The 71815-nt window shown below is 44.1% G+C and overlaps 4 protein-coding genes across 4 annotated transcripts; all 4 read left to right on the top strand.

Moving 5' to 3' along the window:
- Positions 1-25955: 25955 nt before the first annotated feature.
- On the top strand, positions 25956-27240 carry LOC122645635 (probable WRKY transcription factor 40). Its single transcript, XM_043838956.1, has 3 exons — positions 25956-26171; positions 26617-26733; positions 26834-27240. Exons 1-3 carry the CDS (start codon positions 25965-25967, stop codon positions 27200-27202), a joined length of 693 nt encoding a protein of 230 aa, XP_043694891.1. The 5' UTR covers positions 25956-25964; the 3' UTR covers positions 27203-27240.
- Positions 27241-29811: 2571 nt separating this feature from the next.
- On the top strand, positions 29812-42643 carry LOC122644786 (probable WRKY transcription factor 40). Its single transcript, XM_043838169.1, has 4 exons — positions 29812-29841; positions 29920-30147; positions 42049-42165; positions 42260-42643. Exons 2-4 carry the CDS (start codon positions 29941-29943, stop codon positions 42641-42643), a joined length of 708 nt encoding a protein of 235 aa, XP_043694104.1. The 5' UTR covers positions 29812-29841; positions 29920-29940.
- A 2570-nt stretch (positions 42644-45213) lies between these two features.
- On the top strand, positions 45214-70279 carry LOC122645634 (probable WRKY transcription factor 40). Its single transcript, XM_043838955.1, has 4 exons — positions 45214-45264; positions 69190-69417; positions 69666-69782; positions 69867-70279. Exons 1-4 carry the CDS (start codon positions 45229-45231, stop codon positions 70218-70220), a joined length of 735 nt encoding a protein of 244 aa, XP_043694890.1. The 5' UTR covers positions 45214-45228; the 3' UTR covers positions 70221-70279.
- LOC122645636 (probable WRKY transcription factor 40) lies at positions 45480-58068 on the top strand. Its single transcript, XM_043838957.1, has 3 exons — positions 45480-45567; positions 57451-57567; positions 57680-58068. The coding sequence occupies exons 1-3, from the start codon at positions 45523-45525 to the stop codon at positions 58052-58054; spliced, it is 537 nt and encodes a 178-aa protein (XP_043694892.1). The 5' UTR covers positions 45480-45522; the 3' UTR covers positions 58055-58068.
- Positions 70280-71815: the final 1536 nt, after the last annotated feature.

Raw genomic sequence — 71815 nt, 5'->3', positions numbered from 1 at the left:
ACATACCCGAGAGCGAACGAAACCACGGACGAAAGCGGCTTATGAATCCGTCCCTGCATCCGTTCAATCCCTAAGACATTCCCAAGAGGGAACGGATCCACGGACGGAGGAAACAAATTAAATCCATTCCTTCATCCATTTGATTCCAATCACTGGGATATACTGGACGGGCTGACAGACGGAACCACGATGGTGACTCTATTCGTGCGTCCGTCAGAATTTTTTTTTAAAGTTTCTTAGGGTTTTCCCTCCAGTTTGGAACCTGGAGTTCACATGGCACTCAGGGCCATGGAGGGGTGTCCTAGGTCTCCCTAGGGTCACTAGAACCTAGGCTTACCTCATGGATCCAAGATCACATAAGGGTTTGGCTCCATTTGATCCAAGGGTAGGGTTTGGTGGTTTAAAACCTAGGAATCAGCAACAATGACTGTAAAATGGTTGATAGGAGTCTCCATTAGGGGTTGGTCTTCACCATTAGAGCCCCATTTAACGGCTAAGCCTCACCTTGAGTCCCAAATGGAACCCTAGGTTAGCTCAAGCTCAAGGAATCAAGAATGAGAATGGAAAAGAGGGATGGACCAAGAGTTAGGACATACTTTGGTGAGTGGAGGTCAAATTTCAACCCTAGCCAGCCTTGAAGATCCACCTCCTCCTTTCTCCTTCTCCCCTTTTTCTTCTTTTCTTCAAGCCTTGATCAAACAACAAGGGGATGGAAGGTAGGGTAGCCAAACCCCTTTGGCATGCCTTCAATCTTCTTCCCTTCCCCTCCCATTTCTCTCCCTACTTCTTCATCTTCTTCTTCCTTATCTCTTCTCCTCTACGGTTTGGTTTGGAGGGGGAGAGATGGGGGAATATAGGGCTAGGCCCTTATCTTTTAAGGATCAAAAGAGGCCTTAGGGCTTGTTTGCCCAAGTGTCTCTAAGACATAAGATAGTCTTTTTGGTTTAAATGGGCCTTAGGGCCTGTTTGGACAAGGTCACCACCTAAATAGTCTATTTAGTTAGGACATGTTTGGGTCTGCCCTAAGTCCTATAAAGGCATATTAGTTTTTAAGGTTTGTTTGGTTCAAGGTAAAATAGAAGAACTCATTATTTATTTAAGTTAAGTCTTGTGGGCCACTTTCATGGCCCAACTAACCAGAAAAGGTGAGGGTGAGAGTCTATCTTGTTTGAAGGTCTAGTTATGGTGTCTGGGACACGGGGACATGGATCCCACATGAAAATACATCAAGAGGAAAAGAAATAGTACGGATGGATCCACGGACAGAACTAGTCTAGTGAATCCATTTATGACTCCGTTGCTGCTGTCAGAGGCCAAATCTCAAGGAAAGTTGTGGGGCTTTGACCCGTGCTTTCAGGACTTCGAGGGGATACTCATAATAAAAATTCAGATCCAAGGTCACAAGTGTTGACCACTGCCATCGTGGCATTTACCCATTGGTAAAGTCTAATTTGACCCAGGGTATTAGGATATATTTTGGGTGTAGGTGTAACATTCCCCCAACCTTATTAAAAATTTCATCCCAAAATTTGATGTGTCTAAAGGTCTCGACAGGTGAGGATTGTTAAAAAACAACACCTCTAGTCACCCACTACACGAGCTAAGTCAAGGGTCCGGTCAAGGTGGGGCAGTGCCTGCATGGCACGGTAAGTCAGGACTTATAATTCCTCTTCCTTATTGGGGTCGCATTACCATAGGGGGTGCGGTTCATAGTGACCCGAGGCTCAATTGGGTTAAGGGTCGATGATTACAATATCCCAGGAAACATAGGGCCTCAAACACTAGGTTAAGTTATAAAGAATAATAGGTACCTTTGCTCTTCCAGATCAGGTCGGTATTACACTTTGGTCATCCTTGAGTTACAGGGTTTAACCTTATCTAGTCCCTAACATAGGGTTCATATTTGAATGCTTTCACTTCGGGTTATTTCATTACCTAACCCAACTTTAGAATGATTTAGAATATTGATGGAATCTCCTATTGTTCACTCCCAGTACGGAGGGAACGCATTTGGTGACCCATTACCCCATTCATATCTATTGTTGGAGAAGGTCTTGTTACATACTTTAGTTTAAGCTTTCACAACCTTATAATTTACAACCTGGTCAACCCATCAGAGAAAGTCTACAATGGTCCTCTTTCGAGAACCAAACAATCTTTTACTAGTTTTGGTCTAAGTCATCTCTTTTAAGTAGGTCTTAATTATTAGCCTACCTGGGATCTATCCCGTCACAGCCAAATTCATTGACCACTGACCCACAATTAACTTGATCAAGGTCGGGGCTCAACTAGCTAATATAGTAAGGTCAAGGCAAGGTCACATTTGCAGTGCAGGAGAATTAGTCTAGCCACACACCTTAAGATTTGAGGGATATATTTATGTTATTTAAATTCACACACATACACAAGTATGAGTTCAATAATTACATTCATATCCCTAAGAATGTATTCGCCATCAAGATTAATTCAAAAGGGTAGGTGAGTCTTAGGTACGGTATACTAGGTCATTTGGAAAGTCTAAACACGACTTGAGACTCCATCTATGAGTCTAAATAAAAGTTTGGATGGACCAAGCAAAATTCCATATAGAGTTGTCACTAACCTGTGAGGTGTCATGAATGACCTTAAATCAGACAAGGTCTCTATGGATCATTCAAACTACGCTATTTGAAACCCGCCTATTACTTCTTTTCCCTCTTCTCTGACTACAAGTTTGGATCCTATACATCCCATCCAAGGTTTCTACGCCACATAGGTCTAGGCTTCTTAACAAAATTTTGGTTCATTTGATCATGAAGCTTAAGGATTCTCACCCCCAAGATACTCATTCCTCTTTTAAGTAGGTTGAAAGCTATAGCACCAATACTGTTCGTCATCATTATCCGCTGGCCGGCTCGGCTAATGTAGGCCCTAATATTTAGACCCCATAGCTTACAATTAGATCAAGCAATAACCACGAATGGGCCAAACAACATGGGTGTAAAATATGGGTATAGGCACATAATCATCACATATAGGTGTGGCCAAGAGCTCTTAAAAATTTGGGCTCAAATTCCTAAAAGAAAACGGAATGAATCAATGCTGTGAGTCCGTTCATGGCTCCATCACAAAATAGGCAGGACGGATTAATGGATGGATTATGTAACATAAATCCATTCGTTCATCCGTTCTCAGAAAACTGGGTTTGGTAAAAATACCGAGACGAACGAAACTACGGACGGACTCACGAGGGTGGATCAGTTCGATGTTCTGTGCAGTTCTAAGAACGAAAATTTACAATTTTGTGCTGGACGGATTCACGGACGAAATCATGATAGTGGATCCGTTCGTACGTCCATTCGTAGAATTTTATAAAAATAGAGCCACGAGTTTTTCAAACTCATTTGGCTCCAAAAGAGAAGAACATAGCCGTAGGACAAAGGCTCTCCAAGGGACTTCCGTTCAAGCACTCCTTGCTCCTCCTTGGTGATTTGTGTGGGCCAAGACCCCAAGATCGACCTCCTCTGACTCAAGGTAAGGTTCTCTCCCTATTTCTCCTTTCCATTCTCTCTTCCCTTCCATTTCCAGGGATTTTCGATTGCATCTTTTTATTTTCTCCCTCTTTCCATCGATTAGGGATAACTATTTCAAATTTTTTGTTTACATGTTGCCTTAGATTGCATCCTCATAACCATATAAACACTGGAATCATGCCGAAATAGATTGAGACTAGGGTTTTTGATTGATTCTTGCTCTAATAGATCAATGACACTATTTTAGTAGATTTTGGTATGCATATTGTGTCTTTTACTGAATTTAAAATTCTTCTCAAGGAAATCTAGAGATCAATTGCCAAGTTTGCCATGCCTAGTTGAACTATTTCAATTGTTTCTAGATATTGGTTGGGATACAATTCTCAAATCCTCACTGCTTTGGAAAAAACCTCAAAGGCATGACTCATCCATTATATACCCTAAATTTCATAGAAAATCATTCTATTAACACATCCTCAAGCATGTTTCCTTGTTCATGTGGTTGTCCATATTGAATTTGAAACTCATCCCTTACCCTTTTACTCTATCATAATCCATCTTTATCTCTTGTTGGGGTCTTTCATTTAATCAAATTATTTGTTTGATATTTGATTGGGGATGTAAGGTAGCCAAGAGCATAGGCTGTTCATATCAATCTTGTCCCCTCATGCCTAAGCCCTAGGGATTTCATATGGATTTTGTATATATACAAACCTTGTCTCTTTTCCCCAAATTAATCATATTTTCAAAGGTAATTATGTCTTATCTTCTCCTTGTGTAATCCTTCTCATCCAATAATTTCCATGCCACAGGCATTTGCATTTATATTTGTACTTGCCAATCTTATCTTATTCATTCCAATTTGGCTCAAATTTCTTTTTTTTTTTTGTCCTTTGGGTGGTCTCTTATGTGTAGGAAATACCCACGGCTTCTTGAAGACGAAGTGATCTAGCCATGGTTCCAACTCCCCCTATTGCCTACAATGTGGGGAGGTTCATATCGACGGAGACGAGGGAATTTTTCGAGAGCACCTTCATGACCGAAAGATTTTGGTGGAGAGGGACATGGTGGTGAAGGAATTCCTTGCCTTCAAGGTGGGCATCAGATTTAGCAGGCTAAAATCTAGTAGCATGTTGACTCACCCCGACTTTTACTATCCCACGTTGGTTATGGAGTTCTATTCCAATTTGGTGCTAGTCAAAGAAGATGGAGAAGATGTTAGGTTGACCTCTTTTGTGAAGGGGGTCACTATTGCCTTCAATGAGGTGGAGTTCGGGACACTTTTGGATATCTCTGCAAAAGGTGATAGGGTCTTTTATGCACTAGGCAGCGATCCTAATAGATGTCTATCCCCAGCAGACAGTCAAAAGTTGTTCAGCACACTCACCAATAACAAGTCCGATAAAAATGATGATCTTACAAGGTTTCCCCCTTCTCAGCCGGTTCTTACTTTCATAGTCAAGACCAACTTGGCTCCCTCCAAAGGACACAACACTCAACCTCCTTTAATGGCAGCAGCATTAGCGTATTCTCTTTACACTGGTCAGCAGACCTGCCTTCTATATGTGATCATTCAGCACATGGCCCATGCAGTGGCAAATCCTCACTACAAGAACACCTTGCCATATGGTAGACTACTCACTCGAATTTTCCTGCACATTGGGATAGACCTTGATCATGAACCCAAAGAAACAAGCTCCGAGGGGCCTTTTGGGTTTAATGCCATATAGAGGATGGGGTTATATTGTAACTACGACAATTCTGGGGAGCCGATCAGATATGGTGAGGGTGGAGGGCCCCGAGAGATCGATGAGGAGGACGATGACATTGAGTTCATGGGATCCGGACCACATGCTGCAGGGACTTCTAGTGCTCGAGAGGGAGGTGGGAGTGATGTTCTGTTGGCCATCAGGCGGATGAACCTGAGGATGATGGAGGGTTTTGAAGATGTCAAGAAGAAGTTCTCTTCTCAAGGTCGGCGTCTCGAGAGGTTGGAGAAGGAATTGAATGACATCAACACCTTCCTCTTCTATGGTGGTAGTGAGAGGACTGATGACCGAGATGGCATGGAGGATTAGCCCACTTCTCTCCTAGAAATTTGAAGTTGTTTTGTTCAGAATTTTTTTTACTTGTCTTCAAGCTGGATGTTGTTGGAACTATTTTCTTTTAGCTTTTCTTTGTTTTCTTATTTTCCTTATTTATTTATTTTTTTTGATCAGTTGGTTTGGGAAATTTGGAAATGGTGGAAGGTGGAAGTATGTATTTTGAGTTGGGAAGGACACAATTACCTTCAAGGAAGGAATTTGGAACAATTTGGTAGTTGGATTGGTCCTATATATATATATTTATATATTTACTTATTTCCTTCATTTGGATCATTGTTGATAATTTGTGGGTTGTTTTATGCGATTGACTATTTATCACTCACTTAGGACCTAACAAAACAGGGCCATCATTATCATTTTTAACTTATGTTTCAAGTCCTAAATTCAATACTTGCCTATTATCTTCTAGGTTCTCAATTTCACCATAATCAGCCTTCTCCTATGTCTGTATACAATTACTTATGCTCTTGAGACTTTTAATTTGGAACCTAGTTGTGGAGAGTAAATCAAGAGGTTACGTCGGACTGTGGTCGGTGCAGAGCATCATTGCGCTGATACCACTCTGTCACACCCCCATCCCGGTAAAGATATTTTATAATAAAGGGGGTGACTGGGACGATAGGTGTCATCCCAATACCTATCAGGATCACAGATATAGTGTCTCGAGCCACAGTCCACCCTATTATCAAGTCATGATAATAGCAGGGAACATATCTAATGGAATAAATCGTTCCAATTACAGAGTCAGCAGAAGCGAAATTCATTTAAATCATGTAAATATAGAGTATCGGTTCTTTAATGATAACACATATTATAGTTGCAATAACTTATAACCATCCATTTACCTCCGTACATTTACAATTAAAGTTTATACATGAATGAAGATGAATATAGAAATAAACAATTAAATCACGCAACTAGGGCACTGTCCTTGGGTGTACATTGACATCAAAGTCCCAGCCACCGGCTCCACTTGATTCGCATCAATAACTGCGCATTAAGACATTACCTGCATATCAACTAAAAAGGGGTTGTGCAACGGGGTTAGCTCCAGAAGCTAGTGAGAGAGCAAAAGGGAATGCACATACACACAAACACACAATTTCAAACAATTCATGATCCATGTAAATATTAGATTCATTCTCCACCTAGCACACAATTTCTAAGTCAATTGTATGCTACTGTGATAACTCGGAAGATACTAAGGGTCACTTAACTTATCACCCCAATAAAACCTCAGTTATCACGAGGGAGCCTATGCCAATAGAAGCCATCAGACCACCCAGTGGTAGACCCCGATAGCCATCACTACCCCTGATCTGGCCTCTCTCCCCCACAGGCAACAGGTGCTCAGACTATCCAACACATAAACCGTTGTTGGTAAGGGTCATAGCATAAGGGAGCAAGAATCCTAGCTACAGATATACTACATGCAAGTTCTATTGTCCCGAGAGGTATTCCGGGTGCATCAACATTCCATTCCATTTAGTACCCGGGTACCAACATAGCACGGCACATATAGACCAGGATGACAGATAACAAGTTTCATAATTAATTCTGAGGTTCCGGTACTGGTACACCAGGCACTATAGCCCGATACAATAATGAGAACATTATCACATCACATTCATAGTAGTTCACATTCGAGATAAATAATGCAATGCACAAGATGCTTATACTTCATATAATAGCATGAAAATGATTGTTTAATATATTCAAACCCAAACAAGTCACCCAAAACCCACTCACCAAACTCAGGTGTCACCCGACGTGGTTGACATGAATCTCACCTATGCACCAGCTATCCATCGCGTTGGGTAGCCTACGAATGTAAGAGCAAACATCAAAAGATGTATAGAGGGGTCCTATGTTATGCCCCCACAATTAAAATTAAGTTTCAACCAAGATAGTACAGATGGACTCACGGACAGAAGCAACAGGATGAGTCCGTCCCTAACTCCGTTCAGGCCAAAAGGTCAAAACTCGAGGGACGGATCCACGGGCGAAACTTTCACCTGGATCCATTCCTGCATCCGTTCGAACCCTGAGACATACCCGAGAGCGAACGAAACCACGAACGGAAGCGCCTTATGAATCTGTCCCTGCATCCGTTCGATCCTTGAGACATTCCCGAGAGGGAACGGATCCACGGACGGAGGAAACAAAGTAAATCCGTTCCTTCATCTGTTCGATTCTAGTCACTGGGATATATTGGATGGAACCACATAATCGTGACTTCGTTCGTGCGTCCGTCAATATTCTTTTTCAAGGTTTCTTAGGGTTTTCCCTCCAGCTTGGAATCCGGAGTTCACATGGCACTCAGGGTCATGGAAGGGTATCCTAGCTCTCCCTAGGGTCACTAGAACCTAGGCTTACCTCATGGATCCAAGATCACATAAGGGTTTCGCTCCATTTGGTCCAAGGGTATGGTTTGGTGGTTTAAAACCTAGAAATCAGCAACAATGGCTATAAAATGGTTGGTAGGAGTCTCCATTAGTGGTTGGTCTTCACCATTAGAGCCCCATTTAAGGGCTAAGCCTCACTTTCAGTCCCAAATGGAACCCTAGGTTAGCTCAAGCTCAAAGAATCTACTTCAAATCAAGAATGGGAATGGAAAAGAGGGATGTACCAAGAGTTAGGACATACTTTAGTGAGTGGAGGTCCAATCCCAACCCTAGCCAGCCTTGAAGATCCACCTCCTCCTTTCTTCTTCTCCCCTTTTTCGTCTTTTCTTCAAGCCTTGATCGAACAACAGGGGGATGGAAGGTAGGGCTGCCAAACCCCTTTGGCATGCCTTCCATCTTCTTCCCTTCCCCTCCCATTTCTCTCCCTACTTCTTCTTCTTCTTCTTCCTTGTCTCTTCTCCTCCACGGTTTGTCTTGGAGGGGGAGAGATGGGGGAATATAGGGCTAAGCCTTTATCTTTTAAGGACCAAAGCCAAGTGTCTCTAAGACATAAGATAGTCTTTTGGGTTTAAATGGGCCTTAGGGCCTGTTTGGCCAAGGTTACCACCTAAATAGTCTATTTAGTTAAGACATGTTTGGGTCTGCCCTAAGTCCTATAAAGGCATATTAGTTTTTAAGATTTGTTTGGTTCAAGCTAAAATAGAAGAACTCATTATTTATTTAATTTAAGTCTTGTGGGCCCACTTTCATGGCCCAACTAACCAAAAAAGGTGAGGGTGAGAGTCCATCTTGTCCGAAGGTCTAGTTATGGTGTTCGGGACACAGGGACATGGGTTCCACATGAAAATACATCAAGAGGGCAAGAAACAGTACAGATGGATCCACAGACGGAACCAGTCTAGTGAATCCATTCGTGACTCCGTTGCTGCTGTCAGAGCCCAAATCTCAAGGAAAGTTGCAGGGCTTTGACCCGTACTTTCAGGACTTCGAGGGGACACTCATAATAAAAATTTAGGTCCAAGGTCACAGGTGTTGACCACTACCATTGTGGCATTTACCCGTTGGTAAAAGTCTAATTTGACTTGGGGTATTAGGATATATTTCAAGTGTGGGTGTAACACATACAATAATTTAAAATGGAGTCGCCACCTAGGGTTAGGGCCTAAGACCCATTGGTGTAGCCCTGGGAAGGGCTACGAGACTTCGGTTGGTCTGGTCCGAGATTTGGGGTAAGTGGTCAGGTTACGAGAGTGGGAAAGTGTTAGGCATCCACCTCGCCTGGGTAAATCAGTATTTCTACGAGATGCTTGTTTTTGAATATTCTTCCTTTATGAATGTCCTATACCCACATGTATGGCTAAATAATGATGCACAAACTACTTAAATAAAATTAAGCTAATTTACAAAAATTATTGTACACTACACGGGAATGCTTAAAAGGACTACATTGTGTCGGAATTAAAAGTTAATGAAAGAAATGTATATTTGTATGCTTTATACAAATGCAATTATGCAAGACGGACAGCGTCCCCCAGCTCAAGTGGAGGCAAATGACTGGCTTTGTCCTTTTTCGAACAGAGTAACAGCTTATTGGTATTGGATCTTAAGATCTAGGGTTGAATAATGGCATTGTAAGGTTATAAAAACTGGATGCTCGAATATTGGGCGGAGTAGCTAGGCCATGGTAGATTCCCAGGACTAGGACGAAAAGTGGTCGAAGAGGCTGGATTCGGATAACCTGGGCTTCAGACAAGAAAATAAGGCCCGAAGGCTAGAAATCAGGTTGGGGAAGGGCCTCAGAACAAGGAAACTAGGAAAAACTAAAAAACTGGAGCTCTGGGGGTGCCCCCTCTCCAAAAAACTTTGAATGTTCAAATGAGGGGGGATCTCCTTTTTATAGGTAAATTTTGGATTCGGCGGCGCTGCAGTAGTTGTGTAGGGCCACACGGTGGGGCCGCAGAAAGTGGAAAAAGGGAAAAAAATGGAATCTGGGCATCGCAAGGCTGCCTGGCAAGACCGCAGAGCGTGCATGACACCGCATGGTAGGGCTGCACAGGTTCTAAGGACAAATTAGGGTTTTGTAAAGAACTTCTATGGAGTCGTGTATGACTTTGATCCAAACTAGCTTGTGGCAGAACAAGAGTAGGGACACTTGTTGCCAACTTGGTCACTAAGCTTACTAGGAGTTGCATCTGAGTTTTCAACTCTTCAATGTCCGTACTAGTGGTTTCATCACCCATATCATGGTTCAGGGGCTTGAAACACGAATTAGTCTTCTTCCAATCCTAGTCCAACTAGTCATAGAACCGATATCCTGTGGCCCCAAAGTAATCATTCCTACTTAAATTGGGTCACAGTTAAACCAAAAAGGAAATTAGGAAGAGCCTAGGCCTATGGTAAACCTAGTACCCTAAGTGTATCACCCTAAAAAAGGTATGATATGTAACATGATACACAAATAAGTTCACAATAAGCAAGCCACTCCCAAACAAGGGTTAGTAAGTGTGGGCGCTAACTTGATCAAGTTCTAAGTTGGCCCATATGTCAAGGACCGCAGATTGGCAAAGCAGGCCAGAAACGAGATCAGTGTTGATCAGGCCAGTTAAGAACAAGGTTAACAAAGTGCCGGTTCAGTTCTCAAACAATATTACAGTTAGTGAGTCGTGACCTATGCGTTGGGCTCTAGATCCCTACATGATGCATGCTGGTTAGAGGATAATAGGACCGAAAAAGGGTCCCCTTAGCATGGTGTTCCTATATACCTCTCACCACTCCTACGAGTAAGATGATTATGTGGTATGGTGCTAAGAGTTATATTTTCACCATGAGTAAGCCATGTGTCTACACATCGGGCCTAGGATTACGCTACGAGGTGTAAGTAATGGGGTTAAACCATGTGTTGTTAGATGACCAACGGTGTGTGATAGTGTATGCAAATCATGATGCAAGTTAGCTCACCAAAGTTAGCATCTAAAAGCTTAAAATAAAAGAAAAAATATGTTAAAATAGTACAACATATATGCCAAGCACATCAAAAGTCTGATCTATTTTACTAAAGTAAAAGAATCCCCAGTGGAGTCGCCACTGTGAGGACAAATGGACATGGCGGCGGGGGATAGCCACGCGTCCTCCAACTCATCCCTCTTTAGGGGGAAGAGAGAGGTGAATTGAATGTAGGAGTCACCACCTAGAGGAGGGTTAAGGATCCATAATGTAATTATAATGACTCTCATGCGATGCCCTTTTTGGGATAAATGGTTCGTTGGTCTATGTATGGGTCAAGTTACGATCTGGGGAATGTATTAGGCACCCCAGTTTTCCTAGACTTGCTGGTCTTTCTATTGCTAGGCAAAATTGGGTAAGGTCATAACATGCTTTGGGATGGAGAATGTAAGATGCAAGAAAAATTGTAAGATACAAGAAGCCATAGAAAGTAAAGTACAAGGAAGGTGGGGAAACACATACCCAGAGGTTTGGCTGCAAGGTAAGGGTAGTATATGGGAATGTAAAATAAAGGACTAAAAACCTAGATGACCTAAGCATGATTGACACTAATCTAAGCATGGGGACGTGATAGGTGTAAGAATAAGGACGGTAATTAGATACATATGCATGGTGAATTATGCGAATAAAAGGTAAAATGCAAAAATATACGCACGATATGTAAAGAGGTTAACATAGATGTTAGCATGAGGGGGATCTTATACTATCGGGGGTAGGGATCATGAAGATATGTATGGATGGGAATGTGATACAACATAAAAGTGATAATGACAACATGGAGTATGTGTGATCACCATCTAGGGAGATGGGATCACTTTCCTCCAGAGTTGCAAAACAAAATAAAGCAAAAAAAACAAAGATATTAAAGAAAACTAAAAAGTGAGATATAACCTACCCAGTTTGAAAGTGATCAAATCGAAGGTGTGGAGGTTTCCCTTTCGTAACTCAGGAGATTTGTACGTTGAGCAATTATCACTGTTTGTGGTGGCTTCTCTTGTCTCCTTGTAAGCAAGCACTTCGTTGTTAAGCCGAGATCACCGTTTGGATGTCTTAGGACTTGATCTTGAAGCCTAAGTAGGGATTGGCAATACTCAAGAGGTGGGAGAGGCAATAGGCTAAGGCCAAGTGAAGGGCCAAAGCTAAGGACTCAAAGCTCTTGAATAGGGGAGTGAAGATTGGGGCTAGTAAGCTCCAAAATAATGGGTCATTGGACTAGGGACCCTCCCCAATGTGAGAGGGGGTGTATTCATAGTTTTGGTGGGGTGTGTGCACTCCCAAATTCTTGTAGGGATGCTAGGCTTGATTTGGAACGTCTAAAGGAGGGGTCTTCTCATCAACGGTGAGTGTAAAGTCAAGGTTATGGCCAAAGGGGGCATAGGTAAGTGTTTAGTTGTCTTAGGGAAGGTTTCTTGGGCCCAAGGGAGCCAAGATTGAGATCCAAGTTGCCAACTTCGCGCTTGATCGTGAAAAGAATCAAAATCAGAGTAGAAAATGGCAAGTTTTGGCTTATAGGATTTGTACAATTTCGACATTGAAATTTCCTGAGTCAACATCGAAGTGGGGTAAGGTCGACATCAAGTGGCTGTCGATGAACAACACTCGACATCAAGGGTTGGTATTTGGATGTCAAAATAAGAATTTTGAGTGTCAAAGCAGGATAGACAGTAGGGATGTTCTGCTCGATAGTGAGGGGGTATGGCTCGATGTCGATGGAAGATGGGCTCGGTGTTGACTTGAAGCCTTTGAGTGTCGATCTAGGTTCGAGTGTCTACAGGCATGATTTGGGTTGTTTGGGCCAGGGTCTATACTGGGCCAGGGCTAACCTTTCTAGGGGTTCTTGGAGGGCTTGGAGGCTCTGGTTTGGGCTTTGACAAAGGGAATGGACGATCGGTAAATAGATTTGGGCAATGCACACTAACGTTACATCCACAAATACACCGGCTCTAGACCTTAGAGGATGCTCATCATCATTATGAGAAACCTCCAGACGAAAAGACACAATGAGGTGTTTATAGTAGGGGCTACACTCTGGATGGAGTCATGTTACAGTAGAAAATTGTCTTCCCGCTAGTACGAGTTGTACTGGTCTCTGGACCTGTGGAATATAAGGAACAGGTCACTGTGAGAGGTCTGGAGTGGACTCTGATAGGGACTCTCAGATGCCTAAGTCAGCTTTCTGGAAACTATCAAGAGTAGTAGAGTAAAATCACAACAGTCAATAGTAATTTAGATAATTCATCATACCTGCTCCTTGGAAAAAGCTATAATTATAGTGAAGTATTTGATAACTCAAGGGCCAAGGTGACGGTGAGAATCCCTCTTTGATTCATCCTGTTCCTAAGATAGTAGTTTCTTTTTGGGAGACGAAATGAGTATGGAGAGTCCGACTATGGAGAGCTTCTATTTATATGCTTGTGCGATGTTTCCTTCTCTTATTAGGGAGTTGAGTCCTTGATATGCTAAACCTTTTTTTCCGTAATAGCGTGACAACTTTCCTTTCCTATCTTGAGTGTGATTACTTTATTAACTGCTCGGATTGTAGAGGGATTCTATTTCGGGAGAGACGAGCTGGCAATATACCAGAATCTCCCTTTGATTCATCATGTCCACATGTCTCATTTTGAATGGTAGCTATATTTTATCTGTATCAGAGCCCCCCCCCCACTCCCTTAGTTCATGTTTTTTATGAGCTATGGAAGTAGACATTCCATAAGGTAGAGTTGTGGAATCAATGAGCTATTCTGGGATTTTCTTCGTGTGTAGGGTCAATGTGCTAATTGTACCTTGGAGAATTTGTAAAGCTTGCTCCACATGCCATTGTGTTGTTTCAAGTGTTGGGGGCTCTCAATTTTTGCACTTATCATTTTTGTGCGCTTCATTTTTCCTCGAGCAGTCGAAGAGGTGATGACATGTCAGATTGAATCCAGTAAAATCCGGAATAACTGCATCCACATCGTTTTTGTGGGCTCATCAAGGACGTTCAATTTAGCTATTTAGCAAGGCCTAGGACTTCATTTATAGGTTTTATTTATGCTTCTTCATCTTCCTGGGTTGCTTCTTTGAGTTTTTTTTTCCTTGAAGGCTAGAGAATCTCTTTTCATTGGTGGTGAAGTTCTTTTAACCTTTGGTGTTCTTATTCTGAACCAACCAAGTATGTTTTCTTCCTTCCTTTGCTTAAGATGTCTAGCTTCATCGATTCTACATCCAATAAGGCATCTGATGAGGATCTTTCTAACCATATCCAAGGTGTGGACATAGGTTCTGAGTCAGGGAGGAAATCCTCTTCTTCAGGTTCTTCCACTTAAGTGCTCAGTAAACCTCGACCAACTTTAGGGAGAAGAGTACCTATAAAACACCTGGCGGTGGGCAACCAGAGTGAAGTTCCTGTTGTTTCTAACCAACTCAGACCATCTTTAGCTGTTAGGTCATCTGTAGCTTTCGACATTACCAGCTCTGTTACTATTGAGTTCCTTCAAGCTTTAAGGGATGTGTATTCTATCCCCCTCAATATGGGGCTTAGGAAGCCAGGGTCCCAGGAAAATGCTTGTATGGCTAGGGTTAGAGAGGTTTGTCTATATGAGCACATGTTTGAGGTGGGGTTCCAATTCTCTATCTATTATATGGTGAACGAGGTGTTGAGATACTATGGCTGCTTCCTACCCAAATGCCTCTAACGAGTGGAGGTTCATCATCAGGGTTTCTAAGTTGGGGAAGTGTGCTGCTCCTGAGGTCTTTTCCCACTTCTTTGTTCTAAAGAAGCATAACTCCAGTTGAGGGTGGTTTTATTGCTTGGGTCATCAAGAATTGTAGGTAAGGTTTTTCACACATTTACCCTCCTTCCATAACTGGAAAGATAATTTCTTCTTTGCTCGGACCAACCAATTCTATCCCAAGCTGATGGGGTCAGATGTTGAGAGCTCGGTTGCCAAAGCATTATTTCAACGGTGAGGGCTTAAGGCTAATCCCTAATTAACCCAATCATAATTGTGAATTCCTTGCCTTGCCCTCCAACAAATCTCACACTAGTCACTACGCCCTCATACATATCTTTTACATATCTTATACATATCTATAAAGAAGAAGGTGACTCATAAGGTAGACTATCTAGAAAACATCCAACGTTGTTCCATTTACCATTTTGCTCTTATCATTCCAAACTCTTATCCTGTTGTTCAGATTCTGATTTAAGCATCGGAGAGTCTTCAACGGAGTCCAACTCCATCCCTTTCTTTTGCTTAATCTCTTGTTTAAAGTGACCAGGTCTCCCGACGACATGTCACTCATTCAGATTTCAATGGCAACACTAAGATTTTTTCTTAGACCACAAGATTGTGTTCTAATTTGTCTTTGATTGAACCATCCATTGAAATAGGCTTAGTTTATGTTAGCCAATGAACCAATATAACAGATTTGAATATAAAGTCTATAATTGAGCCGTTTAGAGATTGAACCAAAATATTTCATCAGCAGTAGCCGAGCCAATTCTTATTTGGTTACAATTATACAGAGCCCTATCACCACCATGGAATCAAGGTACTCAAATATGCCGATCAAGACAATAATGTCACTATGTACTGCCACATCACCACATCAATCTGCCATTGAGTGTGTGAGTGTTTGTCGGTAACTGTGTTGACAACTGACAACACCAACTATCATATTCCCAACAGTTAGGTACTCCAGAGTAATTTATATATAAAAAAATAGATGAATCTAAGTTAGATACCCAATTCATCCAAGACTTCTAGGGAAGAAGGTTTCTGTATGCTTGTTGTAGGACTCTTCCCTATACACCCTACCAAGTAGACACATGATCTGGTTATTATTCTAACTGTCGGATGAAGAGGTTGTGATCTATATTAGGTATATGTCAAATTTCAAAATCTTAATTTAATCAAGCGGAAAAGAAGGCTGTCAGCCTGTATGGCGCCAATGCCCAAACATATGAACGAAAAAATGACGATCGTCCCACCCCTCTCTATGAAATTAAAAAATTCATCCCTCTTGGATGCCCCAGATATAAGCTCACTGCCTCCGCACTGATGCAAGGGCCACACTGCTTGGCTGCCTTACCCTCTCATGAATTGGCTTGTATGTCTATGCATGCTATGATAATCTATTGACCGAATATTGAGTTTACTCTCAATATTCGGATTTCTCTCATTACAAATCCTTGCATTATCACATGTGCATGTAATCTTGCATATCTCTAATATTATCACATGTGCATATCTATGTAATCTTGCATTATCACATGTGCATATCTTTATAATCTTGCATTATCTCATGTGCATATCATGCATATCCCTTGTAATCTCCTATTATCACATGTGTATATCTCCACAATCTTCTATTATCACATGTGATAATAGATGAGAATCATTGTACAGCTATATATTATATCCTCCATTGAGAGATGACTGGATTGGACACAATATTGAACATCAACATGGCATATAGAGCTAGAAGGCAACGCCCCATCTCTAGCCGATCCTCCTTTTTTTTTCCAAATCCTCTTCCTCTCTTCTACATTCTTCTCTTCAATGGCCTTGATCCCTGAAGATGCAGCCTCCTCTGTGGCCACCACCACTACCCCTGCATCCAAGCTTCTCCCCAACGCACACCACTATGTTTCTATCAAATTAACACCCACCAATTACTTAGCCTGGCGCAAACAGCTTGTGGCCTTTCTAAAAGGCCAACGTCTCTTCTCATATGTTGATGGCACAAATCCTTACCCCACTACCGCTGATGCTATGGCTGATTGGCAACAACAAGATGCTGCCATCACCAGTATGCTTCTCGCATCCCTCTCCGAAGATGTTTACTCCTTTGTTCTTGACAAGGAAACTAGTCATGAGATATGGACAACATTGTAGTCCACTTATGGCTCAACCTCCTCCACTCGGATGATGAACCTAACCATGTATCTTCACAACCTTCAACAGAAACCTGATGAATCCGTTGCTGCTTACCTCCAATGGGCAAAGACCATTGCTGATGAATTTGCTGCCATTGGAAATCCATTAAAACCTGCTGATTTTAACAACTATGTCTTGCGGGCCCTTGTTCCGGATCTGCAGGGAATTGTAGCACCCATTTTGACTCGCTTGGAGCCTCCCACCTTCTCGGAGTTGAGTAGTTTACTGATAAGTCATGAGAGCATTCGCTCTTTTCAAAAAATGCAAATAACGGACACCACCTCCTCTACCCCACCATCGGCCAACACTGCACAAAGGACCCCCTCCAATGAATCGGGTTCCACTACTGGCCAAGCATCTCCAAGGGGCCGAGGACGTGGTGGCCATTTTGGACGTGGTGGCCGCAGTGGTTGCTTCCCCCTAATGGTGGTCGTGGAAACCTTTTTTGTACGATCTGCAACCGAACAAACCACATAGCCCAATATTGCTACTACTGCAATTCCCCAACCCATGGATATCCTTCACCCTACTACCCAATACCCATCAACCCACACCCACAGCCCACCACACCCAACCGCCCCTCCTCCCAACCCCATCATACCTGCCCACTTACCAACCCTCATCTGCACTTACTTGGTACCCAGATACTGGAGCTACCCATCATGTCACCCCTGATATCCAATCCTTGACATCTTATGACACATATGGTGGTGCCGATCAGCTGCACTTAGGAAATGGTAAGGGTCTCCCCATTCACAATATTGGTTATTCCACTTTATCTTCCCTCTCCCCATCTCGTTCCTTTAATTTAAATTCCATTTTACATGTTCCTACCATATCCAAATCACTTCTTAGTTCAAAAATTTGCTAGTGATAATGATGTATTTTTTTAATTTCACCCCTCTTATTTTCTTGTCAAGGATCGCACAACCAAGACCATTCTTCTGTCCGGACCGAGTGATGGCGGGCTTTATCAACTATCAACAAATAAAATTTTGGTTCCCACTGTTTATGTGGCTGAAAACATAAATCTTGATAGGTGGCATCAGCGGGTGGGACACCCTCATGAAACAGTTCTTCGTTCTATGCTTAGAGTCAATAATTTACTGTGCCAGTCCACACAGCGTTCGGGTGTTTGTTCCTCTTGTCAATTAGGAAAATCTCATCGGTTTACTTTAAAAGAAACGCACACTCATAGCTTGTTTCCACTAGATTTAATCCACAGTGATGTCTGGAGACCCTATATGTTACATCCCCTGAAGGATACCGGTACTTTATCATTTTTCTGGATGATTGCACAAACTACATATGGTTCTATCCACTTGCAAATAAGTCTGATGTATTTTCAGTTTTCCAAACCTTTCAATCTCTTGTAGAAAGGACATTTTCTAGAAAAATTAAAGCCATACAAACCGATTCGGGGGGTGAATACTGGACCCTACCATCCTATTTTCAACGAATTGGCATTCAACATCATGTCTCTGCTCCCCATACCCATGAACAACAGGGCTTTGTGGAGCGACGACACTGCCATATCATTGAAACTGGGCTTACCCTTCTCGCCCATTCCTCCGTACCCCAATGGTATTGGCCATTTGCTTTTGATACGGCTGTGTACTTAATAAATCGCATGCCGTCCCGTGTGTCGAACAATGTTTCCCCCTACCAACTCATCCATCACCAAGCACCAAACTACTCATTTCTACGCATTTTTGGGTGTCTTTGCTTTCCATATCTTCGCCCATATAATTCTCATAAAATGGACTACCGCTCCACACCTTGTGTTTTCTTAGGGTATAGTCCGTCTCATGCCGCCTATCGATGTTTACATGTGACCACGAATCGGTTGTATATTGCCTGCCATGTATGGTTTGATGAGTCGATCTTCCCATTTCGAACTACACCAATTTTAGAACCCACATCTACATCCACACCTCCCTCCCCTTCCCCATGGGCATCAGCCCCACTTCACATCCATCCCACACCTCCCCCACCTGCAACAATAACTGCACCACCCTCCCCCCTCCCCCCTTGCCCACGGTCTCTCTCTAGGACGGTTCCCCAACTACAACCAGCCCCACCACGGCCTCCCCACAAAACCAACTTTCCACACCCTAAACAACCCCCCTAGTCCACCTAGGCACACACGCCCTCTTCAGGACCTCTACATCACCGCCCCAACATCTACAACCTCCCAATCATCATCATCCCTACCACCACCACCTCCTCCCCCAACCCGGTTGCATCACATGACACTACGCACCACTCGCCGCACTACACCACATGCCTTGACCGCAACTCCTATACTCCAAGAAGAGCCGACATGCTTTAGTTAGGCCCATAAAGTCCCTGAGTGGCGGGCTGCAATGGCAGAAGAGTTTAATGCTCTACTGCGCAATGGAACATGGTCATTTGTCCCTAGAGATCCTTCCATGAACTTGATTGGATGCAAATGGATTTACCGCATCAAGCGGAAGGCAGATGGGTCATTAGAGCGCTACAAGGCACATCTTGTGGCAAAAGGCTTTCACCAACAAGAAGGTCTGGATTACTCGAAAACATTCAGCCCAGTTATAAAACCCACCACCATATGAGCTGTTCTAGCCATTGCGGTGGCCCATGGCTGGCCCATTAGGCAACTGGACGTCAATAATGCTTTCTTGCATGGTTTGCTAACTGAGAATGTGTATATGGGACAACCGCCTGGTTTTGTGGACCAATCACTTCCTCATCATGTGTGCAAACTCCATCGCTCTCTTTATGGCCTTAAACAGGCCCCACGAGCATGGTTTCACAGGTTATCCACATTTTTACTTGACATGGGGTTCACTGCATCACGGACTGACCCATCTTTGTTCATGTTTCACCAAGGGGGTGTCTTGATTTATTTTTTGATCTATGTTGACGACATAATTGATACCCCATCCAGAGTCACCAGTATTCTGGGGCAACTGGCAACTAAGTTCTCTATTAAGGATTTGGGCCCTCTCCACTTCTTTTTGGGAATCGAAGCCATCACACATCCCAAGGGCTTGTTACTCTCACAGTCCAGATACATCATAGATTTATTGACCAGGGCTGGCATGAAGGATTGCAAACCAATTCAAACTCCAATGGCCACCTCCTCTATGGATCCAGGGGGTGCCCCTATGAATGATGCTACTAAATACAGGTCCATTGTTGGGGCACTCCAGTACGTGACATTGACCAGACCAGATGTCTCCTTTGTAGTAAACCGGGTGTGCCAACACATGCACTGTCCTACTAATGATCACTGGACCCAAGTCAAAAGAATCCTTCGATATCTCAAAGCCACTACCTCTCATGGGCAACTTCTAGAAAGGTCCAACAATTTCACCCTACAGGCATTCTCAGATGCGTACTGGGCTGGAAACAGCTCTGATCGCAGGTCCACAGGTGGCTATGCCATTTTTCTTGGCCCCAATTTGATTTCTTGGACATCTTACAAACAAAAGACAGTTGCCAGGTCATCAACCAAATCCGAGTACAAGGCCTTAGCTGATGCCTCTGCCAAGCTTATCTGGTTGGAAGCACTCCTTAAGGAGCTTCACTTCCCTCTTCGTCGGCCGCCCATGCTATGGTGCGACGACATCGGGGCCACCTACTTATCTGCCAACCCGGTGTTTCATGCTTGCACCAAACACATTGAAGTTGACTTTCACTTTGTACATGAACGGGTGGCCAATCGTCAACTATCAGTTCAGTTCATCTCTACCTCTAATCAGCTGGCCGACGTCCTCACCAAAGCCTTACCAACGGCTAGATTTCATGTCATGCGCGACAAGCTGAAGGTTCAGTCACCCTCACCTCCACCTTGAGGGGGTGTGTTGACCGAATATTGATTTACTCTCAATATTCGGATTTCTCTCATTGCAAATCCTTGCATTATCACATGTGCATGTAATCTTGCATATCTCTAATATTATCACATGTGCATATCTATGTAATCTTGCATTATCACATGTGCATATCTTTGTAATCTTGCATATATTGCATATCATACATATCCCTTGTAATCTCTTATTGTCACATGTGTATATCTCCACAATCTTCTATTATCACATGTGATAATAGATGAGAATCATTGTACAACTATATATTATATCCTCCATTGAGAGATGTCTATGGATTGGACACAATATTGAACATCAACATAATCCGACTATGTAATTTTTCTTGGCTATATGTATTCAAATATATATATATATTCACGAAAAAAATTATGTATTTTTCACCACGTGGAAAGCTACTCTAATAGAACTGAACCATATGAACAGGGGACCTAACGATCTACTTATCTACAAAATTGAGCTGTGTAGAAAAAGTTCCTACCACAGGTGTGTAAGAACTGTGCTCTCCATTTATATTTGTCTTATACGAATCCGTAGATCAATTGTTCAACAGAATCTCTGGCATCATTATACTTGTAAACTTATATGGACCCATTTATTCGTTATGATCAAGACACACTCACCTTCCCCACTACTCACATGAGTACATGACCATGGAAAATAGAAAGTGATCGGAGCAGAAGCCTATATATTGTCGGTTATGAAAAAATCTCCGCATTATATGGCAATGGGGCCCAGTTGTTGGTATAGTGGGCTTGGGCTGTTTTCAGCTTTTTGGAAATTTTGAGTCTTTGGGTCAATTAGTGGATGCAGACAAATAGGGATGTAAATGAATAGCAAAAATCCGTTTTCATATCCATGTTAGTATCTGTTTAGCATTATCCGAATCCGTTCGAAAGCTAAACGGATACGGATACGGATATGGATAAGCTATAACTATCCGAAAAGCTATATTTACATGTAAATGGATAAAATATTCGATCTGTATTCGTATTTGTATCCGTTTAGCACTATCCGAATCCGTCCGAAAGCTAATCGGATGCGGATGCGGATATAGCACTATCCGAGCCGAATCCGATCCGTTTACATCCCTATAGACAATAGATAATTGTACATTTGTTTTCAAAAACTTCATTCTAGAAGAGGAGAATTCTTAGCACGGGAAATAGACTTGTTCATGTGTACATGGTGGTAATTGTATCTGAGTAAGTGCCTACGTGGTTGGATTGATTTCTTTTTTTTGTGTTTCGCCTTTTCTTGTTTGTGACATGTCAATGCTTCAAGTCAATTTTTTGTTGTTGACGGAAAATTCAATAAAAAAAAGAAGATTCAATAAAAGGCGATAAAAGACAATACATATTATTGTAAAGTGATATTCTACCAGATGCCATTTAAATTCCATGGGGACTTAACTCCTCTCAGGTTTCCTGTTCGGTCAGATTTGTAGGTTCCTCTCATTGGAGATTGGAAATGACGACCTCACCCCACCCAAGTTCCTCTCATAGGATATCGAAAATGACGACCTCATGGGTGGGATGAGGTCGTCATTTTCGATCCCCTATGAGAGGAACCTGGTGGGATGAGGATGTCATTTTCGATCCCCAATGAGAGGAACCTACGAACCCGACCAGACAGGAAACCTGAGAGGAGAAAAATTCATGTGTTTGAATGTATTTTTATATATTTATTTATTTATTTTTAGACCGCATGTTTTTTAGGATCTAAATTGTAGATATTTTATTCTTATCAATAATTATGTATGGGTAAAATTTCAGACTAACCTGCATATTCTCCGTATGTCAATCAAGGCAATGAAATTGCAGAAGAGAAGGCACAGAAGCAGGCTGAACATGATGTCAAGAGAAAGGCAAGGAAGGCCTTATACAATACAAAGATTATTTCAAAAAAAAAAAAAAAAAAAAAAAACATTAATGATAATTTGAAGAACTTTTGAAATGTAAAGGAAAACTCTATAAGTGGCCAACCATAAGGATTGAGATGGACTACTAAATTTGACATATGATCTATCAAAGAATTTTTTCACGTAATTCCTTTTGAAGTGACTATCGTAATTCCTTTTGAAAAACCTCTTTTCACGTAAGGGAAGAGTTTTACAAAAACATGCCTCACATGTGCAATGAAAATCCATTTCTAACTATTAGAAGGACTGATTTGTCTATTCTTCTCACTTCAGGAATATTATTTAGTTTTCAAAAAAATATGGATACAATGTGTCATTGACCTCCTCATTTTTGGATTATTAATGGAATTTCTTTTGGTTTATTTTGGGTTTCTAGAGGTCAGAAATATCATATAATCTCTTACATTTGTTATTATTCTCCCATATTTTGTTGTAAACCTCAAGTTTTGGGCAAAGGCTTGAGAAGGAAATATTGTATAATTGTTAAGAAAAATAACGCCCAGAATAGCGACTTGCAGAAGAAAAACGAAATAGAGAAAGCACACACAACGCACTACACAAAGATTTATGTGGTTCACCCCCAAGGTGGGAAGTTATATCCACGGCCAAGCAATAGAACAAATTTCACTATTTTTCTGGAAATATTACAAACCCTCTTAACCCCATCTCAAAGAAATAAGAACATTATATAGGGAAGCCCTAACCCCAGAAAGTACAAAAGTGCCCCTGGCCCAAAATTGCCAAAAAATATAGGGCCGAACCAAAACATAACATATGGCTCAAAAGTACTCATTTCGAAGATCTCAAAGAGCCCAACACAACCCCTCGCCATTGGTGGGGGTGTTCACTATTCCGAGGTCATTTCGAGGCCGAAAAAGTCCTTCGAAGATCTCAACTATACTTTCTGGCCAAAATCAGGCTTCACCAACAACAATAATATTGTTCAAATAGTGGATCTCTCTCAGATTTGTCCCATGATTTTCGTTTAAAATGGAAGAGTTTTCCATATAAATTTGGTATTATAGTTTGATTAGCGATTGCTTGTTTATCCCTTTAATTTACTTCCAACATTTGCATATACATAATTGTGGGCTGTTTTCTCATTTGCATATACATAATTGTGGGCTGTTTTCTCTTTGATTCATACACAGAACTGAAGGGTTTGCTTCCGACTAGGTGATATTAGAGCACAAGTTATTTTTGGTGGCATTGTTTTTACTTGCCAAACGTGAATTAAAATGGAGTCAGGCACCACAAATAGATTGATGAGTTCGAATAAAAAATAATTGGATGACCAGGAAAGCAAAGATGATAGAGTTTTTATATTACAGAGATTTGTATCAATAGTTTGTCTGCATCTATTGCGGGTAGGACAACTAAACCGAAAGATATAAAAGATGGAGATTGGAAGAAAATGGGTAGAAAAGCCATTGTGCACGTCTGGGAATGGTTGGATGATACGATCTTTCACCAAGTGTCTATTTGAGATATTTACACAAGTACTATGGAAAGAATTGGAAGACTTATATAAGAGAAATAATATTGGAAACAATGCTTTTTTAATAAGAAAGCCTGTGAATTTAAGGTTGAAGATAAAGATTCAGTTGCTGACTACTTGAATGAGATGAAGATAATGAAAGCCAATCGTCAGCCATGAATATGGTATGGTATGATGAGTTGCATGTAGGTCAAACTACGGTCTTGGGATCAAGTCATGATTTCCTAGGAAAATCAATTATAAACCAATTAGGGTATTGTACGCCCTGGGTTAGCCCATGATCGTCCATGGGCGTCCTATTTAATTTTTAGGGTTTCCATGGTCGCCCACGGGAACCCTAGTGCATCCCAATTAGAGTTTGGTCTAACAAACCAATGTCCTGCCCTTCTGTTTTGTGTCCCATGCAATTATGGAAGCCAAAACAGATGGAAAAAACTCATCTCTAATCCATCACATGGAAAGAGGGATCCATCCCATACCCGAATACGCAGTGGAAATTAATCGATTAGATCTCTCGAATCTTCATCTTGAGGGGGTGTATCAGTCATAACAGCGTTCCTCTCTTGCACCTACCATTATTACATGCAATCCTACACTTACCATCATTACATGCAATTCCATGTAATCTCATGCAATCTCATGCAACTTATCTTACCATTATTTATCTTTCTATTATTGTATGTAATCTCTCTCAATCCCATTATTCTTTCAATCACATCTCTCTCTATATGGTAAAGGTGATTGAGTTTCCAATCTTGTGGATTCTTCTCACCTCTCCTATATATATGTACACTCATGTAATCTCCAAAGCTTAAGGCAATAATATCAAATCTACAATCGAATAGGCTGAATGAATCGAGAAAACACCCAAGGAGGTAAGTGTCCAAGAACAAACAACATCTATAGAAGAAGTAGGCAGTTTCACCCTTGAAATCTCATAAAAAATCCTCCAAAAGAAATTGAGACTTGACCAGGGGAAGCCGCCAATTACTTATAACTAATCTATGGATAAGTAAATATGTACAGATTCCAATGTTATGATTAACCAGTAATCTTGTCTTTCTTAAATCATTCAATCATGTCCATTTAGAAAATCTTTTTAGCAACTTTTTTTCCTGTTGAATTGAGTCCGTGTAATTTCACACCATACAACGTGTTGTGGGTTGTGATGTCCCCACTGTCTAGGGATCCTGATCTCCCCCAGTACTGGGGGGTGCTGTGCGCATTGTGTGACTAATTTTCCACTGTCTAAGTAGGAATAGGGAGAAAAATGGAAAAGGATACTTTCTTACGTTGGCTTGCTGAGGTAATCATACTAACGTCATGAAGTCTTAAGGCTCTTAAAATCCACGAACCTGTTTCCCTCACATTAATGATTCTATCTGAAAATTTGCATTTCCTTCTCGTGCCTTCTCAAGACTCAGAGTAGACTCAGTGAGGAAAGATTACTTGGCCGCCTTGAGCAGTTGGAATTATATAATCAGCGTAAACCAAACGACCATTGAATAATATTTCTTAAAAATCATATTAAAACAGGTCTTTTTCTTTTGCTTTTCCTATATATCTCTGTTCCTCACTGATCACTTCAATATAATGGGTGATGAACACTATACTTCTCTTGCAGAGAAGGTAAATAGGTATCTACTGTAATGGGATAGTGTAAATTTCAGTCATGAATTTACGTATAGTTTTGTACTTTTCTTCAGGTGCAAGTTCTGGAAGCAGAGATGGAGCGTCTACACAAAGAGAATGAGATGCTCAGGGTTTCTCTTCAGATGATGAGCAATAAGTGCCGGATCCTTCAAGAAACAGCTGTTGCTGTTGCTGCCGACAGTGGCTCAAGTGAAGACTCCAACAAGAGAGCTAAGAATGAATTTGCTCAAACAAAGATGTCTCGAATCCTCACTAGAACCGATCCGAGAGACTTTAGTCTTGTAAGTCATCTTCTTCCCAGATTTCGATATATAACTGTTGTTTTCGCTCTTTATCTTTTTTTCTGATTCAATAATAATCCTTTTGTTGGGGGTACGATTTCTAGTATTCCTCTCTTGGATTAGAGGGTAGATTCCCAATTGCGGTTAAGAGGCCAAAGAACTCGAAGGGTTAAATGGGTATTTCAGTAAAATTTTTGTAGACGATTTCGCTAGAAATTTGTAGCTCAGGTTTTTTCTTTGTAATGGAATCTGAGAGACGTGTGAGGACGAGCGACAGTAATCCTATTCACCATTGATAGTGAAACAAATCTCATCTCATGGTGGAAGTAGGCAATCTTGCGAAACCAAGTAAATCCTTATAATCAATTGTGTTACTGTTGTTTGTGATTTTCATTCTTTTTTGCATCGTTATAGGCTTTGTTTTTTACATGCTTTGTTGTTTTAGGTGGTGACTGATGGATACCAGTGGAGGAAATATGGACAGAAGGTTACTAAAGATAACCCATCACCCAGAGCTTATTTCAAGTGTTCCATGTTTCCTAGTTGCCCTGTCAAGAAAAAGGTAGAGAGAGAGAGAGAGAGAGAGAGAGAGAGAGAGATCTTTTAGAGTTTGAATAAACCCAACTTTTTAACTAACCCATTTCTCCTTTTATCGTGATTAGGTGCAGAGATGTGTAGAGGACAAGTCCATATTGGTTGCAACATATGAAGGAGAGCATAACCATGAGGTTCAAGCACCAAGTGGTTTCACAGATTTTCAAGATTGCACATTCATGGCCTCAACTACCAATTCCCATAGTTTTTCCCCTAATGGTCTTAATCTTCCTAAACCAAATACAGCCCTTGGTTTAGCTCTTCCTCATGTTTATGAAGGCACCAGCAGAAGGCCATGCCATGATTCCATGGATACCTATAGAATTGAAGAACATGTGGCTTCCTTAACTAGAGATCCTAACTTTACTGCAGCTTTATCAGTAGCAGTTGCAAGATCAATTGTGACCCTTCCTGATCATTCTACTGATCAGATGTAGAATTTTATGTTCTTAATCTATTAGATCCTCTTCTTGGATACTTGTGGATCGACTTTTTAGCTAGGCTGAAGAGAATCTTCCTACCTGGATTGACGTATGTACTCTATTTTTGTTAATTTGAATGGGGAAAGCCAAACAGAATTGGGTAGATAGTATCATCAAAGCTCAATAGGCTTTTGCTTTTTAAGAAGTTTTTTCTTTGTCTTGGATCGTGTGCCCTTGTTAGTCTTTACTTCCTGTTGAGGAAAAAACCTCATACACTCCAAGTCATCCACCATGATGACATAGAAGTTTTGATGATAACAAATAAAATCATTCTTGGACTAACTCTTGTTTAAGTTGTTTAGATAAGAGCGTAGCACCAAGTGAGGGGGAGCATATTTAAGAGCATACAATTCAAGAGCACTCAAGTCAAGTGACTAATGCTCAAAATTCAGCTCAAGTTAATAAAATGAAGGAATGAAGTTTTGAAGACAAAGATCAAGTCAAATAGAAGATTCTATTTTGAAAACCTCCATGCTTAAAGATTTTAAGTTGTATTTGGTTGTAAATTCTTTGTTAAGATCACAAGTAATGCAATGCACACACACACACGCATACATTCATGTAGAATGACCTTAGGAGGTTAAATCAACCTCTATATATATGACCAATTTAGTTTGGTAACTCCCAAGGTAGCTCCATAAAGGAATTAGCTTATTTCAACAAAAAATAGCTAATCCGGCATACTGGATCCTTAAAACGGTATACCGGATCATTGTTGATCTCAGGAAATAAGCCACAGTAGCTTTCCAGCCTACGCTGGATAGTGATCCAACATACCGGATCACTACTGGTTATGTTTTACCCTAAAACCGTGTACCGGATTATTATTCAGCATACCGGATCAAGTTTTGACGTTGGAATTTGACCGTTACTCCTTAATTCATATAAGGAAGTTTGGTGAACTGGCATACCGGACTGGGAATCGGTATACCGGATTATTATTGTCTAATCTAATCCGATCTTAAGACAGTTTTCATAATAATTAGAGCTATCTAGCATATAATCCTGCTGATCTTTAGTAAAAAAAAAAAATCACAATTAAGAGCCTTCAATACAAGATTCATTGTAATAGCATCAAAGTGAGCCATTCATTGATTGTAAGCATCGATTCATCACAAAGCTCACACACTCAGCTCCTCTACTTCAATTAGCTTAAAGCTCCAAGGGTGGAAGGTAGCTTACACACTTACTAAGGTTAAGGTAATCCTTTCCTACTAAATTTTTCATTATATGTGTTAGTTGAGTCCTCTTACTCGGAATCAAGATTGGTTGAGTCATCTTGCTCGAAATCAAGAGTAGTTGAGTCCTCTTGCTCTCAATCAAGATTTGTATGAGTTCTCTTGCTCATTCTCAAGATTCTTTTTAGTGAAATTTTCTCTAAACTGAAAGGAGTGGACGTAGGCAAGTTTTGACCAAACCACTATAAATTCTTGTGTTATCTTTGCAATTTTTAATTGTCTTTCATTGATAACTTGTTAGGAACCAAAACCATACCCACATTAATCCAAGCATCTTTTAAAAAGATGGAATTTACTTTCCTCTTCCACCATGTGCTCAGATCTTGGAGAGAGACCTAGTTCTGCCAATTAATACCAAATTTTTTAAATACAAAAAGACTTCAAAATAAAGAATGAAAATTTGCATTCCAAGAAAATATGTAGAAAACTCTCAGCTTCACTCAAACCAAGACCACACCGAGAGGCAATAGGCACTCCTCTTGCAGCAACCTTATCATCTGTAGGAATTTTTCCATGGCGAAATCTCCACGCACAGTCGGATTGACGGGGTTAAGAATATTTTTTCCAAATCATTGACCATGAAGGAACAGTAAAGCCTTTCACTCGCAACTCTTCTTTTTTTTTTGGTAAAACACTCGCAACTCTTCACGGGCTGAATGAATCGAAAAAGCACCCGAGGAGGTAAGTGTCCAAGAACAAACAACATCTATAGAAGAAGTAGGCAGATTCACCCTTGAAATCTCACAAAAAACCTCCAAAAGAAATTGAGACTTGACCAGAGGAAGCCGCCAATTACTTATAACTAATCTATGGATAAGTAGATTCCAATGTGATGATTAACCAGTAACCTTGTCTTTCTTAAATCATTCAATCATGTCCATTTAGAAAGTCTTTTTATCAACCTTTTTTCCTGTTGAATTGAGTCCGTGTAATTTCACACCATACAACATGTTGTGGGTTGTGATGTCCCCACTGTCTAGTAGGAATAGAGAGAAAAATGGGAAAGGATATTTTCTTACGTTGGCTTGCTGAGGTAATCATACTAACGTCATGAAGTCTTAAGGCTCTTAAAATCCACGCCTGTTTCCATCACATTAAAGATTCGATCTGAAAATTTAACTCGTACCTTCTCAAGACTCAGAGTAGACTCAGTGAGGAAAGATTACTTGGCCGCCTTGAGCAGTTGGAATAATAATCAGCGTGAACCAAACGGCCATTGAATAATATTTCTTAAAAATCATATTAAAACAGGGTTTAATTTTGCTTTTTCCTTTGCTTTTCCTATATATCTATCTGTTCCTCACTGATCACTTCAATGTAATGGATGATGAACACTATACTTCTCTTGCAGAGAAGGTAAATGGGTATCTACTGTAATGGGATAGTGTAAATTTCAGTCATGAATTTACGTGTAGTTTTGTTACTTTTCTTCAGGTGCAAGTTCTGGAAGCAGAGATGGAGCGTTTACACAAAGAGAATGAGATGCTCAGGTTTTCTCTTCAGATGATGAGCAATAAGTGCCGGATCCTTCAAGAAACAGCTGTTGGTGTTGCTGCCGACAATGGCTCAAGTGAAGACTCCAACAAGAGAGCTAAGAATGAATTTGCTAAAACCAAAATGTCTCGAATCCTTACTAGAACCGATCCGAGAGACTTTAGTTTTGTAAGTCATCTTTGATGAGTCATAAATTACCCAACCAACCCGAGGTTGCCACGTGGATGTACTGAGATCGAGGCCTTGAGCCGAGCCGAGCACAAGCCAGACCGGGCCGAACCGTTTAACCGTAAGGAAGCAACGCATCATTTCTGACCTGGCCGAGCACTTAGGCCGACCACTCAGCCCACCGAGGACAATCCGATCAACCGAACCGAGCCGTGCAAAGTTGGGCCGACCTGACCACCGACAGATTTGACATTCCGTCTCCTGTGTGCCGAGCACCCGCGTCGCGGAGCACCACCCAGGTCAGCTAAGGGCCCCAGGGCTGACCTCACATCAGTAGGCCGAGGCCGAGGCCGAGCACCGAGGTCACGGCCACCCCAGGGCTGAGCTCTGAGGCCGACCACCGAGGCCGACCACTGAGGTCGAGCCCTCCACCGAAGCTGTTTTAACGGCCCGCCGAAAATCGCAGAGCCATGTCAGCACCATCCGGGAATCACGGGATAAAGATCGAGCCGCAATCCCCAACGCGATACGAAATCACACTTTGACATGGACTCTTACCTTAAAGAGAGAGTCCGACCCCGAAAATAACTCTCCACTCCGCATAGAAGAGCCTTACCAAAGAAGGACTCCTACCATACTAGGACTCTCCCAACTGCCTCACCCACACTCTATAAATACTCAGGTATGGAGCTCTGTTGCTCATCTCACTTTTTACTAGCTGTTACGCTGTTGCACTGGAGACCTGACTTGTGCGTCGAAGAGTCCTAGGCCGAAGCCACACCGGCTCTCTTGAGCTCACTCGATTTTTTGCAGACTCATCCGTGGGCGAACCGGGCGACAGAGGTTTTCACAAGCAACAGATTTGGCGTCGTCTGTGGGAACAACGTCAACTAGTCATCGTCGTTTCTGCCAATCCAAAGAGCGAAGACAATGGTGGTGCAAACAAGATCAGGACAGCACGGCTCCGCCTCCCGCGGGGATGAACCGCAACCTGATAGGCAAGCTAGACATTTGCCACCCCCTAAAACGTCGCGGCAAGGCGCGACTGGAAGACCCCCTCGAGCGGGGGGGCCGCAGCCCAGCGTGGGTGCCACGGCCAACCCGATTCCCCTGGAGGATGGTGGGAATGGCGGAAGTGTGTTGGACACGACGGCAGAAGGACGGCCAAGGCCGATCCGAACCATCCAAGGCTGAATTTGTCGCTGCCACCACCCATGCCGAGAAGTTTGGATCCGAAAGCCCCAGCGAACAACTGACAAGGCATGGACGTTCAGCTTCAACTGCTGCACACTAACGAGATGCTGTGAACTCTCGTGGGACAGATGGCCCAGGGCGGGTTGCTAGGCCAGCCACCAGTCGCACCCCCCTTGGCACCAGGGCTCATTGAGGGAAACTTGCAGCAGAATGGTGGTCGGCGTCGGGCCGAGCACCGAGCAGCGTCGTCTCATCCACCTCGTTAGAAAACTCCTCCTCCGCGTCCCAACAGGAGTGCTCGGTGGGATGAGCAGGAGCATCCTCGGAGCCCGAGGATCGGGCAAGAGATCAAACCAACGGCATCGGTAGTGAGAAGATCGGTATTTTTAGGCCGGCTCGGAGAGGACGGACAACCGAGGGCACACCGAGAACAACAAGACGTAGCCCCATGATGCCGAAGCCTGCCTCTCCGAGAAGAGCAGCCGAGAAGCCCCAGCGGGTCTAATTTCTAGATGGAAAGAAGAGTAAAGAGGGGTGATGCAGACCGAGCCGACCAGAATGGCCGACCTCAATGGGGCGACCAAGCAAACTAATCCCGAGCTGAAGGACAAAAATCATCGACCTCGGCCGAATGAACGGGACAATTTACACCAGGTGGATGAGCCGAATGGCTGAGCACCTGAAACCAAGCTGGAAAAGCGGCTACTAGACTTGGTCGAGCAGGTGGAGGAATTGAAGAAACAGGCGACCCCAGACGCCTATTCCCTGATCGGACGACACCCTTATCCTCCCTAGATCATGATCGTGCTACTATCGGCCTGGTTCAAGCCACCTCCCTTCGACCAGTATGACGGGACGACAGACCCGACGGATCATATCAACTATTTCAATGCGATGATGACCATGTACAGGGGAACCAAGATTATCTCTTGTCGGGCTTTCCCCGCATCTCTCAAGGGCGCAGCGACCTCATGGTTCTCCTGGTTGCCACCGAACTCTATAACGAGCTTTGCTCAGCTCTACCCAACCTTCGTCACGCACTTCCAGAGTAGCATGAAACACAAGAAGACGACGGTCAACCTCCTCAGTGTGAAGCAACGGTCTGATGAGTCGATCCAAGAGTTCGTCTCACGTTTCAACAAAGAATCCTTAGACATCAAGGATTTGGATGAGGCCACGACCCATATTGCGATGAGCAACGGGCTCACTGACATGGACCTCATCAAGGACTTGGCCCAGAAGCCGAGCTCTTTGAGAGGTGCAATGAGTTTGCAAATATGGCGGAGGTGCTCCAAGCCCAGAAGGGGAACGAAGGAAGAGCCGAGAAGAAAAGGTCGACGACCGATGATGGCAAGGAGGAAAAACGGCCCAGGACTGATTACCGAGTTGAGAGATCAGACCGAGCTCGGAGCCCTGATTACACCCCATTGAATACCTAGTGCAAGGAGATTTTGATGTAAATACAGGACGGCGGATACATCCGCCGACCTCGACCGATGTAAGCCGGGTCATCTCGGAATCCCAACAAGTATTGTCAATTCCACAAGGACACCGATCACGATGCCGAGGATTGTTATCAGCTGAAAAGAGAAATTGAAGAGCTGATAAAAGCAGGGCACCTGAAGCGATATGTCAAAGAAGGCCGAGAAGAACATGGGGGTCGGCGACCTAGGGATTGTGACAGGAGAAAGGCCGAGCCGAGGACAGATGGCCGAAGAGCCGAGCACGACGAGGCCAAAGACAGGACCGAAAAGAAAGATGATGGACCCGGGCCCAGCAGTGACAAAGGAGCTCCCATATGCACTATCCTTGGAGGCCCCGAGCAAGAATCTACACCGAAGGCCAAGGCAAGTGAGCGGTTCGTAGCGGTCACCGAGATGCCAAGCATATGGCCAAAGTCTGAGGCGACGATCTCCTTCACTGAGGACGACCTAGAAGGTATAAGTTTACCTCACGATGATGCTTTGGTAGTGCAGGTGGAAATTGCAAAGAGACCTGTTCATTGCATATTGGTCGACACGGGCGCATCCGTGGACCTTATATAGCTAGACGCATATCGACAATTTGACTTCGACGATGAAGCGCTCAAGCCGGAGGCCACCTCACTTCACAGGTTCTCAAGAGCCGCCGCCACCATCAAGGGCACAATTGACCTACTGGTCACGTTCAAACAAGCTCCATGTCAAGCAACGATCCAAGTTAAATTCATGGTGATGCGGTCGGTGGTGGCCTTCAACGCCATACTCGACCGCCCATCATTGACCACTCTCCAAGCCATCATCTCGCCGACACACTTGAAGATGAAGTTCCCTATAGAGAACGGCATCGGAGAAATCCGAGGTGATCAAAAGAAAGCTCGGGAATGTTACGCCACATTCGTTAAGCAATACAAAGGCAACGTCCGAGGAATGGCGATGTGCGTCGAACACCTCCCTGAAGACCAGCGGGATGAGCTCAAAGAAAGGCGCGGAAGACCTGTAGAAAACCTCATCCCGTTCTCCCTCAGCGATGAAGATCCGACGAAGATAGTACAACTCGGGTCATTATTGAGTGAAGAACAAAGGAGTCAGCTGGGAAAATTCTTAAGGGTGAATGCTGATGTCTTTGCCTGGTCAACCGTCGACATGCCGGGCATACCGAGGCACCTAGCCAAGCACCAACTCCATATCAATCCAAGCCGAAAGCCGATCCAGCAGAAGAGAAGGAGCTACGCCCTTGATCGGCAAGCCACGATCAAAGAGGAGGTGGAGAAGCTCCGCCGATCAGGGTTCATCCGAGAAGAAAAATTCTTGACTTGGTTGGCAAACGTCGTTATGGTTCCCAAGCCAAACGGGAAATGGAGGATGTGCGTCGACTACACCGACCTTAATAAGGCTTGCCCAAAGGATAAGTACCCGCTACCTCGGATTGATCTCTTGATTGATGCCACGGCGGGGCACGAAATGTTGAGCTTCATGGACACGTACTCCGGCTATAACCAAATCATTATGCATGAGGAGGATGAGTCGTACACGACATTCCGAACTGACTAAGAAAATTTCTGTTACAAAGTCATGCCGTTCGGGTTGAAGAACGTGGGAGCAACATATCAACGGCTGGTGAACTATATATTCCGCGAGCAGATTGGAAGAAACATGAAAGTCTACGTGGACGACATGTTAGTGAAGAGCTTGAAGGTTGAGCACCACTTGGCCGACCTGAAAGAAGCCTTCGGTGTGCTAAGGAAGAACCAAATGAAACTAAACCCCGCCAAGTGTGCATTTGGCGTGACCTCGGTAAAGTTCTTCGGCTTCATGGTCTTTTTCAGAGGCATCGAGGCCAATCCGACGAAAATCAAAGCCATCCAAGAGATGATCCCTCCAAGGACGATCCGAGAAGTACAAAGGCTAAACAGGCGACTGGCAGCGTTGGCACGATTCATGTCGAGGTCGGGCGACAAGAGCCTATCATTCTTCAAGGCCCTCAAGAACATCCGGAACTCGAAGGACTTCATTTGGTCGGACGAATGTCAACAAGCTTTTAAATAGCTGAAAAAATACTTGGAGAACCCGCCTCTTCTCAGCCGACCAGAGCCAAAAGAAGAGCTTCAAGTTTACTTAGTCGCTACCCTGATCGCAGTCAGCGCGGTGTTGGTTAGGGAAGAAGGAGTTCAGAAGCCCATATACTACATCAGCCATGTTCTTGTCGACGCCGAGATGAGATACACCAAGTTCGAGAAGGTAGCATGAGCTCTTGTCACGGCCGCGAGAAAGCTAAGGCCATACTTTCAAGCTCATCCGATCGCGGTGCTGACCGACCAACCTCTCAATAAGATATTGCACAAGCCCGACATGTCAGGTCGGCTGATCACCTGGGCGGTCGAGTTGAGTAAGTACGATATAAGTTATTGCCCGAGGACCGCATAAAAGGGCAAGCCCTTGCCGACTTCATCGTCGAGTGCACAATACTCGACCTAGAGGTCGAGGAAGAGAAGACAGTAGAAGAAGCTAATGCAGAAGCTAAGGCCGACCCGACCTAGACCATGAACGTTGACAGCTCGAGCAACCCCGAAGGAAGCTAGGCTGGGATGATCCTGGTGAGCCCCAAGGGGTTTCGCGTCCAATATGCCCTAAGGTTCAACTTCCCAGCCTTGAACAATGAAGCCGAGTATGAGGCCCTCCTGGCCAGACTCCGAGTCAGCAAAGCCATAGGCGTCAAGCAATTGAGGGTACGAGGAGACTCGCAACTTGTGGTCAACCAAGTCAACGATGAATACGAGGCAAGGATGAAAGAATGGTGGCATACCTGAGCCGAGCCGAGCCCGAGCACTGATCTCCGAGCTCGAGCACTTTGAGATGACCCGAGTACCAAGGCAAAAAAATACTATGGCTGACTCCCTTTCATGGTTGGCCTAGGCCAACCTCCCAAATCTGAGTCGATCGGTATACATAAAGATTCTTGAGAAGCCCTCCTTATAAGAGGAAAGTGTCAACCACATTGAAGAAGATGGGCCGACCTGGATGGACCCGATCGTTAACTACTTGGAGAACGATCAACTCCCAGAAAACCGAGATGAAGCGAGGAAAGTTAAGATCCGAGCTGCCAAGTACACCATGATCGACGGAGTGCTCTACAAAATCTCAGCACCCCTTCTCCGATGTAACGGATCGAAGGGAGCCGAGTACGCCTTGGCCGAGGTGCATGAAGGAATATGCGGAAGCCACATGGGAGGCCGAGCATTAGCATACAAGATACTCCAGCAAGGGTTCTACTGGCCAAGAATGTAAGAAGAGTCCCTGAGGTACGTGAAGACGTACGAAAGTGTCAGCTCTTCGCACCAGTGCTGACCCGACCTACAACAAAGCTGATGTTTATGTTGAGTCCGATCCCCTTCGCTATGTGGGGGATGGATATACTTGGAGACTTCACCCCGGCCTCCAAAAATTGGAAATACTTGGTCGTTGCCATCGACTACTTCACCAAGTGGGTTGAAGCCGAGCCCCTGACCACCATCACCGAGAAGAGCATGGAGAAATTCTTTTGAGACAAGGTGATTTATCGGTTTAGACTACCCAAAGTGCTCATCACTGACAATGGTGCGTAATTCAACAATCCGAGCTTCCGGAGTTCTCGCAAGCACTTCTACATCGATTTTTGTCCGGTCTCGGTAGCTCATTCACAAGGCAATGGGCAAGTGGAGGTGTCGAACCAAACACTACTTGCGGGGATCAAAAGAAGATTGGATCAAGCCAAAGGGAGATGGGTGGAAGAGCTGTCGAACGTCCTATGGGCGTATCGGACAACCATAAGAACACCGACCGGGGAGAGTCCTTTTCGTCTAGCTTATGGAACCGAAACCCTCACTCCCGTTGAGGTTAAAGCGTCATCATACCAAGTGCTCAACTTTGATGAGAAGACCTACGAAGATGGGCTTAGAGCCAACCTCGACTTTCTCGATGAAGTCTGAGAGGACGCCTTGCTTCGGAACACGGCTTACCAATAGAAGACGGCAAAGTATTACGACTCGAGGGTGAAGGAACGACATTTTTGCCAAGGAGACCTCATCCTTAGAAAGCTCAGCGCATCCCAACCAAGGCAGCAAGAAAAATTAGCACCAAATTGGGAGGGACCGTACATAGTCTCCAAGCAAATTTGCCAAGGGACGTATCGCTTGCAGACTCCAGGGGGCAAGAAGGTACCGAGGCCTTGGAACTCGAAAAATTTGAAGAAATTTTTTCAGTAGTTTTTTTAAGTGTCCTGCTCGGCACGGTTTATGACGAGCGTATTTTGTACTCGACTTCGGCCTCGACGTTCATGATTCAATCAAACAAAGTCTTTCTCCACTACTTAGTGTACTTTCAAACTCCAAGCATGTCGAGTCATAAAACCAGTCCTCATAGACCTGGCCGACGTCAAAGACCAACCCTCATAGGTTGGCAACTAAGTCATAAGACCGGTCCTCATTGACCTGGCTGACGTCAAGATCGACCCTCATAGGTTGGCAACCAAGTCATAAGACCGGTCCTCATAAACCTGGTCGACATCAAAGACCGACCCTCATAGGTCGGCAACCAAGTCATTAGACCAGTCCTCATGGACCTGGCCGACGTCAAAGATCGACCCTCATAGGTCGGCAATCATGTCACAAAATTGACCCTCATAGGTCGGCTACTAAGTCAGAAGACCGGCCCTTATAGGCCGAATAACCCACAAGCACAAACTCTTACCACAGCCGAGCTGAACGAAAGCCAAAATCAAGCAAAAATATCTAAGGCATAGGGCTCGGCGCCAAAGCCTGCTCTGCCGAGCAACCCCAATGGCCTCGACTCGAGCTGATAAACACTATAAAAATGAACGAGACCCTGTCCTCGGACCATCACAGACGTTTCATGACCAAGAAATAAGGCCGCCCTGACCGACCCAGCACAGCATAGCTAAAAAATATCCAAGTCCTTGAGCTCAGCTGAGGGACCGGATCGGCAGCTCGGCCACAGCACTCAGACGATCAAGAATAACACATATAAGGAAAGTAAGGCAAATGGTTGCCGAGCTCAAACACCTAGACAAGTTGTAAAAAGAAGTTTTCTACTCATTAAAGGCCGACAGCTCGGCACGGTTACAAAAAGTGGGCAACTTAGCCCGGTAGATACAAAAAAAAAAGAGAGGGAGACATCTTGATTGAAACCCCGAGCACGGGGACATGTACATTAACGGCAGAAAGAAAAATTACAATCTCTAAGGGGCGATCTCCTCAGTGAGCTCTCGAGAGACGTCCTCGGCAGCGCCCGTTCAAGTATGCTCAGCGGGAAGCTCGAGAGGATCCGAGGCCGCTAAGGTAGGGTCGACTAGGGACACGTCCTCGGGAGGAAGAGTCTGCGTGACCTCGACATCTTCCTCGTCTCCCAACCCCTTGGCTACTATGGTCGCATCGTCATCAAACCGCGAGAGGTTGAGATCGGGAAAGGCAGTCTTGAACTCGGCCAAGAGGTCGGCCAGACTAGCCTCATAGCCCTCGCCGTATAGTGGCTTCCTTATTTCATGGCACACATCGGCGTATTCCTCCGACATGAGGTAGTCGGTAACAGCCTTGGCTCAAACCCGAGATAGGTCATCCTTAGCCTTCCTCTTGGCTTGGTCGAGCTGAGCCTTCAAGGCCTCGACCTCTTCCTTCCATTTTGCTACCGCCTCCTCCAGGCTATTGACCTTGTCCTCGGCCTCAATGAGCTTATCGACAGTCTCTCGATGCGCTTGGATAGCAGTACACACGTCCGTGTTGGCTTTCTTGACCTGAACCTCGAGAGAAGCATTCGCGGTCAGAAGCCGCTCAAACCGAAGCATGGTCTCCACCGCCTTGGCAAAGCCCTACAAAAGGACATCCTAGCAAGAATCAGGCCGAGCCTGTAGGGTCGGACCAATTGGTAGGAGCCAAGCATAAGCTTACCATCTTGAAGTCTTGGAACAGGGAGGAGATGAGCTCGGGATCGGACAACTTCTCGAGCATTTCCTTGTCCTTGGGGAGCCGACTTGTGTCAAGCCACTCCTTGGCATGCGCGGCCGAGGTCAGGGCGGAGTCCTAGGGGAAAAGACGCTAGCTCGGTTAAACTGGGACGTTACTGGCTGAGGCCCTCCCCAAGACAAACCGAGCGACATCGAGAGGCGAGGGGACCCCAGGGAGGTTTCCAGTCGTGAGGTTGAAGGATATTTTTAGCCTTTTCCCATCCCTCGCCAGGCTCTTCTCGCCCCTCTGACCTTTCCCCTTCCTCGGTGACCCTGCCGGGTCCTTGCACTTCTCGGCCTCAAGGCCGACCACAGTGTCCACTAGGCTCAGCAGCACAGCCTTGCCCTTCAGTGCCTTGGAAGCCTCGCCTCGAGACTTCTTCTCGGTGTTTTTTCTCCTCCTCTCCACGATGGTCTCGGCCCTGAGCCGATCCGTGTCCATTGGGGGAATGTGGCCAACCACTGCAAGAAAAATGATGCGTTAAAAGCAGGCTCTAAAAAATCAAGTAAGCGGGTCGGCTCAGATATCCAAGCCAATTCTAGCAAACTGACAATAGCTCAACTCGGACTCCTACCATGGGTCATATGCCACCTTTGAAGGAACCCCTCATCATGGAGCTAGAGGACATCGAAAGGCCGATGCTGGAGGATTAGGTCGAGTGAGGTAAGCCCATTCTTAGTTAGGGGCAACGCCCTGTTGACGTAACCCAAGTGGATCTCCTTCCACTTGGCCCGGAAAGGGCAGTTCGGGATGGAAGCAAAGAAGAACCGAGGCTTTCAGTGGTTATTTGAGGTCGGCGTCCCGATCAAAAACTTGTGGCAGCTTAGGGCCGCGTTCTTCCCAGTACGGCGGGTAAAATAATACCACCCCTTCTCCGGTGACTTCTTCAGGAAATAGAGAAAAGAAAAAAGAGCCATGCTCGCAGCTCTGCCCATCTCGCAGAAAATGATGTGGAAGCCATACAAGGACAGCCACGAGTTCGGCACCAGCTGACCTGGAGATAGGCGAAAATGGTCTAAGATCTGATCCACAAGATCAGGCATGGGAAGCCTAAAGGCATGCCTGAAGGGCATCTCGTACAAGGCCACCTCGCCAAGCCGGATGAAGCAAGCCATCTCCCCAAGGTTAAGAGCTCAGAGCTTGACGTCCTCGGAGACGGCATAAGTCGCCCTGAGGCATTGGAGGTCGGTATCAATGATTGTGCTTTGGACGGTACCCGACACTCCCCTCTTCAGGCTAGGGAGTGTCAGCAGACGAGCTGATCGAGCCGACCCCATCTCGGGAAGAACTCTCCTCACCCGACTCCTCGTCATCTATCGAAGATGATCCTGAGCCCTTGGCTCGGTCTTTATGGATTGGCTGGGCCTCAAGGCCAGACTCCATGGGTAGGGGAAGCTCAGCGATGTCGGCCTGACATGGCTCTGCTACGGTAGGATCGTCCGAGGTTGAGCCCAACAGGTCTATTATGGGGGAGCGAGCAGGGAGCTCTAGGCTAGGATTTGCACCCTCAGCCACCCCAGCGAACACCTCGCCCGCGTGACTACTACCAACTGACATAATGGGTAGAGGAGACTTACTGGTTGAAGAATCTTCAAAGATAAGCTGAGCGCGAACTAGAAAGCTGAGAGCGCCGAGCACTAGATGAGCTGAAGAATTCAAGCTAGCCGAGCACTCAAAAGCTTGAAACAGTGAAGAATGAATAAATAAGAGTAGACCATTTATAGCCTCCGGGCCAAAGTGATCCAACGACCAAGGAGAGTTCAGCGCGATTCAACGGTCCAGATCAAAAGACGATTTGAATTCCTGAGCACCATTATGAGGTCGAGTGACATGACACTGATTCCCCAACTGTTAGACCATACAACATCAAATCAATGAAGGAAAAGAGCTCGGACTCGGCCTCAGAGGAGAATCGCCATCAAAAGGAAAGGTCCTACTCATCAAGGCTGAACCGACCCTTGATGAGTGGGGGGACTGTGATGAGTCATAAATCACCCAACCAACTAGAGGTCACCACGTGGATGTGCTGAGACCGAGGCCTTAAGCCGAGCCGAGCAAGAGCCAGGCTGGGCCGAACCGTTTACTCGGAAGGAAGTAACGCATCATTTTTGACCTGGCTGAGCACATAGGCCGACCACTCAGCCCGCCGACGATAGTCCGATAAACCAAATCGAGCCTTGCAAAGTTGGGTCGACTCGACCACCAACAGATTTGACATTGCATCTCCTGTGTGCCACGCCACGGAGCGCCACCCAGGTCAGCCAAGGGCCCTAGGGCTGACCTCACATCAGTAGGCCGAGCACTAAGGTCACGGCCACCCCAGGGCCGAGCTCTGAGGCCAACCACTGAGGCCGAGCCCTCCACCGAAGCTATCTTAGCCGCCCGCCGAAAATCTTCGGGCCACTTCAGCACCACTTGGGAATCGCGGGATAAGGATCGAGCGCAATCCCCAACGCGATACGGAATCACACTTTGACATGGACTCTTACCTTAAAGAGAGAGTCTGACCCCGAAAATAACTCTCCACTCCTCATAGAAGAGCCTTACCAAAGAAGGACTCCTACCATACTAGGACTCTCCCAACCGCCTCACCCACACTCTATAAATACTCAGGTATGGAGCTTTGTTGGTCATCTCGCTTTTTACTAGCTGTTACGCTGTTGCACTGGAGACCTGACTTGTGCGTCAGAGAGTCCTAGGCAGGCACCACACCGACTCTCTTGGGCTCACTCAATTTTTTACAGGCTCATCCGTGGGCGAACTGGGCAACAGAGGTTTTCACACGCAACAATCTTCTTCCCAGATTTCAATATATAATTGTTGTTTTCGCTGTTTATCTTATTTTCTAATTCAATAATAATCCTTTTGTTAGGGGTACGATGTCTAATATTCCTCTCTTGGATTAGAGGGTAGATTCCCAATTGCGGTTAAGAGGCCAAAGAATTTGAAGGGTTAAATAGGTATTTTCAGTAAAATTTCTGTAGAGGATTTCGCTATAAATTTGTAGCTAAGGTTTTTTCTTTATATTGGAATCTGAGAGAGGTGTGAGGATGAGCGACGGTAACCCTATTCACCATTGATAGTGAAACAAATCTCATCTCACAGTGGAAGTAGGCAATCTTGCTGAACCAAGTAAATCCTTATAATCAATTGTGTTAATGTCGTTTGCGATTTCCATTCTTTGTAGCATCGTTATAGGCTTCGTTTTTTCTACATGCTTGTTGTTTTAGGTGGTGAAAGATGGATGCCAGTGGAGGAAATATGGACAGAAGGTTACTAAAGATAACCCATCACCCAGAGCTTATTTCAGGTGTTCCATGTTTCCTGCTTGCCTTGTCAAGAAAAAGGTATAGAGAGAGAGAGAGAGAGAGAGAGATCTTGTATTGAGTTTGAACAAACCCAACTTTTTAACTAACCCATTTCTCCTTTTATCGTGATTAGGTGCAGAGATGTGTAGAGGAAAAGTCTATATTGGTTGCAACATATGAAGGAGAGCATAACCATGAGGTTCAAGCACCAAGTGGTTTTACAGATTTTCAAGATTGCACATTCATGGCCTCAACTACCAATTCCCATAGTTTTTCCCCTAATGATCTTAATCTTCCTAAAACAAATACAACCCTTGGTTTAGCTCTTCCTCATGTTTATGAAGGCACCAGCAGAAGGCCATGCCATGATTCCATGGATACCTATAGAATTGAAGAACATGTGGCTTCCTTAACTAGAGATCCTAACTTTCACTGCAGCTTTATCGATGGCGATTGCAAGATCAATTGTGACCCTTCCGATCATTCTACTGATCGATGTAGAATTTTATGTTCTTAATCTATTAGATCCTCTTCTTGGATACTTGTGGATCGACTTTTTAGCTAGGCTGAAGAGAATCTTCCTACCTAGATTGACGTATGTACTCTACTTTTGTTAATTTGAATGGGGAAAGCCAAACAGAATTGGGTAGATAGTATCATCAAAGCTCAATAGGCTTTTGCTTTGTAAGAAGTTTTTTCTTTGTCTTGGATCGTGTGCCCTTGTTAGTCTTTACTTCCTGTTGAGGAAAAAACCTCATACACTCCAAGTCATCCACCATGATGACACAGAAGTTTTGATGATAACAAATAAAATCATTCTTGGACTAACTCTTGTTTAAGTTGTTTAGATAAGAGCGTAGCACCAAGTGAGGGGGAGCATATTTAAGAGCATACAATTCAAGAGCACTCAAGTCAAGTGACTAATGCTCAAAGTTCAGCTCAAGTTAATAAAATGAAGGAATGAAGTTTTGAAGACAAAGATCAAGTCAAATAGAAGATTCTATTTTGAAAACCTCCATGCTTAAAGATTTTAAGTTGTATTTGGTTGTAAATTCTTTGTTAAGATCACAAGTAATGCAATGCACACACACACACACGCATACATTCATGTAGAATGACCTTAGGAGGTTAAATCAACCTCTATATGTATGACCAATTTAGTTTGGTAACTCCCAAGGTAGCTCCATAAAGGAATTAGCTTATTTCAACAAAAAATAGCTAATCCGGCATACTGGATCCTTAAAACGGTATACCGGATCATTGTTGATCTCAGGAAATAAGCCACAGTAGCTTTCCAGCCTACGTTGGATAGTGATCCAACATACCGGATCACTACTGGTTATGTTTTACCCTAAAACCGTGTACCGGATTATTATTCAGCATACCGGATCAAGTTTTGACGTTGGAATTTGACCGTTACTCCTTAATTCATATAAGGAAGTTTGGTGAATTGGCATACCGGACTGGGAATCGGTATACCGGATTATTATTGTCTAATCTAATCCGATCTTAAGACAGTTTTCATAATAATTAGAGCTATCTAGCATATAATCCTGCTGATCTTTAGTAAAAAAAAAAACCACAATTAAGAGCCTTCAATACAAGATTCATTGTAATAGCATCAAAGTGAGCCATTCATTGATTGTAAGTATCGATTCATCACAAAGCTCACACACTCAGCTCCTCTACTTCAATTAGCTTAAAGCTCCAAGGGTGGAAGGTAGCTTACACACTTACTAAGGTTAAGGTAATCCTTTCCTACTAAATTTTTCATTATATGTGGTAGTTGAGTCCCCTTACTCGGAATCAAGATTGGTTGAGTCATCTTGCTCGAAATCAAGAGTAGTTGAGTTCTCTTGCTCTCAATCAAGATTTGTATGAGTTCTCTTGCTCATTCTCAAGATTCTTTTTAGTGGAATTCTCTCTAAACTGAAAGGAGTGGACGTAGGCAAGTTTTGACCAAACCACTATAAATTCTTGTGTTATCTTTGCAATTTTTAATTGTCTTTCATTGATAACTTGTTAGGAACCAAAACCATACCCACATTAATCCAAGCATCTTTTAAAAAGATGGAATTTACTTTCCTCTTCCACCATGTGCTCAGATCTTGGAGAGAGTCCTAGTTCTGCCAATTAATACCAAATTTTTTAAATACAAAAAGACTTCCAAATAAAGAATGAAAATTTGCATTCCAAGAAAATATGTAGAAAACTCTCAGCTTCACTCAAACCAAGACCACACCGAGAGGCAATAGGCACTCCTCTTGCAGCAACCTTATCATCTGTAGGAAGTTTTCCATGGAAAAATCTCCACGCACAATCGGATTGATGGGGGTAAGAATATTTTTTCCAAATCATTGAGCATGAAGGAACAGTAAAGCCTTTCACTCGCAACTCTTCTTTTTTTTTTGGTAAAACACTCGCAACTCTTCACGGGCTGAATGAATCGAAAAAGCACCCGAGGAGGTAAGTGTCCAAGAACAAACATCTATAGAAGAAGTAGGCAGATTCACCCTTGAAATCTCACAAAAAACCTCCAAAAGAAATTGAGACTTGACCAGAGGAAGCCGCCAATTACTTATAACTAATCTATGGATAAGTAGATTCCAATGTGATGATTAACCAGTAACCTTGTCTTTCTTAAATCATTCAATCATGTCCATTTAGAAAGTCTTTTTATCAACCTTTTTTCCTGTTGAATTGAGTCCGTGTAATTTCACACCATACAACATGTTGTGGGTTGTGATGTCCCCACTGTCTAGTAGGAATAGAGAGAAAAATGGGAAAGGATATTTTCTTACGTTGGCTTGCTGAGGTAATCATACTAACGTCATGAAGTCTTAAGGCTCTTAAAATCCACGCCTGTTTCCATCACATTAAAGATTCGATCTGAAAATTTAACTCGTACCTTCTCAAGACTCAGAGTAGACTCAGTGAGGAAAGATTACTTGGCCGCCTTGAGCAGTTGGAATAATAATCAGCGTGAACCAAACGGCCATTGAATAATATTTCTTAAAAATCATATTAAAACAGGGTTTAATTTTGCTTTTTCCTTTGCTTTTCCTATATATCTATCTGTTCCTCACTGATCACTTCAATGTAATGGATGATGAACACTATACTTCTCTTGCAGAGAAGGTAAATGGGTATCTACTGTAATGGGATAGTGTAAATTTCAGTCATGAATTTACGTGTAGTTTTGTTACTTTTCTTGGTGCAAGTTCGAAGCGAGAGATGGAGCGTTTACACAAAGAGAATGAGATGCTCAGGTTTTCTCTTCGAGATGATGAGCAATAAGTGCCGGATCCTTCAAGAAACAATGTTGGTGTTGCTGCCGACAATGGCTCAAGTGAAGACTCCAACAAGAGAGCTAAGAATGAATTTGCTAAAACCAAAATGTCTCGAATCCTTACTAGAACCGATCCGAGAGACTTTAGTTTTGTAAGTCATCTTTGATGAGTCATAAATTACCCAACCAACCCGAGGTCGCCACGTGGATGTACTGAGATCGAGGCCTTGAGCCGAGCCGAGCACAAGCCAGACCGGGCCGAACCGTTTAACCGTAAGGAAGCAACGCATCATTTCTGACCTGGCCGAGCACTTAGGCCGACCACTCAGCCCACCGAGGACAATCCGATCAACCGAACCAAGCTGTGCAAAGTTGGGCCGACCCGACCACCGACAGATTTGACATTCCGTCTCCTGTGTGCCGAGCACCCGCGTCGCGGAGCACCACCCAGGTCAGCTAAGGGCCCCAGGGCTGACCTCACATCAGTAGGCCGAGGCCGAGGCCGAGCACCGAGGTCACGGCCACCCCAGGGCTGAGCTCTGAGGCCGACCACCGAGGCCGACCACTGAGGTCGAGCCCTCCACCGAAGCTGTTTTAACGGCCCGCCGAAAATCGCAGAGCCATGTCAGCACCATCCGGGAATCGCGGGATAAAGATCGAGCCGCAATCCCCAACGCGATATGAAATCACACTTTGACATGAACTCTTACCTTAAAGAGAGAGTCCGACCCCGAAAATAACTCTCCACTCCGCATAGAAGAGCCTTACCAAAGAAGGACTCCTACCATACTAGGACTCTCCCAACTGCCTCACCCACACTCTATAAATACTCAGGTATGGAGCTCTGTTGCTCATCTCACTTTTTACTAGCTGTTACGCTGTTGCACTGGAGACCTGACTTGTGCGTTGGAGAGTCCTAGGCCGAAGCCACACCGGCTCTCTTGAGCTCACTCGATTTTTTGCAGACTCATCCGTGGGCGAACCGGGCGACAGAGGTTTTCACAAGCAACAGATTTGGCGTCGTCTGTGGGAACAACGTCAACTAGTCATCGTCGTTTCTGCCAATCCAAAGAGCGAAGACAATGGTGGTGCAAACAAGATCAGGATAGAACGGCTCCGCCTCCCGCGGGGATGAACCGCAACCTGATAGGCAAGCTAGACGTTTGCCACCCCCTGAAACGTCGCGGCAAGGCGCGACTGGAAGACCCCCTCGAGCGGGGGGCCGCAGCCCAGCGTGGGTGCCACGGCCAACCCGATTCCCCTGGAGGATGGTGGGAATGGCGGAAGTGTGTTGGACACGACGTAAGAAGGACGGCCAAGGCCGATCCGAACCATCCAAGGCTGAATTTGTCGCTGCCACCACCCATGCCGAGAAGTTTGGATCCGAAAGCCCCAGCGAACAACTGACAAGGCATGGACGTTCAGCTTCAACTGCTGCACACTAACGAGATGCTGTGAACTCTCATGGGACAGATGGCCCAGGGCGGGTTGCTAGGCCAGCCACCAGTCGCACCCCCCTTGGCACCAGGGCTCATTGAGGGAAACTTGCAGCAGAATGGTGGTTGACGTCGGGCCGAGCATCGAGCAGCGTCGTCTCATCCACCTCGTTAGAAAACTCCTCCTCTGCGTCCCAACAGGAGTGCTCAGTAGGATGAGCAGGAGCATCCTCGGAGCCCGAGGATCGGGCAAGAGATCAAACCAACGGCATCGGTAGTGAGAAGATCGGTATTTTTAGGCCGGCTCGGAGAGGACGGACAACCGAGGGCACACCGAGAACAACAAGACGTAGCCCCACGATGCCGAAGCCTGCCTCTCCGAGAAGAGCAGCCGAGAAGCCCCAGCGGGTCTAATTTCCAGATGGAAAGAAGAGTAAAGAGGGGTGATGCAGACCGAGCCGACCAGAATGGCCGACCTCAATGGGACGACCAAGCAAACTGATCCCGAGCTGAAGGACAAAAATCATTGACCTCGGCCGAATGAACGGGACAATTTACACCAGGTGGATGAGCCGAACGGCTGAGCACCTGAAACCAAGCTGGAAAAGCGGCTACTAGACTTGGTCGAGCAGGTGGAGGAATTGAAGAAACAGGCGACCCCAGACGCCTATTCCCTGATCGGACGACACCCTTATCCTCCCGAGATCATGATCGTGCTACTATCGACCTGGTTCAAGCCACCTCCCTTCGACCAGTATGACGGGACGACAGACCCGACGGATCATATCAACTATTTCAATGCGATGATGACCATGTACAGGGGAACCAAGATTATCTCTTGTCGAGCTTTCCCCGCATCTCTCAAGGGCGCAGCGACCTCATGGTTCTCCTGGTTGCCACCGAACTCTATAACGAGGTTTGCTCAGCTCTACCCAACCTTCGTCACGCACTTCCAGAGTAGCATGAAACACAAGAAGACGACGGTCAACCTCCTCAGTGTGAAGCAACGGTCTGATGAGTCGATCCGAGAGTTCGTCTCATGTTTCAACAAAGAATCCTTAGACATCAAGGATTTGGATGAGGCCACGGCCCATATTGCGATGAGCAACGGGCTCACTGACATGGACCTCATCAAGGACTTGGCCCAGAAGCCGAGCTCTTGGAGAGGTGCAATGAGTTTGCAAATATGGCGGAGGTGCTCCAAGCCCAGAAGGGGAACGAAGGAAGAGCCGAGAAGAAAAGGTCGACGACCGATGACGGCAAGGAGGAAAAGCGGCCCAGGACTGATTACCGAGTTGAGAGATCAGACCGAGCTCAGAGCCCTGATTACACCCCATTGAATACCTAGTGCAAGGAGATTTTGATGTAAATACAGGACGGCGGATACATCCGCCGACCTCGACCGATGTAAGCCGGGTCATCTCGGAATCCCAACAAGTATTGTCAATTCCACAAGGACACCGATCACGATGCCGAGGATTGTTATCAGCTGAAAAGAGAAATTGAAGAGCTGATAAAAGCAGGGCACCTGAAGCGATATGTCAAAGGAGGCCGAGAAGAACATGGGGGTCGGCGACCTAGGGATTGTGACAGGAGAAAGGCCGAGCCGAGGACAGATGGCCGAAGAGCCAAGCACAACGAGGCCAAAGACAGGACCGAAAAGAAAGATGATGGACCCGGGCCCAGCAGTGACAAAGGAGCCCCCATATACACTATCCTTGGAGGCCCCGGGCAAGAATCTACACTGAAGGCCAAGGCGAGTGAGCGGTTCGTAGCGGTCACCGAGATGCCAAGCAAATGGCCGAAGTCTGAGGCGACGATCTCCTTCACTGAGGACGACCTAGAAGGTATAAGTTTACCTCACGATGATGCTTTGGTAGTGCAGGTGGAAATTGCGAAGAGACCTGTTCATTGCGTATTGGTCGACACGGGCGCATCCGTGGACCTTATATAGCTAGACGCATATCGACAATTTGACTTCGACGATGAAGCGCTCAACCCGGAGGCCACCTCACTTCACAGGTTCTCAAGAGCCGCCGCCACCATCAAGGGCACAATTGACCTACTGGTCACGTTCGAACAAGCTCCATGTCAAGCAACGATCCAAGTTAAATTCATGGTGATGCGGTCGGTGGTGGCCTTCAACGCCATACTCGACCGCCCATCATTGACCACTCTCCAAGCCATCATCTCGCCGACACACTTGAAGATGAAGTTCCCTATAGAGAACGGCATCGGAGAAATCCGAGGTGATCAAAAGAAAGCTCGGGAATGTTACGCCACATTCGTTAAGCAATACAAAGGCAACGTCCGAGGAATGGCGATGTGCGTCGAACACCTCCCTGAAGACCAGCGGGATGAGCTCAAAGAAAGACGCGGAAGACCTGTAGAAAACCTCATCCCATTCTCCCTCAGCGATGAAGATCCGACGAAGATAGTACAACTCGGGTCATTATTGAGTGAAGAACAAAGGAGTCAGCTGGGAAAACTCTTAAGGGTGAATGCTGATGTCTTTGCCTGGTCAACCGTCGACATGCCTGGCATACCGAGGCACGTAGCCAAGCACCAACTCCATATCAATCCAAGCCGAAAGCCGATCCAGCAGAAGAGAAGGAACTACACCCTTGATCGGCAAGCCGCGATCAAAGAGGAGGTGGAGAAGCTCCGCCGATCAGGGTTCATCCGAGAAGAAAAATTCTTGACTTGGTTGGCAAACGTCGCTATGGTTCCCAAGCCAAACGGGAAATGGAGGATGTGCGTCGACTACACCGACCGTAATAAGGCTTGCCCAAAGGATAAGTACCCGCTACCTCGGATTGATCTCTTGATTGATGCCACGGCGGGGCACGAAATGTTGAGCTTCATGGACACGTACTCCGGCTATAACCAAATCATTATGCATGAGGAGGATGAGTCGTACCACATTCGAATCGACTAAGAAAATTTCATTACAAAGTCATGCCGTTCGGGTTGAAGAACGTGGGAGCAAGATATCAACGGCTGGTGAACTATATATTCCGCGAGCAGATTGGAAGAAACATGAAAGTCTACGTGGACGACATGTTAGTGAAGAGCTTGAAGGTTGAGCACCACTTGGCCGACCTGAAAGAAGCCTTCGGTGTGCTAAGGAAGAACCAAATGAAACTAAACCCCGCCAAGTGTGCATTTGGCGTGACCTCGGTAAAGTTCTTCGGCTTCATGGTCTTTTTCAGAGGCATCGAGGCCAATCCGACGAAAATCAAAGCCATCCAAGAGATGATCCCTCCAAGGATGATCCGAGAAGTACAAAGGCTAAACAGGCGACTGGCAGCGTTGGCACGATTCATGTCGAGGTCGGGCGACAAGAGCCTATCATTCTTCAAGGCCCTCAAGAACATCCAGAACTCGAAGGACTTCATTTGGTCGGACGAATGTCAACAAGCTTTTAAATAGCTGAAAAAATACTTGGAGAACCTGCCTCTTCTCAGCCGACCAGAGCCAAAAGAAGAGCTTCAAGTTTACTTAGTCGCTACCCTGATCGCGGTCAGCGCGGTGTTGGTTAGGGAAGAAGGAGTTCAGAAGCCCATATACTACATCAGCCATGTTCTTGTCGACGCCGAGATGAGATACTCCAAGTTCGAGAAGGTAGCATGAGCTCTTGTCACGGCCGCGAGAAAGCTAAGGCCATACTTTCAAGCTCATCCGATCGCGGTGCTGACCGACCAACCTCTCAATAAGATATTGCACAAGCCCGACATGTCAGGTCGGCTGATCACCTGGGCGGTCGAGTTGAGTAAGTACGATATAAGTTATTGCCCGAGGACCACATAAAAGGGCAAGCCCTTGCCGACTTCATCGTCGAGTGCACAATACCCGACCTAGAGGTCGAGGAAGAGAAGATAGTAGAAGAAGCTAATGCAGAAGCTAAGGCCGACCCGACCTGGACCATGAACGTTGACAGCTCGAGCAACCCCGAAGGAAGCTAGGCTGGGCTGATCCTAGTGAGCCCCAAGGGGTTTCGCGTCCAATATGCCCTAAGGTTCAACTTCCCAGCCTTGAACAATGAAGCCGAGTATGAGGCCCTCCTGGCCAGACTCCGAGTCAGCAAAGCCATAGGCGTCAAGCAATTGAGGGTACGAGGAGACTCGCAACTTGTGGTCAACCAAGCCAACGGTGAATACGAGGCAAGGATGAAAGAATGGTGGCATACCTGAGCCGAGCCCGAGCACTGATCTCCGAGCTCGAGCACTTTGAGATGACCCGAGTACCAAGGCAAAAAAATACTGTGGCTGACTCCCTTTCACGGTTGGCCGAGGCCAACCTCCCAAATCTGAGTCGATCGGTATACATAAAGATTCTTGAGAAGCCCTCCTTATAAGAGGAAAGTGTCAACCACATCGAAGAAGATGGGCCGACCTGGATGGACCCGATCGTTAACTACTTGGAGAACGATCAACTCCCAGAAAACCGAGATGAAGCGAGGAAAGTTAAGATCCGAGCTGCCAAGTACACCATGATCGATGGAGTGCTCTACAAAATCTCAGCACCCCTTCTCCGATGTAACGGATCGAAAGGAGCCGAGTACGCCTTGGCCGAGGTGCATGAAGGAATATGCGGAAGCCACATAGGAGGCCGAGCATTAGCATACAAGATACTCCAGCAAGGGTTCTACTGGCCAAGAATGTAAGAAGAGTCCCTGAGGTACATGAAGACGTACGAAAGTGTCAGCTCTTCGCACCAGTGCTGACCCGACCTACAACAAAGCTGATGTTTATGTTGAGTCCGATCCCCTTCGCTATGTGGGGGATGGATATACTTGGAGACTTCACCCCGGCCTCCAAAAATTGGAAATACTTGGTCGTTGCCATCGACTACTTCACCAAGTGGGTTGAAGCCGAGCACCTGACCACCATCACCGAGAAGAGCATGGAGAAATTCTTTTGAGACAAGGTGATTTATCGGTTTAGACTACCCAAAGTGCTCATCACTGACAATGGTGCGTAATTCAACAATCCGAGCTTCCGGGAGTTCTGCAAGCACTTCTACATCGATTTTTGTCTGGTCTCGGTAGCTCATTCACAAGCCAATGGGCAAGTGGAGGTGTCGAACCGAACACTACTTGCGGGGATCAAAAGAAGATTGGATCAAGCCAAAGGGAGATGGGTGGAAGAGCTGTCGAACGTCCTATGGGCGTATCGGACAACCATAAGAACACCGACCGGGGAGAGTCCTTTTCGTCTAGCTTATGGAACCGAAACCCTCACTCCCGTTGAGGTTAAAGCGTCATCATACCAAGTGCTCAACTTTGATGAGAAGACCTACGAAGATGGGCTTAGAGCCAACCTCGACTTTCTCGATGAAGTCCGAGAGGACGCCTTGCTTCGGAACACGGCTTACCAATAGAAGACGGCAAAGAATTACGACTCGAGGGTGAAGGAACGACATTTTTGCCAAGGAGACCTCATCCTCAGAAAGCTCAGCGCGTCCCAACCAAGGCAGCAAGAAAAATTAGCACCAAATTGGGAGGGACCGTACATAGTCTCCAAGCAAATTCGCCCAGGGACGTATCGCTTGCAGACTCCAGGGGGCAAGAAGGTACCGAGGCCTTGGAACTCGAAAAATTTGAAGAAATTTTTTCAGTAGTTTTCTTAAGTATCCTGCTCGGCACGGTTTATGACGAGCATATTTTGTACTCGACTTCGGCCTCGACGTTCATGATTCAATCAAACAAAGTCTTTCTCCACTACTTAGTGTACTTTCAAACTCCAAGCATGTCGAGTCATAAAACCAGTCCTCATAGACCTGGCCGACGTCAAAGACCAACCCTCATAGGTTGGCAACTAAGTCATAAGACCGCTCCTCATTGACCTGGCTGACGTCAAGATCGACCCTCATAGGTCGGCAACCAAGTCATAAGACCGGTCCTCATAAACCTGGTCGACATCAAAGACCGACCCTCATAGGTCGGCAACCAAGTCATTAGACCAGTCCTCATGGACCTGGCCGACGTCAAAGATCGACCCTCATAGGTCGGCAATCATGTCACAAAATTGACCCTCATAGGTCGGCTACTAAGTCAGAAGACCGGCCCTTATAGGCCGAATAACCCACAAGCACAAACTCTCACCACAGCCGAGCTGAACGAAAGCCAAAATCAAGCAAAAATATCTAAGGCATAGGGCTCGGCCGCAGAGCCTGCTCTGCCGAGCAACCCCAATGGCCTCGACTCGAGCTGATAAACACTATAAAAATGAACGAGACCCTGCCCTCGGACCATCACAGACGTTTCATGACCAAGAAATAAGGCCGCCCTGACCGACCCAGCACAGCATAGCTAAAAAATATCCAAGTCCTTGAGCTTAGCTGAGGGACCGGATCGGCAGCTCGGCCACAGCACTCAGACGATCAAGAATAACACATATAAGGAAAGTAAGGCAAACGGTTGCCGAGCTCAAACACCTAGACAAGTTGTAAAAAGAAGTTTTCTATTCATTAAAGGCCGACAGCTCGGCACGGTTACAAAAAGTGGGCAACTTAGCCCGGTAGATACAAAAAAAAAAAAGAGAGGGAGACATCTTGATTGAAACCCCGAGCACGGGGACATGTACATTAACGGCAGAAAGAAAAATTACAATCTCTAAGGGGCGATCTCCTCAGTGAGCTCTCGAGAGACGTCCTCGGCAGCGCCCGTTGAAGTATGCTCAGTGGGAAGCTCGAGAGGATCCGAGGCCGCTAAGGTAGGGTCGGCTAGGGACACGTCCTCGAGAGGAAGAGTCTGCGTGACCTCGACATCTTCCTCGTCTCCCAACCCCTTGGCTACTATGGTCGCATCGTCATCAAACCGCGAGAGGTTGAGATCGGGAAAGGCAGTCTTGAACTCGGCCAAGAGGTCGGCCAGACTAGCCTCATAGCCCTCGCCGTATAGTGGCTTCCTTATTTCATGGCACACATCGGCGTATTCCTCCGACATGAGGTAGTCGGTAACAGCCTCGGCTCAAACCCGAGATAGGTCATCCTTGGCCTTCCTCTTGGCTTGGTCGAGCTGAGCCTTCAAGGCCTCGACCTCTTCCTTCCATTTTGCTACCGCCTCCTCCAGGCTGTTGACCTTGTCCTCGGCCTCGATGAGCTTATCGGCAGTCTCTCGATGCGCTTGGATAGCAGTACACACGTCCGTGTTGGCTTTCTTGACCTGAACCTCGAGAGAAGCATTCGCGGTCAGAAGCCGCTCAAACCGAAGCATGGTCTCCACCGCCTTGGCAAAGCCCTACAAAAGGACATCCTAGCAAGAATCAGGACGAGCCAGTAGGGTCGGACCAATTGGTAGGAGCCAAGCATAAGCTTACCATCTTGAAGTCTTGGAACAGGGAGGAGATGAGCTCGGGATCGGACAACTTCTCGAGCATTTCCTTGTCCTTGGGGAGCCGACTTGTGTCAAGCCACTCCTTGGCATGCGCGGCCGAGGTCAGGGCGGAGTCCTTGGGGAAAAGACGCTAGCTCGGTTAAACTGGGACGTTACTGGTTGAGGCCCTCCCCAAGACAAACCGAGCGACATCGAGAGGCGAGGGGACCCCAGGGAGGTTTCCAGTCGTGAGGTTGAAGGATATTTTTAGCCTTTTCCCATCCCTCGCCAGGCTCTTCTCGCCCCTCTGACCTTTCCCCTTCCTCGGTGACCCCCTTGCACTTCTCAGCCTCAAGGCTGACCACAGTGTCCGCTAGGCTCAGCAGCACAGCCTTGCCCTTCAGTGCCTTGGAAGCCTCGCCTCAAGACTTCTTCTCGGTGTTTTTTCTCCTCCTCTCCACGATGGTCTCGGCCCTGAGCCGATCCGTGTCCATTGGGGGAATGTGGCCGACCACTGCAAGAAAAATGATGCGTTAAAAGCAGGCTCTAAAAAATCAAGTAAGCGGGTCGGCTCAGATACCCAAGCCAATTCTAGCAAACTGACAATAGCTCAGCTCGGACTCCTACCAGGGGTCATATGCCACCTTTGAAGGAACCCCTCATCATGGAGCTAGAGGACATCGAAAGGCCGATGCTGGAGGATTAGGTCGAGTGAGGTAAGCTCATTCTTAGTTAGGGGCAACGCCCTGTTGACGTAACCCAAGTGGATCTCCTTCCACTTGGCCCGGAAAGGGCAGTTCGGGATGGAAGCAAAGAAGAACCGAGGCTTTCAGTGCTTATTTGAGGTCGGCGTCCCGATCAAAAACTTATGGCAGCTTAGGGCCGCGTTCTTCCCAGTACGGCGGGTGAAATAATACCACCCCTTCTCCGGTGACTTCTACAGGAAATAGAGCAAAGAAAAAAGAGCCATGCTCGCAGCTCTGCCCATCTCGCAGAAAATGATGTGGAAGCCATACAAGGACAGCCACGAGTTCGGCACCAGCTGACCTGGAGATAGGCAAAAATGGTCTAAGATCTGATCCACAAGATCAGGCATGGGAAGCCTAAAGGCATACCTGAAGGGTATCTCGTACAAGGCCACCTCGCCAAGCCGGATGAAGCAAGCCATCTCCCCAAGGTTAAGAGCTCAGAGCTTGACGTCCTCGGAGATGGCATAAGTCGCCCTGAGGCATTGGAGGTCGGTATCAATGATTGTGCTTTGGACGGTACCGACACTCCCCTCTTCAGGCTAGGGAGTGTCAGCAGACGAGCTGATCGAGCCGACCCCATCTCGGGAAGAACTCTCCTCACCCGACTCCTCGTCAACTATCGAAGATGATCCTGAGCCCTCGGCTCGGTCTTTACGGATTGGCTGGGCCTCAAGGCCAGACTCCATGGGTAGGGGAAGCTCAGCGATGTCGTCCTGACATGGCTCTGCTATGATAGGCTCGTCCGAGGTTGAGCCCAACAGGTCTATTATGGGGGAGCGAGCAGGGAGCTCTAGGCTAGGATTTGCACCCTTAGCCACCCCAGCGAACACCTCGCCCGCGTGACTACTACCAACTGACATAATGGGTAGAGGAGACTTACTGGTTGAAGAATCTTCAAAGATAAGCTGAGCGCGAACTAGAAAGCTGAGAGCGCCGAGCACTAGATGAGCTGAAGAATTCAAGCTAGCCAAGCACTCAAAAGCTTGAAACAGTGAAGAACGAATGAAGAAGAGTAGCCCATTTATAGCCTCCGGGCCAAAGTGATCCAACGACCAAGGAGAGTTCAGCGCGATTCAACGATCCAGATCAAAAGACGATTTGAATTCCTGAGCACCATTATGAGGTCGAGTGACATGACACTGATTCCCCAACTGTCAGACCATACAACATCAAATCAATGAAGGAAAAGAGCTCGGACTCGGCCTCAGAGGAGAATCGCCATCAAAAGGAAAGGTCCTACTCATCAAGGCTGAACCGACCCTTGATGAGTGGGGGGACTGTGATGAGTCATAATCACCCAACCAACTAGAGGTCACCACGTGGATGTGCTGAGACCGAGGCCTTAAGCCGAGCCGAGCAAGAGCCAGACTGGGCCAAACCGTTTACTCGGATGGAAGTAATGCATCATTTTTTACCTGGCCGAGCACATAGGCCGACCACTCAGCCCGCCGACGACAGTCCGATAAACCAAATCGAGCCTTGCAAAGTCGGGTTGACTCGACCACCAACAAATTTGACATTGCATCTCCTGTGTGCCACGCCACGGAGCGCCACCCAGGTCAGCCAAGGGCCCTAGGGCTGACCTCACATCAGTAGGCCGAGCACTAAGGTCACGGCCACCCCAGGGCTGAGCTCTGAGGCCAACCACTGAGGCCGAGCCCTCCACCGAAGCTATCTTAGCCGCCCGCCAAAAATCTTCGGGCCACTTCAGCACCACTCGGGAATCGCTGGATAAGGATCAAGCGCAATCCCCAACGCGATACGGAATCACACTTTGACATGGACTCTTACCTTAAAGAGAGAGTCTGACCCCAAAAATAACTCTCCACTCCTCATAGAAGAGCCTTACCAAAGAAGGACTCCTACCACACTAGGACTCTCCCAACCGCCTCACCCACACTCTATAAATACTCAGGTATGGAGCTCTGTTGCTCATCTCGCTTTTTACTAGCTGTTACGCTGTTGCACTGGAGACCTGACTTGTGCGTCAGAGAGTCCTAGGCAGGCACCACACCGACTCTCTTGCGCTCACTCAATTTTTTATAGGCTCATCCGTGGGCGAACCGGGCAACGGAGGTTTTCACACGCAACAATCTTCTTCCCAGATTTCAATATATAATTGTTGTTTTCGCTGTTTATCTTATTTTCTAATTCAATAATAATCCTTTTGTTAGGGGTACGATGTCTAATATTCCTCTCTTGGATTAGAGGGTAGATTCCCAATTGCGGTTAAGAGGCCAAAGAATTCGAAGGGTTAAATAGGTATTTTCAGTAAAATTTCTGTAGAGGATTTCGCTATAAATTTGTAGCTAAGGTTTTTTCTTTATATTGGAATCTGAGAGAGGTGTGAGGATGAGCGACGGTAACCCTATTCACCATTGATAGTGAAACAAATCTCATCTCACAGTGGAAGTAGGCAATCTTGCTGAACCAAGTAAATCCTTATAATCAATTGTGTTAATGTCGTTTGCGATTTCCATTCTTTGTAGCATCGTTATAGGCTTCGTTTTTTCTACATGCTTGTTGTTTTAGGTGGTGAAAGATGGATGCCAGTGGAGGAAATATGGACAGAAGGTTACTAAAGATAACCCATCACCCAGAGCTTATTTCAGGTGTTCCATGTTTCCTGCTTTCCTTGTCAAGAAAAAGGTATAGAGAGAGAGAGAGAGAGAGAGAGAGAGAGAGAGAGAGAGAGATCTTGTATTGAGTTTGAACAAACCCAACTTTTTAACTAACCCATTTCTCCTTTTATCGTGATTAGGTGCAGAGATGTGTAGAGGAAAAGTCTATATTGGTTGCAACATATGAAGGAGAGCATAACCATGAGGTTCAAGCACCAAGTGGTTTTACAGATTTTCAAGATTGCACATTCATGGCCTCAACTACCAATTCCCATAGTTTTTCCCCTAATGATCTTAATCTTCCTAAACCAAATACAACCCTTGGTTTAGCTCTTCCTCGGGTTTATAAAGGCAGTAGTAGAAGGCCATGCCATGATTCCATGGATACCTATAGAATTGAAGAACATGTGGCTTCCTTAACCAGAGATCCTAACTTCACTACAGCTTTAGCATTAGCAGTAGCAGTTGCACGATCAATTGTGACCCTTCCTGATCATTCTACTAATCAGATGTAGAATTTTATGTTCTTAATCTATTAGATCCTCTTCTTGCATACTTGTGGATCAACTTTTTAGCTAGGCTGAAGAGAATCCTCATGCGTGGATTGACTTATGTCCTCTATTTTTGTTAATTTGAATGCAAAAAACCAAATAGAATTGGGTTGATAGTATCATCAAAGCTTTATAGGCTTTTGCTTTTTACGAAGTTTTTTCTTTGTCTTGGATTGTGTTCCCTTGTTAGTCTTTACTTCCACCTTTGGAAAAGGAGTTCGATTATGTGATTCCTGCTAGGAAAGCTCAGGGGTAATTTGGTAACTACTCAATCACTTAGTATTAGGGTTTTGTATTATATATAGATATGTTGTGAAAAACTCTTGTACATACTCACATAATTGTTCAACACTATAATTGAGGTTTTCCATCTTCTCCAGTCTTTTTCTCTACCACTCTATGATAAGGGTTTTGGCAAAAACCCCATTTATGTGGAGGAGCTTGCGTTCAAGGGAACGCAAAGTTATACGTCTGCGTGTGATTTATTGTGAAAGGATTTGCGCTTGTGAAGTTTCAGGTAACAATCGAAACCCTAAGATTCATTATGACATTGAATGGTTTCCCCCATCAGTTGCAACGATTCGAATTCGCTTCTACTGAATTGTACATACGATTCTAACAACCTCAACCATCCACAAGCCCAAGTCTTACATGGTTAAATTTGGGCTTGAGATAGGCTCAATATTGATATAAACTTGTATAGAGCCCGATACTCTAGCTGGACCTAAGACAAGTTTACCCAGACCATGTTCCTTATCATCATTTCAATCATTACGTGAATTACATATTTTTTATCTATCATAGTCTCAATATCACGCCCCTATCCCTACAAGGAATATAATACATTAAAGGGTGTGTCTAGGATGACGCACGTCATCCCAATAAGCCACCAGGATCACAGATATAGTGTCCCAAGCCACAGTCATAAACCAATATTAAAATAAAATAATATCAGAGTGCGGAGGGAGAAAGATTACATTACAAAAGATCAATATGGGGAAGCGTTTACAATAGTTACAATATGTTCAATCGTCTAATGATACTTAAATAGTTTAACAATCATCCGATTTACCATCATATAACTACATAAAAATAAAAGTATAACATGAAATGTTTATACAAGGGCTTAAGCCCTAAAAGAATCAAAAGGGAACAAGTCCCAGACATTAGTATGCCCCATAGGCACAGTCGTTGCAAGGACATCCATTACCATGCTCCTCAGTCACAGCCTAAAGGTCCTTGAAACCAATATCATCATATTCCGAGGATTGAACCTCGAGTCCAACAAAATAGCCATCACCTACAACAACATCTAAAAGAGTGTGCACAAAGGGGGTTAACTCCACTGAGCCAGTGAGGGGATGGGGAATGCACAAACAAACAAGTAACCTAGTCTATGATGCATGTGAATGTTGATTGATTTTCCACCTAACAAACAATTCTAAGTCAATGGTGTATGCTACTATAACATTTCGGGAGACACCATGGGTCACTTATCTTATCGCCATAGTGAAATTTCAATTGTTACCAGGGGCATGCGCCGGCCTTAGCCCCAATACCACCAAGAGGCAGACCCCGATGATCAGTGGTCATCCCTGATCTAACCTCTCATCCTGACAGGTAGTAAGGAGCCCTGATCACCCAACACCTAAACCCCTGTTGGTAAGGGTCGTAGCATAGCGAACAAAACCTAATCACATTTATACTACATGCAATCCTATTGTCTCAAGAGATATTCTGGGTGCGTCAACATTCCATACCATCTAGCACCCGGGTACCAGCATGACACGATGCATACAAATCATCATAGCATGCAACAAAAGTTGGATTTGTTCAAGTTGGGTACTCCCCGATACCGTAACCCGATATAAAATGAAATACAATTCACCACATCACATCGATCAAGTAAGATAAAATGCAATTATGCAATCATGTTTAATAATCATGCAAATAGCATGATACATGTACATTTAATATAAAGCAAACCCAAAAAATTGCCCAAAACCCAATCACCAATCGTTCACGTATTGTTCGGTACATCTAGTAAGGATCGCTTTAGTACACGTTCCCCTGTAGTTGTTAGATAGCCTTGGGATGCAGGAACAAGGTGTTAGAGGATGTAGGTGTGTCTCATATGGAATCCCCAAGAGTTTTTGTACAACACAGCATGAAGGAGTTTGAATGGATTCTTGAACGTAACCTACCAACAGTGGATCCGTTCTTAGGTATTAAGAGGCAGTGGTGAACAGATTCTCGTACATACCCCACTTTTACAAGTCTGTTCATAAATCCGTTCAAGCTAATCTTTCAAAAGTTCAGTATTTATACTGAACGGATTTTTGAACGGAGGCCCGATACTTAGGTCTGTTCGTAAATCCGTTCGAACCAGAACATGAATTCATTAAGTTATCCGATTTCAACCTAAGTCTCTATGTGTAACAAGATTTTTAGGGCTTAGAGGGGATCATCACAAGGCTCATTAAGGTCTCATAGGTCTAACCTATGCTTTGGTTTTAGGGATTCATAGGTTGGATCCCTCCAAGGTTTTCATTTCTAGGTTTAGATTTATCTTAGGGTTTTAAAGATGTGAAATGTAATGCTAATGATACATTATGGTCTATTTAGTGATTTTGCTAAGCAAGAACCATAAGAGGCTCAAGGACTTTAATCCTAAGGTTTGGTCCTTGGGTTCAAGAGCTCAACCTTTAACCTTATGTGAGGAAAGGTCAGTAGGGCTTGAAATGATGGAGGTTAGCTCACACTAGAGTCACTAAGAGCTAAAGATATACTTTGTGTTCCATAAGGAAACCCTAGGTCTGAGGCAAACTCTCCAAGACTATGGAATAAAGTTTGACACTTCCTCAATTTGATGTGATAACACGAGTGCAATAAATCTTAGCAAAAACCCGATTTTACACTCTAGAGCAAAACACATGGACATTCTCCATCACTTCTTACGTGATACAGCTCAAAGAGGTGAAATCAGACTTGACTTCATAGAGACTGAGAAGCAACTCGCAAATATTTTTATAAAACCCCTAAGTGAAGAGAGATTTTGTATGTTAAGAAGAGAACTAGGGATATGTAACCCTTTTGAATGATCAATTGTATATTTGTTATTCTTAAAACTGTGAAATATGTTGAAAAACTCGATTCGGCATACCGAATCTAGAAATGGTATACCGTTTCATATTTCTCCAACAGATATCAGATTCCCGAGAGGAAACGACATACTCCGGATTGGATTCGGTATACCGAATCGCTTTTTACTGGCTGTTTTCTAGCCATTTTCTAGCCGTTGGAGACTAAGTTGGGCCTATATAAAGCTCACTGTTTACTCATTTTTTTCCTTATTTTACTCACACATCTCTCCCCTTGTGCTAAACATTCCAAATCACTCACTTTTACTTATTTTCTCACTCTCTATCCCTCAAACATGAGTAGAAAAGAGAAGCAACCAATGACTCAAGATGCTCCACCGTCAAAAAGAGGTCAACATGGAGGTCGATTTACACCAATTCGTGGTGGCTCTTCAGTAGTGGGAGCTAGTGCAAATCCACCAAGTAGACTCTTTCCTAACCCCGAATGTCATGAAACTTGGCCTCTCTTCCGTGATAGAAAAATTGAAGAAGGAAGAGATGTTGACGTTTTCTCTTTCCACAGTCTTTACCTTGAAGAAAAATTTAAAGACATTGAATGGGACTCTTTCCTTCATCTCTCGGAGCCTTGCTACCCAAATCTTGTCAAATATTTCTACAACAACCTTTATTTTAGTGGGTCAAAGAGCGACTTGAAGATACATACCTTTGTCAAGGGCAATCAAATGCACATCTCCATTATTGACCTTGCAAGTTTCTTTCAAATCTCAAGTGAAGGACCTTGTCTTTTTTGGACTCCCAAGAGTTCCTCCTTTCGAGACCTCATCAACCATGAGGAAGTATACTCCAACATCCTTGAAGAATATTATGGAGATGAGGTATCCGTCCCTATAGGTCACCTAAAGCTCACCCCTCATGTCATTTCATACATCATGCAACATAACTTCATTCCAAGAGGAGGAGATCAGATTAAGTGCTTGACCCCTCAAGCCTATCTTACCTATTGTGTCAATACCAACACTCCTTTGTGCCTTCCCTACTTCATCATGCGGTACATGGAGATGATTGCACATCTAAGGAGAACCACAAATCTTCCTTATGGTCGTCATCTCACCCGCATCTTTAAGGCCTTTGACATTGACCTTGATCGTGAGATAGAATCTACCACCTCTTTCCTTCCTATGACTCAGAATTCTTTCCACACAATAAATATTCCGGACTTTCATGAAGATTATGAGGAAGGTGACTCAGGTAATGAGGAAGAACAACAACCAAGAAGGCAACCCCATCAACAACTTTGGGCACCCGAAGGTTTTGAAACTTGGGTTTCCAACTTGGAGGAATACATGGAAGAAACCAATACAAGGGTGATTGACCTTGAAATGGGACAACAACAACTCCAACAAGATGTCATTTCATTGCGTCAAGAAGTCAAAACAAGCTTTGATTCGATGAACTCTAGACAAGAGAGGATCCTCACCGTAGTCCAAACATTGTCTCTAAATCTTAGCTTTCTATCTCTTGACACTCCGGGAGCCACTCCCCAAGCCGCTCCACCTCAATTCTTCACACCTCAAGGATTTCGACCATCTTTTCGGGCACCCTACCCCAGAGAATCTAGCTCTATTCCCTCTATTCCACCATTTCCCGGGATGCCTCTTCAAGATCCACTCAATCCCGAAGCTCCATGATTTTTTAAATTTGCTTTAACACTTTTGATAATGTCAAAGGGGGAGAAAAAGTGGAAAATGGATATAATCTTGTTATTGCTTATTATACTCCTATATATGGAATCTTTATATACAATTTCAATTCATTCAATTATGATATGCATTATGGATTTATTATTGTGCAAGATTACTTTATTTTCATTACTTTGGTAAAACATTTGTCATCATCAAAAAGGGGGAGATTGTTGAGGAAAGGACCTCACGTACACACTCCTTCATATCATGGTTTTGATAATAATAAATAAACCTATTGTGTACTAACTCTTGTTCTAGATGCATAAGCAGCCCTTTACAAGAGCATGGCAACAAGTGAGGGGGAGCACCTAATTTCAAGACTATATACACAAGCACTTCAATGATTCATGGAAGAAGATACTCAAGCAAAGCTATGAAGCCCAAGACTTGAAGTACTTTTGAAGTGTCGGAATTGTATTAAATTGTATAGATGTATTAAGGTCTAAATTAATGTATCGCACACACACACGCATGCATACATAAAGAAAGACCTTAGGAGGTTAAAAATAACTCAAATCCATGTGTCCATGCCAATTGGAATCATCCCAAAATAGTCCATCCAAGGACTTGCAGTAATCCAGCAAAACTGCTAAGTCGATATACTGGATCTAAAAATGGCAATACCAAATCCCATATATCCCACAGATACAAGTCATAGAGAGCAAACTGAATGCTCTGTATTAAATTAATGTCGGAATTGTATTAAATTGTATAGATGTATTAAGGTCTAAATTAATGTATCGCACACACACACGCATGCATACATAAAGAAAGACCTTAGGAGGTTAAAAATAACTCAAATCCATGTGTCCATGCCAATTGGAATCATCCCAAAATAGTCCATCCAAGGACTTGCAGTAATCCAACAAAACTGCTAAGTCGATATACTGGATCTAAAAATGGCAATACCAAATCCCATATATCCCACAGATACAAGTCATAGAGAGCAAACTGAATGCTCTGTATTAAATTAATGTCGGAATTGTATTAAATTGTATAGATGTATTAAGGTCTAAATTAATGTATCGCACACACACACGCATGCATACATAAAGAAAGACCTTAGGAGGTTAAAAATAACTCAAATCCATGTGTCCATGCCAATTGGAATCATCCCAAAATAGTCCATCCAAGGACTTGCAGTAATCCAGCAAAACTGCTAAGTCGATATACTGGATCTAAAAATGGCAATACCAAATCCCATATATCCCACAGATACAAGTCATAGAGAGCAAACTGAATGCTCTGAATCTGGATATGGCATACCGGATCAAAAATATCATTATAGACCATGATCCAGCATATCGAATTCAATTATAACCGTTGGGATTTGACCGTTGAGTCAAAGGCTATATTTTAAGTAATTTGGTGATTCGGTATACCGGATTGAGAAATGGCATATCGGATTAGCTCTGTCTTTTGAATCCGATCTTAAGACAGTTCATTAATTAAATTGAACTGCCTAGCCTATAAATAGGCACATGTTTAAGCTTAAATTAATACCAATCACCATCATTAAGAGACTTTACTACAAGTTCTAAGTGCTATAGCTTCAAGTGAGCATTCAGTGATTTCAAGCATCCAATCATCACAAGCTCACACACTCAAGCTCCTCTACCTCATCTAGCTTCAAGCTCCAAAGGTGGAAGGTAGCATACACTCCTACTATGGTTGAGGTAACGTTTTTCTTAGTAGTTTTACTTTATGTTTTAATTGAGTCCTCCTGCTCTGAATCAAGAGTAGTGTTGAGTCATCTTGCTCAGAATCAAAATTTGTACGAGTTCTCTTGCTCTTTCTCAAGATTGTTTTTAGTGGAATTCTCTCTAAGGTGAGAGGAGTAGAAATAGGTAAGTTTTGGCCGAACCACTATAAAATTTGTGTGTTATTAGCGCAATTACTTTAATTTTTGTTAATAACTCAATATTCCACAAAAGATTTTATTTTACACTAGCTTCACCTATTCACCCCCCTCTAAGTGATTTTACAAACTCAAACCTGAATCAAACCCAACCTAGACCAACCCTAGGACCTTAATCTGATCTAAACCATGTTTGACACATCTTAATGATTCTGTTAACTTAGGTTATAACCCCGAGCACGAAGCGTAGTGTCAGATATCGATTGGGACCGAGCTAACTGAAGGACAAGCATGATTTGCACAAGGCGAGTGGAATTACACCATGGGTGTAGGTGTAACATGATTGAAGAGTCATGGCAACAACAACAACAACAACAATATTTACTGTTGACAAAAAGGTAGCAGTATGTGGGTAAAAATAGGTTTGCAATACGTTGATGAAATTCAACCATTGATTTAATCAATTAAATCTCAATCGTCGAAAATTTTTATCTTAATTAACCGAGATTGCCTGTTACCATTTTTTATCTCAAATCTCAATATTTGCCGCTGCAACTCCCCCTTCCATTGCTTCCTCCCCACTCCAGTCCACCCAATATCTCCATTTGGCCATTTTTTTCTATTTTCATACCCAAATAGGTTAACAAGGCCAGCTTTTCTCTTTCTCAAGTGGTTGTAAGAAAAGAACTTCACCTTCTGATTCTAATTCGGAGATGAACTCCATTGAGACGCCATGGTTGATCACCTTGAAGAACCCCAATTCTTCATAGGCCTTGACTAAGAGGGTCTTGACATCTAGTTTTGAGAACACAAATTCCAGACACAAAAGCGGTAAGTTTGCAGTCATTTATTAGAGAGAGGTTTTGAGTAGATCACCATAACGGAATAACTAAAAGTAAGGCAGCAGAGGGAAATGAGGAAACCTTTGATGAAAGTGGGAATTGGAAGCTGGAGTTGGATTTGGGGGAGTGTTAAAGTTGAGATTGATTTCCTCATGAGCGAAACCTCTGATAAAAGTGGGAATTGGAAGTTCATCTCCGGATATCATTTGCATATCAAATTGTGAATTTTAAGAAATTTAATTCCTAACAACGAACTGGTATGATGTGTTTCTTAACAATCTTTCGTTGCGACTGAGACAATGAATCAAGAGTTTCTTCAAAAGCCAGTTTGGACTATATAAACCCAAAACAAGAGCTTTATTATTATTAAACAGGAGCACGATATATTCAACTTCTGATTCTGCCAAAAAGATAAGAAAAACCCCAAAACTCTAGCTGTAATCCAACAAATTAAAAGCCTCTACAAATTCCTTCTTAGTTCTTTCAAAGATCGACTACACTCTATTTGAATCTCATAAGAAAAAAAAGACCCCCATAAAACGTAAAGAGAATACTTCATCTTTATTTTTCTCTCCTTCATCCAAACTTATGATTTACAGAGGAGATCTAAAAGGGGAGAGAAGTGAAAGAAATTAACTGCGGAAGAATCACAAAGATGGGAATGATGTACAAAAGGGGAGAGAAGTGAAAGAAATTAACTGCGGAAGAATCACAAAGATGAGAATGATGTACAATTTCGATGAAACAACATACATGGTTGGAGCAGCGCAACATGTGGTGGGGGATGGGGTATTATGGAGGATGGGGAGACGGAGTGGGGGAGGGGTTTGCTATAGAGGAGGAAGAGGAGGAGAGAGAGACTCTTACCGCAAAAGCCAGGAACCGGTTATTAATTGGAAATTGAGTGAATGGTTCATATTAACTTAATGTAACATCGATGGCTATAATCAAAAGATGTGGGAATAAGTTCGCAATGCGTACGTTCCGCCACCACTCACCCTCTATTGTTTTATTTATTTAAATTGCTTATATTCCTATTTGATTTCTTATTCATATTTGATGGCTATTGGAATTGAATGCTAATGTTATACATGTGAAAATGCTGGATTAGATGTCATAGCCGGCTTGGAAATGAGGCCAGTGGTAGCCCTAGAATGGGACACAGTTGACACCACCCAACTCATACTATGTCATATAGAATGCATATGGCTAGGGAATCATCACCCGTGCTACGAACCCTTGCCAACAGGGGTTTAGGTGTTGGATACCACAAAAGTGTGAGGCTAATGTCCTAAAGGGCATTGCTCGGTCAATTGGCTCATCGGGTCAGTAGGACAGGTGATGTCTGTTGGCCCATCAGTTAATAGGGCTGGTGGTAGCACAGTAGAAACTTAAAAGGCCGATCGGGCTGACCTGGGGAAGGGATGCTGGAGCCAACTGATTTTCTCCGACAACTCAATGGGTGTATCGAGGGAAGGGGTTAGAGGCCCGCACCAGGTATACATGTATTGGGGATTGTAGTAGCACTTTTACCTTCCTTAGTTTTAATGCTAAGTGGCTTAATAATAATAAAGAACCTCATTTTATATAAGATTTATTTGGTCGTGCTTACATGTGCATGCATGGTATATATTTCATTCACGGGCTCGGTGGAGCTCACACTCTTGTATATTTCTTTTTAGATAATACTGCAGGTGGACATCTCGACAGCTGGGAGACTCATTTTGTTGAGGAGGATGATGGTGATTATGTCCTTTTGGTTTGGACCCCGAGGGAGGTTATCCCTCTTGTGCGGGCGACCAGGGTGGCCCTTGAGGACGATCCTTAAGGGATGGGCAACATACTAATCTAACCTTTTGGCGACTCTCTTTGGGTAGATAGGATATACTAAACTCCCCCTCATCTTGTATAGCTTACTTGGGCTCTTGATATTGCAGTCATCTTTTGTATTTCGTTAAGCTATTGGTTAGAAAAATATTGACTGCATAATCAAGTGGTGAAATGGAGCAATGAATAATGTACTGTTTATTTTTGAATGTTTAATGATAACCTTTAGCTTCTGCAATAGTCTGTATCTCTTTTTATCCATTGTTATGGGTGTGTGTGTTTGTGAGTTATATTAACTACTTCTGGATCTTGGGGATTTGGCAGATGTTGTTATACATTCCGGATCACTTGCTCTATTCTCCTGGGGGGTGGTTTGGGGCATGACAATATATTTACTCGAAATCCCTCTCTTTCCTAGAATTTGTCAGATTAAATCTCGAAGGACGTACTCAGCCATAGGCTTTTCTAGGTCAATATAGACCATATGGAGATCCTTCTTGCTATATTTATTTCATTCCATAAGCCTCCTCAATAAGTAGAAAGCTTCAGTCGTGGATCTACTTAGCATAAAGCCAAATTAGTTCATCGAGATATGGGTCTCTCTTCTCAAACAAGCTTCAATAACCTTCTATAGTTATTGCAGCTTTGGATATCACATTTATTCTTGTAGATTGGGATTATAATGTTTCTCCTCTATTCATCTGACATCTTCCTTATATACACAATCCTATTAAACAGATTGATTAACCAATAAACCCATAACTTCCGAAGGTTTTCCACACTTCTATCAGAATCTAATTTGCATGGAATACATATCGAAACTAAAATAACTTCACCATGTTGTGACTTGTGAGTCACATGGCCAATTGTTGGGAAAGCAATTTTTACTTTCCTATTTGCACCGGAAAGAAGGGCAGTCAATGTCTTTCAACAACTTTTGTAAGTAAACGGCACTCAGTATAATCCAACTATAGTCCGAGGTGTTTTTAGGTTGAGAGCTAGCGTTCCCATGGGAGAACGACTTGATGTTGATTTGATCATTTGGACACTCCAACACCCCCCAAAGGCATAATTATCTATCTATGGATGAGTAAATATATATTGATTGGATTCCAATGTGATGATTAACCAGAATTTTGTCTTTCTTAAGTCCGTTTAGTTTCAGAGCATACAACACGTTGTGACGCCCCCACTGTCTAATAGGAAAACGAATAAAAATGGGAAAAGTACACTTTGCTTACGTTGGTGGCTGAGGTAATCAGTACTAACGTCAGCAATCTTATGAGATCTTGTGCGCATCGTGCGGTACAGCAGCGTCCATTTGTGCACTGGAGCTATAATTTTCCAATCCTATGTCTCTTAAGAGCCACAAACCTGTTTCCCTGACTTGAAAGAGTCTGCTTGAAATTATGTATTTTTCTTTCTTGTACCTTCGCAAGACTCAGATTAGACTCAGTGAGAAAAGATTACTTGGCCGCCTTGAGCAGTTGGAATAATATAATCAGCGTGAACCAAACGGTCATTGAATAATATTTCTTGCGACGATTTCTATATATGTATCTATCTCTTCCTCACATATCGATCACCTCAATATCATGGATAATGAACAATATACGTCTCTTGCAGAGAAGGTAAATGGGTATCTATAGATAGCTATGTAATGGGATAGTGTAATTAATTATCAGTCATGAATTTACATATAGTTTTGTTACTTTTTTTGTTTCTTCAGGTGCAAGTTCTGGAAGCAGAGATGAAGCGTCTACACAAAGAGAATGAGAGGCTCAGGTTTTCTCTTCAGATGATGAGCAAGAAGTTCCGGCTTCTTCAAGAAACAGCTGTGGCTGTTGCTGACGAGAATGGCTCAAGTGAAGACTCCAATAAGAGGGCTAGGAATGAAGTTGCTAAAACAAAGATGTCTCGAGTCCTCATTAGAACCGATCCGAGGGACTTAAGTCTTGTAAGTCATTTTCTTCCCATACTTCAATATATATAATTGTTGTTTTCGCTCTTTTTCTTATTCAATATGGATCTTTGGAATTTTTATCCTCTCCTGTTACGGTGCTATAACGCATCGTGCGGCGGTTGCAGAGACCATGTGCACCATGTGGAGTCCATTGTGCCATGGCTTCTGCAGTGCCACACAATGCGCTACTGCACCATGTTGTAAGCAGGAGAGGATATCGATTCGGATCTTTGTGGTTTCAGGTAGTGAAAGATGGATACCACTGGAGGAAATATGGACAGAAGGTTACTAAAGATAACCCATCACCCAGAGCTTATTTCAGGTGTTCCATGTTTCCTTCTTGCCCTGTCAAGAGAAAGGTAGAGAGAGAGATCTTTTATTGAGTTTGAACTAACACTAACTCAATTGTTTAACTAACCCATGTCTCCTTTTATTGTGATTAGGTGCAGAGATGTGTAGAGGACAAGTCTATATTGGTTGCAACATATGAAGGAGAGCATAACCATGAGGTTATTGAAGCTCCAAGTAGCTTTACAGATTTTCAAGATTGCACAATCATGGCATCAACTACCAATTCCCATAATTTTTTCCTTAATGATCTTAATCTTTCTCAACCAAATACAACCCTTGGTTTAGCTCTTCCTCAGGTTTATGAAGGCAGCAGAAAAAGGCCTTGCCATGATTCCATGGATAACTACAGAATTAATGAAGAATATGTAGCTTCCTTAACCAGAGATCCTAACTTTACAGCAGCTTTAGCAGTTGCAGTTGCACGATCAATTGTGCCCCCTCCCTGATCATTTTACTGAGATGTAATAAAATTTGATGTTCTTAATCAAGATCCTCTCTTCTTGGATACTTGTGGACTTTTTGGAGAAAGCCAAATAGGTAGGTAGAAGGTAGCATCAAAGCTTGAAGATACTTTTCCATGAAGAAATCCAAAAGGCTATTTGTACTGTAATACGTTTTTTCTTGTCTTTACTGCCACCTCAACTCCGCGAGTCTCTGTTCGGTTTGAGTTTTTCTGAAAGGAAGTTCTTTTCTATGGTTAAACCTGATCTATCAACCGGCTGGACCAAGGTGAGCCCAGGGTTTACATGGTTAAATCTGGGCCCAATATAGACCCAGTAGTGCACTAGTACTGATATAAACTTCTACAAAGCCCGAAGCTCCGGGCTGGGCCTAAGACAGGGGTAAACCAAGGCTCTGTTCTGCAAGCCTACTCAACAAGCACAAGGCAATAGGCTGTAATATTAGGGATGTAAATGGATATTCGTAAATCCGTATTCGATCCGCGTTCGTATCCGTTTAGGAGAATCCGAATCCGTCCGAAACTACTCGGATACGAATATGATAATCCCCCTATCCGACCGATTATTGTCCGATTCGTTTAGCAGTCCGACGGTAATAAAATATCTGAAATATAACTCTGTGTTTGTCTATCTTTTTAAGTTACCTCATTGAATTTAGTTATCTTATTTTTATAAATTTATAAGTTAAGATAATGTGATTCTTTTTCTAGATTTGCTATTGGTTTATATATATTGTTTTATGCAATGTGATACATGGAATTACATATCTATTAAAAAATCAAAAGTAAAAAACGTAAGAGAATAAAAGACTAAGAAAAGTAGAAGAAAGGGTAATTACTGAACTCTTAAGTCTCAACTTTAACCCTCATCATAAAAACGGTAAATATGTCAACGGATAGTCGAAAAATCGTATTCAATCCGTATTCATATCCATTTAGGAAAACCTATATTCAAAAAATCACTATCCGAAAATTATCCGAATCCGTCCGAAAACCAATAGGATATTATCCGAATCCGTCCGAATATAATCGGATATGAATATGATAATGCCACTATCTGACCGAATTCAATCCGTTTACATCCCTATGTAATATCATTGGTGCTTGGGCTTAATTTGATTTAATGATATTAAGGTGACTTGTCTAATCATGGATTTAGGACTTGAGATCAATCTACCGTAATGGTCGTGGGGTTGTTTCTCGACTGGCTGGCCCTGATCAGAGATTTAAAACAACCGCCCTGTCCTGATCAGAGATTTTAATTACAATATCTTGGTTTGATCGGCTGCAAAGGGGAAAATTATCTCGTCCAGTTCCCTACCCGGCCCAGTTGGGGGTGGACCCCACCCGAGAAGAGTATTTGGGCAGGGGTAAAGATCCCTGTAAAGGATACTGATGCAGATCAGGTAATATTATTTTAGATCGAAGAGCTGGCCATGAAGCCCGTGCCCTGAAACCCATGGCCAAGTTTTATGGGCATGAAATTAAGAATAGGTCATGCCCATACAGCAGAAGGCTCGAAAGTATTTAAAGCTATGTAAGGCAATCCGAAGTTGTGGGCCTGGTGGCACACAGACACAT

This window comes from Telopea speciosissima, chromosome 11, assembly GCF_018873765.1.
Source record: "Telopea speciosissima isolate NSW1024214 ecotype Mountain lineage chromosome 11, Tspe_v1, whole genome shotgun sequence".
NCBI classification, from domain to species: domain Eukaryota; kingdom Viridiplantae; phylum Streptophyta; class Magnoliopsida; order Proteales; family Proteaceae; genus Telopea; species Telopea speciosissima.
Note: the sequence above shows the minus strand (reverse complement) of the source record. Positions and strands in the feature narration are given on the sequence as shown.

Excerpts from the sequence above, each read along its gene's own strand:
- LOC122645635 (XM_043838956.1), top strand. The coding sequence starts at position 25,965 with ATGGAGCGTCTACACAAAGAGAATGAGATGCTCAGGGTTTCTCTTCAG. Across the intron at positions 26,172-26,616 it reads ATCCGAGAGACTTTAGTCTT|GTGGTGACTGATGGATACCA; the intron begins GTAAGTCATCTT and ends TTGTTGTTTTAG. Across the intron at positions 26,734-26,833 it reads GTTGCCCTGTCAAGAAAAAG|GTGCAGAGATGTGTAGAGGA; the intron begins GTAGAGAGAGAG and ends TATCGTGATTAG.
- LOC122644786 (XM_043838169.1), top strand. The coding sequence starts at position 29,941 with ATGGAGCGTTTACACAAAGAGAATGAGATGCTCAGGTTTTCTCTTCAG. Across the intron at positions 30,148-42,048 it reads ATCCGAGAGACTTTAGTTTT|GTGGTGAAAGATGGATGCCA; the intron begins GTAAGTCATCTT and ends TTGTTGTTTTAG. Across the intron at positions 42,166-42,259 it reads CTTGCCTTGTCAAGAAAAAG|GTGCAGAGATGTGTAGAGGA; the intron begins GTATAGAGAGAG and ends TATCGTGATTAG.
- LOC122645634 (XM_043838955.1), top strand. The coding sequence starts at position 45,229 with ATGGATGATGAACACTATACTTCTCTTGCAGAGAAG. Across the intron at positions 45,265-69,189 it reads ATACTTCTCTTGCAGAGAAG|GTGCAAGTTCTGGAAGCAGA; the intron begins GTAAATGGGTAT and ends TTGTTTCTTCAG. Across the intron at positions 69,783-69,866 it reads CTTGCCCTGTCAAGAGAAAG|GTGCAGAGATGTGTAGAGGA; the intron begins GTAGAGAGAGAG and ends TATTGTGATTAG.
- LOC122645636 (XM_043838957.1), top strand. The coding sequence starts at position 45,523 with ATGTCTCGAATCCTTACTAGAACCGATCCGAGAGACTTTAGTTTT. Across the intron at positions 45,568-57,450 it reads ATCCGAGAGACTTTAGTTTT|GTGGTGAAAGATGGATGCCA; the intron begins GTAAGTCATCTT and ends TTGTTGTTTTAG. Across the intron at positions 57,568-57,679 it reads CTTTCCTTGTCAAGAAAAAG|GTGCAGAGATGTGTAGAGGA; the intron begins GTATAGAGAGAG and ends TATCGTGATTAG.